This window comes from Dromiciops gliroides, chromosome 3 (assembly GCF_019393635.1).
Source record: "Dromiciops gliroides isolate mDroGli1 chromosome 3, mDroGli1.pri, whole genome shotgun sequence".
Classification (NCBI taxonomy): Eukaryota; Metazoa; Chordata; class Mammalia; order Microbiotheria; family Microbiotheriidae; genus Dromiciops; species Dromiciops gliroides.
In genome coordinates this window covers 595671547-595741902 of record NC_057863.1, presented here as the reverse complement: position 1 = coordinate 595741902, position 70356 = coordinate 595671547, and the positions used below count along the sequence as shown (strand labels likewise).

At 49.3% G+C, this 70356-nt stretch overlaps 1 protein-coding gene across 7 annotated transcripts; it reads left to right on the top strand.

Moving 5' to 3' along the window:
• The first annotated feature begins 17847 nt into the window (after positions 1-17847).
• Positions 17848-67606, top strand: SPOCD1 (SPOC domain containing 1). Of its 7 annotated transcripts, none has more exons than XM_043991190.1 (15): positions 17848-17928; positions 18945-20776; positions 40579-40632; positions 42579-42752; positions 53641-53722; positions 55267-55405; positions 56560-56719; positions 57017-57133; positions 60170-60295; positions 60810-60936; positions 61614-61788; positions 62010-62160; positions 63103-63192; positions 63982-64168; positions 66366-67606. In XM_043991190.1, exons 2-15 carry the CDS (start codon positions 18998-19000, stop codon positions 67364-67366), a joined length of 4362 nt encoding a protein of 1453 aa, XP_043847125.1. In that variant the 5' UTR covers positions 17848-17928; positions 18945-18997; the 3' UTR covers positions 67367-67606. The 7 variants fall into 7 exon arrangements, with proteins under 7 accessions (XP_043847125.1, XP_043847124.1, XP_043847121.1 ...); XM_043991189.1 differs by lacking the exon at positions 17848-17928 and adding an exon at positions 17966-18072; XM_043991186.1 differs by lacking the exon at positions 17848-17928 and adding an exon at positions 18020-18152.
• The last annotated feature ends 2750 nt before the right edge of the window (positions 67607-70356 follow it).

Below are 70356 nucleotides of genomic sequence, written 5' to 3'. Positions count from 1 at the left end.
ATGCCTTTTTTAGTATAATTCCAAATTATCCCTAAGCTCCATCAAAAAGTATGCCTGTCTTTCTCAGCATTTACTCTTTACTGTTTCCATTTTTTTGTTGTCGTTGCCAATCTGATGGATGTGAGGTGAAATCTTACAGTTGTTTTAATTTTCGCTTTCTTATTAGATATTTTAGTCATTCTTTCCTTTGATTCTTGATAGCTTATATCTCTGTTTTTAAAAACTGCCTGCTCATATTCTTTGACCACTAATCCTTAGGGGATTCAGCCTTTGTTCTTATATATTCTTATCCGTTCCCAATATATGTTAAATATGAGACATTTATCAAAGTTCCCTGAAAGTTTTTCCTCCAATAAACTGCTATTGTTCATACTGTTCATACAAAATCTTTTTAGTTTTTTTAATGATCAAGATTGCCCTTTTTAAAAAATCATATGATAATCATAATCCCTTGGTTAGTTAAGAATCCTTCCCTTAGCCATAGTTGTACAGGTTATCTCCTTCTATTTTCTAATTTTTTTTTTAATAAAGTGATAGGTAATATATCCATTTGTAATTTTTTGTGATGTTTTAGGGCAGTGGTGTTAAACTCAGAAAGAAATGGGGCCCACTAATCTGTAGATAGATCTCTTATTGATTTAATTTTAAATGTAATATTATCTATGTTTTATTGTTCATCTGGTTCGAGTTGCATGTTTGACACCTCTACTCTAAGTTATTGGTCTAAATCTTTCTACCAAATTATTTTCTGAATTTTCTGCAGTTTTTGCTGAATAGGGAATTTTTATTCTAGTAGTTGGTGTCCTTGGGTTTATCAAATACTAGACTACCGTGTTTGACTGAATCAAGGTCTTAGCTAGTTTATTTATTTCACTAATCACCTTTTCTCTATTTTTTGACGATTACCAAATTTTTTTTGGGGGGGGCAGGTCAATGAGGGTTAAGTGACTTGCCCAGGGTCACAAAGCTAGTAAGTGTCAAGTGTCTGAGGCTGGATTTGAACTCAGGTCCTCCTGAATCCAAGGCCAGTGATTTATCCACTGCACCACCTAGCTGCCCCCTTAACCAAATAGTTTTGACATAGTTCAAGATTTAGTAACAGTAGGTCCCCTTCATCCCTGCTTTTTTTGTTATTTCCCTTGAAATTCTTTTCCTTCTGTTCTTCCAGATGAAATTTATTATTTTGTCCAGATCTATAAACCAGCTCTTTCATTGGTATGGCACTAAATCTGTAAATTAGGAAAGATGGGTTGTTTATTTATTATTTTGGTTCCTACCCATCCTTTTAAGCCGATTTCTTGTGAAGATTCATCCCAGCCTATTCTGATTTCTCCTTCTCCTCATCCTCCAGATACCTAGAAACACTTGCAGTCTCTATCGTCCATCTGACACTCGACACAGACTGCCTCCTTGGTTTTCCAGGTGGAGTAGTGGACTTAATGAGAAGACCTGGCCCTGTCACTTCTTTTTGTCCCTGGACAAATCCCTCCCCTCTCTGGGCCTGAAAAACAGGGCAGATACAATACTTACACCACTGACTTCACAGGGTAGTTGTCGGGGGGCAGGGAAGAGGCCTTTGTAAATGTGAGTTCTAGCCTAGCACTCTATGTGTTCAATGCAGATTTGACTGGTTCTAAACAATTTGAGCAACAACAATCATAGCTGCATCGATGGAGTGCTTTAAGGTCTATCTATATTTACAGGATGCTTTGCAAAATGCTTTTGACATAGAAGGAAATAGCTAAGTGCTGAGCATTAGGGAGTGATCAGAGCAGAGGGGCTCTTTCTGTTCCCTCTCACCTTTTTACCTAAGCCCAGGTTCATCATGCAGTACACCATGCCATGCCCCTGCTTTCCAGCTCTTGCTTCCTATGGACATCATCTTCCTCTCTTCAAATATTAGCTCCTTAAGGTCAGAGCTGACTGGCTAGCTTTGTATTTGTATCCCCAACACTTAATACAGTGCCTGACACATAAGAAGTGACCAATAAATGCCCTTTCACTCATTCATTCAAATTTATAGGTGATAGTTAATCTTTGTCTTTCTTCAAGGACCAGTTTGGGTTTCTACCTCTTCCATGAAGCCTCCCAGAATGGTTTCTTTTTTTTGTCTGTTTGAAGGCCCTGGCACATTGCCTTACACATAGGCATGGGGTTGTTATCCTTCATGCTCAAAGAGGACCCAAATGACATCACTATATTGGGGTCAAGGTACAGTGTGCCTGACTGTGGCTGATCAGACCAATGCAAGCTCAGAAGACTACCACAGGTCAGGCATAAATAGTTCATGTGACATCTGGAGTGGAGATGGCTCTAAATCTCCCATTTCTTTCTCTTTTTTTTTTGGTGAGGCAATTGGGGTTAAGTGACTTGCCCAGGGTCACACAGCTAGTAAGTGTTAAGTGTCTGAGGCCTAACTTGAACTCAGGTACTCCTGACTCCAGGGCTGGTGCTCCATCCACTGTGCCACCTAGCTGCCCCCCATTTCTTTTTATTACATAGGCATATAATATAAGGTCAAGTGAATGAAATGATCCCTAAGCTTATAGTCAGGGTTTTATTTCTGCCTCTGATGATGCCTGTATTATTTAGGCAGATTTCTTTTCCTCTTTGGGTCTCCTTTCTCACCCATAAAATGGGAGAAGGTTGAATTTTACATTACTGAAGAGGCCTAGCTCTGACTAGTCACTTAATCACCCTCAGAGGGTGATTAGACACATTCAAACCACTCTTGGTAACATGGCCTCATATCTTTTTCTGACTGAATTTTTATTAATGTTCATCATAGTGTCTCACCTGCTTTTTTTTTTTTCAGACATCAATACTTTGGCAATATCTCGAATTTTTGTTCACTACTCTCACTGTTCAGTTGTTCTGCTGTAGTCAGGAGACCTGCGAGAGAGCTCTATTGAACTGGAATGGGATGAAATAAGCATTTATTAAATGTTTGTTGTGTGTCAATCACTGGGCTAAGTGCTTTACAAATACTGTCTCATTTAATAACAAATCGAGCCACCCCCAAGATGGGGCTGGGGCTAGAGAGGAGAAAGGTTCCTGGCAGCCTGAGTGAGACTCAGACCTACGTTCTAGGATTGCTCTGAGGCTGGGTAAAAGGGATGGTTGGTACTGACAGTCTAGAGAGGTAACATGAAATTCAGTTCCTTTCTCTAAGGTTCGAAAGTTGGGTGTAAAAATAATCATTTGGGGGCAGCTAGGTGGCGCAGTGGATAGAGCACCAGCCCTGGAGTCAGGAGTGCCTGAGTTCAAATCTGGCCTCAGACACTTAACACTAGCTGTGTGACCCTGGGCAAGTCACTTAACCCCAATTGCCTCACTAAAAAACAAAACAAAACAAAACAAAATAATAATTTGCACAAATTCCACCTGGAGGAATTATGGATAGATAACAGCTTATCTGGCAAAAAGAAATCATAAGGGGCTTAGTAGATTGCAAATTCAGCAACCAGAAAAGCTAACTTGATCTCAGGCTGCACTGAGAGGGGCATAGTGTCTAGAAGAGGGGGGACGAGAATCCTCTTCTTTGCCCTGGTTAGCCCTCCCCATCTGGAGTACGGTGTCAAGTTCTGGGCAGAGCATCTTAGGAAAGATAGAGGAGGCCACCAAGTTAACCATGTTGGCCATGAGGAACTGTTGAAGGGACTGGGCATGTCTGTCTAACTTGGAGAAGAAAAAGAAAAGAGATTCTTTCTCTGGGAGAACACGATAGCTTGAAGACAAGCACCTGCAGGGCTGCTGCTGTGGGGAAGAGAAGTGAGATCTGTGTTGTTTGGCCTTGGAGGACAGAGCTAGGAGCACTGGGGGACACTGGGAGAGAGGAAGATTTGAGCTTGATGTCAAGAAAAACTCAAATCGCAGCTGTGTAAAAGTGGACTAGTCAAACTCAAGGGAGAGGGAGTGAGAGAGTGAGAACCCCAAGAGAGCGCCAAGCACGAGCTGTCAGGCAGCTTGGAGAGAAGATGCCTGCTTTACATAGAGGATGGATATCCATCCACCTTGTGGAGTCTGGCCACAGGTAGAGACACAGCAGGGAGCGTGGTCTGCCCTCACGGCTCTCGTGGGCAACCTCAGCTGAGTTCTGGTACCTTCTGGAGGCTGACGCTGATGCCTCCCCCTGCCTAGGCTCAGAGACAACCAGCTACCATGGAGCTGGTGAAACTGATCCTGCTCTTAGCCAGTGGCTGAGGTCACGCTCACCCCAGGCCAAAAGGAGAGAGCTATGGGGAAGGCAAAAGACATTTGTTTCTTTTTAGTTTGTTGTGCTCTCTGTCAGTCTGTCTCCTATTACACGGTAAAGGGATTGTTTGGACCTTTACAGTACTTATATTCCCAGCCCTAGAAAAAGGTAGATGCTTAATAAGTACTTGTTGATTGATTGATTCCTCGGTTAGGGATGAGTTAGCCAAAGATCTCCTGTAATCAATTATCTGATAGACGGAGGTCTATCAGACCTGACAGTGCTCCCTATGGCAGCACCTCTAGACAAAGGTCCAAGTTTCTGGGGGGAGAGTTGAGTAGCTCAGGGGTTGGGGAGCTGAGGACTGCGATGCCTTTGTAGCTGGAGTACATTTCCCCAACACCACAGCCACCCATGGGGTGGATCATGGGCCTATCCAACTAGCAGAAGGGGTGGGTTCCCAGCTTGAGGAGTCAGTGCGTTACAGAGTCACAGAGTCTGAGGGTCAGAGGAAGCCTCAGAGGACTTCAAAAGCCCACCCCCCATCCTCACTGTAAGCCCCGCTACCAGTGGTCATCTAGCCTTTGCTTGAAGACCTCCAGCTACCCACAGAGGCAGTCCCGTTCCATTTGTGGGTGACTCCAAGTATGGGGAGCATATGTCTTCCATCAAGCTCAGATCTCTACCCCTTGTTTCTTGTCCTGCTCCTGGGGCAAGGCAGAACAAGCCCTATCTGTTATTTATGATAGTTTTTCAAATCTTTGAAGACAGTTCTCCCTAAATCTTCTCCAGACTAAACTTAACCTCAGGTTCCTTTAGCTGATTGCCATTTGGCGTGATCTCAGGGCCCATTTTAGAGATCATACCACGAGAAGGAACCTTAATGATCATCTCATCCGACTTCTTCATTTCACTGAGGGAGACGCCAAGGTCCAGAGTTTAAGAGATTCACTTAAAGCCGTACTAGGTAATAAATTGTCCAGGAACTCTTGAGACTGTAGGGTGGCATAGTAGGAGTCAGGAAAGCCTGAGTTCAAATCCTACCTTGGACACTCACTAGCTGTGTGACCCTGAACAAGTCACTTGGTGCCCTATACCTCAGTTTCCTCACCTGTAAAAGGAAGGTGGTCTCAGTAGCCTTTGAAGTGCCAGCTCTAGATCTGAGACTGTGTTCCAAACCCAGTTTTCTCTCCACTACAGTGTACTGACTTGGTGAGAAACTGAGGCTCAAAACAGGTAACATGGTGTTTCAGGAAAACCCAGGTTCAAGTTCACCCTAGGAAACAGGCTAGAGGTACAACTGGGCAACTCTCTAAGTTGCAAAGCAGGTGCCGACCTGCCTTGACGGAAGGAGTTTCCTCCTAAGGATTCTGTATCTCAGGGAGCTGGGGATTAATTAATTAATTGATCTAAGCTTAATTGATGAAGCAAGACTGATAACCATGAAAAAAAGAGTGAACAAGAAAGTTTAGATAAATAGAGTTAGATATCTCTTTCTATAGCTTTATCTACCTATAAATGTCCCCCCAAAGTCCCAACAATTAAGCGTGGAATGGGCAGCCTCGGGAGGTACAAGAGATACGGTTGGAAAAGTAGAAGATTTGGAGTTGGGAAACCTTGTTCAAATCTGCACTCTGCCATTGGCTATCCGTGTGACCTTGGCCTTTGGTCTCCTCATCTGCTAGTATCGCAAGGCTTCGGTATTCAAGAAGATCCATGATTTTGTGATTTGATCATGGTGGATAGTCTCTCTACTAAAATTGATTCTACATCATGCATAGCCCCTCCTTTAGTGGATGGTTTTTTATGAGTGGCAGTGACCAAAAAATGAATTCTCTTATGATGAGGTGCTTGGTGATGAGCCTTTGCAAACACAACTAGGATGGTTCTCAGATGATGGGCTTATAAGTCTGTTGCTGGGTTTACACTTGAAACCTTTCTAGTTTGGTTGGGTCTGCCCAGAACTTTAGCTCCACCAGCACAGCCTTGGAGAAACCAAGGTCACCTCCACGTTGCAGGTGTGGAGACGTCAGAGAACAGTCGTGGAAGAGGCATTTGCTACTGACAGAATAAAGTGCTGAATTATGCAAGAGGCACCAAGTACAAGATACATTGGAGAGAGAAGAATTGAAGTCTTCATGGAAGGCCTTGGCATGGATTTGAAACCTGAGCTTGGCCTTGAAGGAAGGATGTGATTTGGAAAGGGAAAGCAAGCATTTCAGGCTGGGGGTTGGGGTAAGTGGGGTGCATGAGTGGAGGCAGGGGAGGGGAACAAAATTTTTGTATTTGTGGGACACTGAGAAAACCCAGATGCCTAGAGTAAAGCATCTTTCTGGAGGGTATAGAGAAAGAAATCTAAGTCTAGAACAGGGGTTCTTCACCTTTTTGGGGGGGACGGCGTGGCAATGAAGGTTAAGTGACTTGCCCAGGGTCACACAGCTAATAAGTAGCAAGTGTCTGAGGCCACATTTGAACTCAGGTCCTCCTGAATCCAGGGCTGGTGCTTTATACACTGCCCCACCTAGCTGCCCTTCTTCACCATGTTTTTATGTCATAAACCCTTTGGCAATCTGGTGACGCTTGTGAACTCCTCAGAAAGTTTTTTTAAATTAAATTAATCATAAAAGTATTTTATTTTCATTTACATGTAAAGAGTTTTCAATAATTGTTTTTATAAGATTTCAAGTTCCAGATTTTTTCCCCCTCTCTTCCTTCCCTCCTCCCCAAGACAGAAAGAAATCTGATATGGGTTATACATGTACAATCACATTAAATATTTCCACATTAGTCATGTTGTGAAAGAAGAATCAGAACAAAAGGGAAAAACCTCAAAAAAGAAAAACAAAAACCAAAAAAAAAGTAGAAACAGAATGGTTCAATCTGCATTCAGATTCCACAGTTCTTTTTTTCTGGATGTGGAGAGCATTCTCCATTATGAGTCCAATTTTAAAAATGGGAGGAGTTTGTCACCATTCTATGGGAGATTTGTTCTTGGGTCTTAGGGTAAGGTGGGGTGGGGCATCCTGATAGAGTGCTTCTCAGTTCCTGGGTCAAGGGATATTTGCCATCTTTCTCAGGGTTAGGAGGAAGGGAAGGAGAACTCAGGAAGGTGCCAATGCTGTCTGCCTTACAGCCTCTGGAGGCTGAGGACAAAATGATGCCACTGTAGTGGTAGTAGGGCCATGGCTTGGGTCCAAATGAGTTTGGGGTATGAGCCAACCACAGGATATGGCTCTTGGTAAACTGAACTACTGGACTCAGTTTCCCTTGGTGCTGAAAAGGATACTGATCAGGCTTCTGGGCATTCTCTTATTTTCTGCTTTGTTCCGGTTCTCAATTCAATTTAAAACATGTTTTACCAGGTACCATGTGCCTGATCTTCCCTAATCCTTCATTTTCCTTTTTGAAACATTGTTAGTTTTCTGAATTTTTGCATCTCTCAATCCCACCTCACCTCTTGGTTGCCTCTCTCTCTTTGTCTTTTCTCTCTTTATTGTTGTCTGTTTCTATCTCTGTTGCCCTGATTCTCTCCCCTCCCTTTTTTTGGTGGTGGTGGTGGACACTTCCCTTTTGTAGGTCCCCTATTCCACACACAGCCTGACCTTGTGTTTCTTCCTCAGGGCCTGAGCTCAACAACGCTCTGCTTCAATTCACATTTTGCAAATCTTCCCAAGGCCCCTATGGAAAGGAACCAAACCAATGCCTTCTGCACCTGATGAGGAAGAAATGGAATCAATTTTCTTCTGCCCCAAACTTCAAACATTGAAAAGCAATGGCAGAAGGCAGCAGATCGGGCAGGGGTCTGAATGTGAGGAAGCTCAACAGTGTTTTATTTCAGGAGCTTCTGCTGAGATGGAATTGCTTTGTAATTTTTAATTCTTCGAAGGTGCAGATAAACACATCTGTTGTGAGCTAGGAGGCTGACCTGTTATGCCCTGTAGAGAGAATGTGCGTGTGCAAAGGGGAAATAAGAGACTCTTCATTGCTCCTTCTGCCTCCTGCCCTTACTGTAGGGCAAGCCATTGGAAGGCCCTGAATGTTAATGGCTAAAGAGGCTGAGGGAGAGCTCTGAGGATCCAGGGCTCTTTGACATCATCGTTAGGCCTAGAGTCAGGAAAAAATACCAAACCTAATCAGTTGGTCCCACTTTAATGACAACCAATACCTTGTTCTGGGAGACAATAAATAGATAGATAGATAGATAGATAGATAGATAGATAGATAGATAGATAGATAGATAGATAGATAAACAAACCAACCAACCAAACCCCAAACCCACTTGCTCTGAGGGCACTGGGGTGTTGAGAGAGGAATGGTGCCTGTTAAACAGGTTGGTTTTCCCCCCTTGTCGAATGCATTTTCTTACGATTTCTTGGGGCCTGCTGCTGCTAGCAGATCAATACCCTGCAAACTGCTCAAATGAATTTCTGTCTTCATCTTCACAAGTTTCTCTGTTGTGCTTGCTGGAGCATCCACACCTGACATCCGCTGCTTCCCAGCCTACAGTTTCTGATGGGTCAAAAACACGGCCTCCTCTTCCCTGCTAGGGCCTCATTACTGGGGGAGCATCTCTCAGCTTTCCACATCTTCACCCACATATATTTGAGAGCACCATTGTAAGCACATATACACCCTCCCCCCCCCCATACACCCTGTTTAAATTCTGCCTGTCCTAAATGTTGCCTCATCCATGACCCTTCCCGTGATTTTCTTTCCATATCCCACCTGCCACAGCACTCACATTGCATAGTGTACCTCTCATAGCCTTGATACCTTATACCATCCTGCATCCTGTAGCAGTACAGTGAGATTTTCATCATCAGGAGGAATACACGAGATCAAAAGGGCACTGGTATATTATAGAATATGGCTATTTTATGTTTTATGATCTTCATTAAAAAAGCCTCATAGGTAACCCTTATGTCACGATTTCCATCCATTTCTCTCATCTGATCCTCTCAACAACCCTGTGAAGCAGCTACAACAGGTATTATTTTGACTTTCTAGATGAGGAAGATGGCTAAGAGATGATGGGACTTGCTCAAGGTCACACAGCTGGTAAGGGGCAGAATTGGGATTTCATGTCAAGCCTCTCTGGACTCCAAATCAAGTGTTCTTTCCATTATATCGTGCTGTGGTGTAGAGGTGACTGGGTTCTTCCTTCCTTCCTTCCTTCCTTCCTTCCTTCCTTCCTTCCTTCCTTCCTTCCTTCCTTCCTTCCTTCCTTCCTTCCTTCCTTCCTTCCTTCCTTCCTTCCTTCCTTCCTTCCTTCCTTCCTTCCTTCCCTCCCTCCCTCCCTCCCTCCCTCCCTCCCTCCCTCCCTCTCTCTCTCCCTCCCTCCCTCCCTCTCTCTCTCTCTCTCTCTCTCTCTCTCTCTCTCTCTCTTTCTTTCTTTTGGGTGAGGCAATTGGGTTTAAGTGATTTGCCCAGGGTCACACAATTAGTAAGTGTCAAGAGTCTGAGGCCGGATTTGAACTCGGGTACTCCTGACTCCAGGGCCAATGCTTTATCCACTGCGCCATCTAGCTGCCCCTTGGGTTCTTTCTAAAGGGCTATGTCACTAGTCCTGGGGGTGATTGACAGCCACTGAGGACTTTGGAGCCAGAGAGTGGCTTCAAGAAAGCAGCGTTTTAAGAAGATTAATCTGGATCTTTGCCAGTAGAATTCTCCTCAGGTACCTCTGGTGTGGAGGTGACCCTGGGTTCTTGAAGACTCTGCCAACAGAGTATAGGTTTTGGCAGGCCTTAGGAGCTGGAAAGGCTCCTAATGTAAGAACTGGTAATAAACTGGGCAACGTTTTTCTTCCACCTCTTTACATTCATGCAGGCTGTCCCCTGTGTCTGAAATAGTCTCTCTTTATGGAGAAATCCTCTTCCTTGAAGGCTCGGCTCAAGCACTTCCTCTACCATCAAGCCTACCTCGAATCTACCACCTAGCTGAAAGTCCTCTCTCCTTCCTCTCATTTTCCAGAAACACCCTATCTGGGTCCCTCCTCGGCCCCAGTTGAGTTCTTTCTTTTTTTTTTTTTTTGGTGAGGCAATTGGGGTTAAGTGACTTGCCCAGGGTCACACAGCTAGGAAGTGTTAAGTGTCTGAGGCCGGATTTGAACTCAGGTCCTCCTGACCCCAGGGCCGGTGCTCTATCCACTTCGTCACCTAGCTGTTCCACCCCAATTGAGTTCTACTCTTGTGTTCCTGAAAGCTCTTAAAGGTCAGAGGCTGTCATTTCTCATCCTTGCACCCCCAGAGTCCTAACACACAGGCTCTGCACACCTTTAGGCACTTAATAAACCCAATTGTTGACCAGCCCCATCACTAAAAAGGCTGGCCTCCCAAGTTTATTTTTGCCACAGCAGTGGGTGAAATGTTTGCTAAGGTGCAGATAGGCTGGGATCTGGGGTGGTGAATGGAGGCCTGTATGTATGAAATTGTGCATCTCAGAAGTATTTCAGTAAATAAAAAATGTTAAACTCACATTTTTATAGCACTTTCTGAAGTGCTGCTGTGTTTTGTGTGTCCTGCCATGCTCCTCTGGGAGGGCAGGGGCTTTTCCTTGATTATTTCTGTATATTCTTGAGTGCCTACTGCGGTAGTTATTTCACCATGGGAGATGTTTAATAGCTGATGGTAGTTCAGTGAATGGCTCCTGGTACCTGCCCCTCCCCCAACGACCCTCCACCCTAGCTCCCTGACAAGCTGCTTTCTGTTTGAAAACTATTTGCTGCCTGTCTGACCTCTCTTCAGGCAGGATGCTCCAGGACTTGATGTTCTCAATGACTAGGTCTGTATCAGCAGTACCAAGTCTGGTGTTGAAGATGCAATAAAGTTGGGGTTGGGTTTGGTATTATTTTTGGTATTATTTTGTTTAAAGAATGGATTGTCTGCATGGCCACTTCTGCAGGGCAAGGGCAGGCTGAGAATGAAGCTATGCTCTGGCCATCAATAGCAACATCTTTTCTCACAGAGAAATCAATAGCAAAGAAGTGATGGAATCTGCTGAGATCTGTGACCTGTCAAGATGTCTCATGACATCCCACTACTACTAACAGTGTTTTTGTCTCCCTGGATTGGGGCTGAAGGCCTTGATGCTTTCTCCTCAAGGGTTCCTTGGATGAATTTTCAGCACATGTTTAACTGGCCTGATTTTGGGTACGTTCCCTTGACATATCCAAGTTACCTCTGGACTGTCTGCTCAGTGGACCCCACCAGCTAGGTGGGGCTGAGTATATGGCTAATGTCCAGAGAATGGAGAGGTTCCAACTCTATTGGTAAGAGCACTTGAAATTTAGATCTTGGGTTTAGAATCAGAGCGCTTAGATTCAAATCTTTTTTATGATTATGCAAAGTATTACCATATTTGTCATTTTGTACAAGAAAACAATTAAAAGAAAAAAATGAAAGTGAAAAATAGCATGCTTCAGTCTGTTTCATCAATATCAGTTCTTTCTTTGGAGGTAGTATATTTTATCAATAGTTCTTTGGGATTGTCTTGGATCATTGTATTGTTGAGAATAGTCAAGTCATTCACAGTTCTTCATCAAACAATATTGCTGTCTCTGTGTACAGTATTCTCTTGGTTCTGCTCACTTCACTATACATCATTTCATACATGTCTTTCCAAGCCTTTCTGAAGTCATTGGATTAAAATCTTGACTTTGAAATATACAATTTGTGTGACCTTGGGGAGGTCACTTCCCTTAGCCTCAGTTTCCCCATATGTAAATCAAGTCATTGAACTAGATCAGTGTTTCCCAACCTGAAAACCAGAAAGTTAGTTTGGAGCTCTATCTATCTCTAATTTATAATTTCATTAGTGTGGGAAATGCCCTAATACAGAATTTATAAAGTTGGCTAAGGCACCAAGAGCTTGGATGACCTGGCCATAGGACCATAGTTGAAGGGGACAAATCCATTTATGATAAATAAATGTCTCACCCACATGTGGATTATTATTGTTTTTCAAATGTAGGTAGGTAGGTAACGTGATTAACAAAATAGGCTTTCATTTAAAGCACTGATGGATTCCTAGCAGCATCTTATTGTCATCTAGTGCTGCCTCCAGTTGTCCATCTGATGCTGCCATGACCTGGCTGCTTCAGGCATACCTGGCTGCCTGTTGTGTGGGTTCCACAGACAGACTTGTCAGAAGTGAGCCAGGTCAGGGCACAGCCCCCTTAATAGCCTTACCACACCCATTTGGCAATCCAGAGCAGAGAGATTCTTCATCCCCTCTACCTCTGGCAGTCTGGTGAATGCATAAAATAAAATATATAGAATTACGAAGGAGTTATGTTGAAATAGTTATCAAAGTATCTTTTTAAAAAGCAAATTTTCAAAGGGCAGATAGGTGGCGCAGCAGATAAAGCACTGACCTTGGATTCAGGAGGATCTGAGTTCAAATCCAGCCTCAGACACTTGACACTTATTAGCTGTGTGATCCTGGGCAAGTCACTTAACCCTCATTGCCTCACAAAACAACAACAACAACAAAAAGCAATTTTGCAGATCAAGAAGACCTGGTCCAGAACCATCTCCTATATGGCTACATGCTGCCCAGCTTAGGTTTTGATGACTCGGAGAACATCTGTACTGGTAGCAGTGACAGGAGGGCCTCCATTCACCAGATGTCTGGGCCTTGGCAAGGCTGCTATCTAGCTAGCTGAGGAAAGTAGGATGTGAGGCAGCTAGATGGATAGTCTGGGCCTGAAGTCGGGAAGGCTTGAGTTCAAATCTCAAACCAGTTGTATGATCTTGGACAAGTCACTTAACCTCCGTTTGCCTCAGTTTCCTCAACTATAAAATGGGGATAATAGCAGCCTATACCTTGTATGGTTGTCATGAAGATCAAATGAGATGATATTTGTAAAGTGCTTAGCACAGTGCCTGACACATAGATGGTATAGTATAAATGCTTATTCCCTTCCCATTCCCTGCATAGGGTGGGTGCAGTGGAAAACTCCATGAATTAGAGTTTCTCATAGGCAAGCACTGTAATTTCTAGTACTAGTCTCGGGACCCTGCACTTACTAGCTTTATAATTTGCACTTAGTAGATACTTTATAATAAAACTTCACTGAATTAAATGACTGCTTCAGTCTTTCTTTAACTACTCCCCTTCACATAAACTGGATGATCCTATGAAATTAGATCATTTTCTATCCCTTGTTCTTCTGCCCACTTCCCTCTTTTCCTCTATCCTCTCAACAGCCCCTTAACCCTGGAAAAGACTTCACCCTTTCACTCCCCAGCCCTTCGTCATCAGTTGGAATCTCTCCTTTCCTTTGGGGCCCAGCAGAGGTGGATGCCTGACCCCTACTGAAAACAACTGCATCACTCAAAACTCAGTTTATTCTCCTTGTACCATAGGAATCTGTGAATATTATGTCCTTCCAATTAGATTGTTAACTCCTAGGGGGCAAAGTCTGTGTGATGTCTCAGTATGCCTTGCTTGTACACAATGAACAACTAATACATTTTTCTTTTGGCTTTGATTGGACTTTTGAGTTTCTTCTCTGCACCCTGCTAATGACTCCTCGTGACAGCAAAAAAACTTGGAATACCAAGACTGAGAGAATCCTCAGAGGTCTTCTTCATTTTACAGATGAGGAAACAAGCCCAAATTGACCTGGGTACTGAGTTATGGAATATGCTTTTTAGTATTTTTCTCTGTTTTGTACATCTGAAGGCATACCTTATAAAATTGGTGGGCAGCTAGTTGGTGCAATGGTTAGAGCACTGGGCTCATCATCCTGAGTTCAAATCTGATTTAGACACTTCCTAGCTGTGTGACCCTGGGCAGGTCACTGTACCCTGTTTACCTCAGTTTTTTCATCTGTAAAATGAGCTGGAGAAGGAAATGGCTAACTGCTCCAGTATCTCCACCAAGAAAACCCTAAATGGGGTCACAGAGAGTCAGGGCTGAAAAATGACTGCACCACAACATAAAATTGGTAAATGACATTTATCTGCAAGAGATAGCTAACTTTGCTCAAGAAGCAAAAACAAAGGGCCAGCTCTACTAAGATATCATGTAATAATGATAAATGTTGAGTCTTTCTCTTGGGTTCAAACAATAAACTTGACTAATGTACAATGGGGAAAGCGTGTCTAGACAGCAGTTTGTATGAAAAAGATGTAGGAGTTTTAGAAGACTGTAAACTCAGCAAGAAAATGCAATGATACTAAAAATGTGATCTAGGTTGCATTGAAAAGTAGTTACCAGAATGAAGAAGGGGATAGAATGCCACTGTATTCTGCCATTCATTACTGGGGGTCATATTTAAGGAAGGACATTGACCATCTGGAGAGCATCCTAGGAGGCTGACTTGAATGGTGAAGAACATTATGTCATAAGAGACTCATTTGTTGTTGTTTTAATTCATGGAAGTTCATTTAATCATGAAACACAACAGACTCATTTCAAAAGTTGGCTTCACAGTGCATGCCTTTTTAAAAATACAGGGGCAGCTAGGTGGTGCAATGGATAGAGAACCTGCCCAGGATTCAGGAGGACCTGAGTTCAAATCCGACCTTAGACACTTGATACTTACCAGCTGTGTGACCCTGGGCAAGTCACTTAACCCCAATTGCCTCACCAAAAAAAAAAAACAAAACCCAACCAAAAAAACCCCATACACACACACACACACACACACACTTGCCTCCAGTTACAAGCAAAGATAATTTTTAACATTTATTAAAAAAAAAATTTGAGTTCTAAGTTTTCTCTATCTCCTTCCATCACCTTCCCCAACAGAGACAGTAAGCAATTTCATAAAGGTTATACATGTATAATAATACAAAATATTTCCATATTAGCCATGTTGTGAAAGAAGACACAGACTCAAAGTGGGGAAAAACACGAAAAACATACAGAAAGCAAAAAATAGTATGCTTCAATCTTCATTTAGACTCCATCAGTTCTTTCTCTGGAAGTGGATAGCATTTTTCATCATGAGTCCTTTGGAATTGTCTCAGATCATTCATTATATTTCTGAGAATAACTAAGTCATTCACAGTTGATCATCATATAATGCTCCTCTTACAATGTATAATGTTCTCGTGGTTCTGCTTACTTTACTTTGTATCAGTTCATATAAGTCTTCCCAAGTTTTTGTAAGAGGCTTGCTCATTTGGAGGAACTTAGCCTGATGAAGAAAAGTTTTAAGGTAGACAGAATCACTGTCTTCAAGAACTTGAAGGTCATGTGGATGACTGTCTTTTCCTTAGTCTCTAGGTGAATAATAACAATAGTTAACAATATTTATAAGGAGTGACTGAATGATTTCAGAAAGTCCTGGAGAGACTTTTATGAACTGATATATAGTGAAGTGAGCAGAACCAAGTGAACATTGGGCACAGAGACAGCAATATTGTTTGATGAAGAACTGTGAATGACAACTATTCTCAGCAATACAATGACTCAAGACAATCCCAAAGGACTAATGATGAAGCATACATGCTATCCAAGTCCAAAGAAAAAACTGATATCGATTGAAAGATTGAAGCATGCTATTTTTTCACTTTCTTTTTTTCTTTTATTCAAGTTTTCTTATACAAAATTACTAATATGGTAATGTTTTACATAATTGCACTGTATAACCTGAATCTGATTGCTCACTACCTCAGGGAAGGGGGAGGGGAAGGAGGGAAGGAGGGATAAAATTTGGAACTCAAAACTATAAATAAAAATGTTTATAATAAAAAAAAGTTCCAGAGAAGGTACCAGTCTGTATTGGTACAAGGTTTTTCCTCACCAGGAGTCTTATCTAGCAATGAAATAATAGGTCTAGTCCTTATTTTTCTTAGAAAAGTCAATAAACCATAAACCATATCAGTATATACTCAGAGGCAGGCTGATAGATGTTTAACAACCAGGTTACCGGTGAGGGGGAATGCACACATAGCACACTTTTATGTTCAATCCGTATTATTAACATTTTCCCCATCACTTTGTTAAATTTTGACAACCAACACAACAATAAATCAATCCCCAATTTGGGGGGGGTGGGAAGGAGTGCCTGAGCTGGAGTTAGGAAGACCGGAATTCAAATGTGACCTCAGACACGAGTTGTGTGACCATGGGCAAGTCACTTAAGCTTGTTTGCCTCTGTGTCTCATCTGTAAAATGAGTTGGAGAAGGAAATGGCATGCCATATCTTCACCAAGGAAACTCCAAAATGGAGCCATGGAAAGTTGGACATGACTGAACAACAAAACATTTATAAATCACTTTAAGGTTAGCAAAGCCCTTTACAAATATTTTATCCCCCAAACCCTGGGAGGTAGATGCTGTTATGATCCCCATTTACAAATGAGAAAACTGAGGCAGACAGATTAAACAATCTGCCCCAAATCTCACAGCTAATAATAATATGAAGTTAGATTTGTACTCAGGTCTTCCTGACTTCAGGCCTGGTCTCTCTAAAGAGGCAGGTTTATAAAACTTAACTGTTTAAGAGCTATTCAAGAATAGCATGGGGGGCAGCTAGATGGTGCAGTGGATAGAGCACCAGCCCTGGAGTCAGGAGTACCTGAGTTCAAGTTAGGCCTCAGACACTAACACTTACTAGCTGTGTGACCATGGGCAAGTCACTTAACCCCAATTGCCTCACTAAAAAAAAAAAAAAAGCACTGGATGTCTGGGAGATAAATTCCCTTCACCAGAAGTGTTCAGAGAGAGTGGATGACCATTTGTCAAGTATGTCATAGAGGTATTGAGATGGTATAGTGGATGGTTTGCTGGACTGGGGGAAATGACCTGAGTTCAGATCCTGTTTCAGACTCTAAGCTGCATGGCTCTGGGTAAGTCCCTTAACCTGGATAATAGTATCACCTACCTCCAACGGTGTGTGATATTCAAATAAGGTATGTGTGTGTGTGTATTTGTATGTATATGTATATATGTATATACACACACACACATATATGCAAAATATAAAAGTGCTTTGTAAATATTATCTATTATTGGAGATCCCTTTGTGAAGTGACCTCGAAAATCAGAGATTCTGGTCTGTGAGCTGGAAGGCATTGAGGTCCAATCCAATTCCTTCATTTGACAAAGGAAGAAAAGGGACTCGGTTGGGGTCACATAGGCGGTAAGTAGCAGTCAGGATTGGAACCTTAAACTGATTCCGAATCTAGAGGCCTTGATTCCAAATTCAGTAAAGCATTTCGTAATCCTTAAAGCTCTACAGGATTGCGAGTCCTTGTTGGCATTTTTTCCCGTTATACCCCCTTGACAAAACGATTAAATGTTGGCATAGGCAAGCCTCTGCCTCCTGCTTCGCTCAATTCCTCCCCCTCCTTCGGTCTACCTTTAGAGAGGACACCCCCTCCTTTTTCCGCACCCCACAGGTGACTGACTCCTCTATTCCTGTAAACCCCCCCCCCCACTCTACAGGTAGCTCCTTCTCCATATTGTCTTTCCACAGCTCCGCAGGTTGTTCCTCTCCTACTTGTCCCCCTCCCCAACTCAAAAGGTGACTCCTCCCAATACTATTCCCCTCTATCAAATCCTCTAGCCTTTAACCCTATAAATCCCAACCCCGCTCAGCTCCCACTCCCCCCCTCCCCCGCCGCCTGTCTGATGTTCCAGGTCACGTGCTCCCCGACTCCCCTAGGTTCTGGGGAGGGTGCTGCACAGCACGGGAAGGGCGGGGCGGTTCCTCGATGGCACGAGGGGAGTGGGAGGGGCGGGGCCGCAGAGTCCGTTGGGCGCTGGTCGAAGGAGAGGTGCGTAGGGGGAGCGCTCCGCAAGTAAGGGGCGTGGCAGGGCTTGAGCGATTTGGGGATGCTGGAGCTTGGGTGGGGTCAACGCTGGTGGGTCGTCTCTCTGCAGAGAAGGTGTGACTGGTCAGCAGAGAGAGGACGTGACTGGTCAGTTACTTAGCAGAGAGAGGATGGGACTGATCGGCAGGAAGGGGGTGTGACCGGTCAGCAATGGAAAGATGCGACTGGTCAGTTACTTAAAGAGGGTGTGAATGACGGGTCACTTAGCAAAGAAGAGGGTATAACTGGTCGGGCAGCAGTGAAAGATGTGACCGCTCAATTAGCAGAGAGGGTGTGACTGATGGGTCAGTGAGCCGATGATGTGACTAGGGTGCTTAGCTTGTGGTCTCGCAGGTAAGGGACCTGGGTCTTGTTGGGCCACTGGGCCCCCTAGTGGAGAGAGGCTGTTACTGGGCAGCCCAGGTTTGGCTTTCTAGGGAAGGTAGCCGTTAAAAGGGACCAGCACTGGGTCCTTTTTTTTTGGGGGGGGGGTGGAGAGACGTCATTGGTTAGTGCTGAGCATGCCTGGTCCAGGATTGTTGGAGGAAGGAGACAGAAATAGTACTGGTTGGGTTATGGTTTCCTGGTGGGGGACAGATAACAGATAACGTCATATTTAATGTTGTTAGCATGGAGTAAAAAGTGTGGCTCTAGAATCAGAGAAGGGACATGCATGGTGTGCAGTTCATGGATAGTTCTGGATTGGGGAGTCAAGAGACTCTGTTCAAATCCTGCCTCAGATATTTGCTGTGAGACCACGAGCAAGTCTTTGAATCTCCCCATGCCTCATTTTCCTTCTGCATAAAGTAAGGAAGTTGGGCCCAGCGGCCTCTGAGGTCCCTTCTGGCTCTAGCTGTAGGGGTTCTGTGATCCCTTTGTGTCCATAACTGTATACGAGGCACCTCAGAGAGCTGGGTTTTCCCTGGGAAATCCTTTGGTGCCCTTAAGTTGATAACATCTCTCTTTCTCTCCCTGGGCAGCTCTCCCTGCATGTTCATGGTCTCCCTGGATCCTGGCTGGCTGGCCCACAGGCATGTCGGGAGATAGGAAAGGGGAAGACGCCTTGGGTCCCAAGGATGTCCTGCTCTACTCCCCTGATGGTAGCCCCTTCATGGAGGAGCTGCAGCGGGGCAGCTCGGTGTTGAGTTGGACTTGGGAGCAGAGTGCAGCCTCCTCTCCAGGGAGCCTGGAGCCTGAAGCCAGTCAGAGCACACTCCCTGGAACAGACTGTGAGGATGACAGGGACCCAGCAGAGAAAGCCCTTCAAGACTCACAGATGATGGGCAGGGGCACAGGGCCCGAGGCCTGTATTCTGGACCCAGACGGCCAGGCCCAGGACCTGGGTGAGGACTCGTTGCTGTTCCCAGATCTTCATGTCCAGCCACCTCTTGCACCAATGGAAAGAAAAGCACAGTTCTTAGAAAAGCTTCACGTGGCTTTGCATGACATCTTAGCTGAAAACTGGGGGAAGAAGCCCGGCCACATGGTCCAAAGTGTCAGGTCTACAGGAAATGGGGAGAGATCAGTGGAAGCCGAGAGCTGCCCCGACCTCCAGGAGATCTCTGGAGATGGGCTGCTCAGGGAGGGGAGTCCTCCAAGAACCCACCAAAGTCCCCCCAGAAATGATGAGGAGAATCCCCCTGAAATGAGATGGCTCACGCCAGTGGCCTTTCCTGAGTGTCTCTCTGAGGTGTGTGAACAGGGCATCTTCTCTCGCCTGGCCCCAGAGCAGGAGACCTGTGTGGACTGTCCTCTGGATGCTTGTGAGGTGGCCAAGGAAGGAGAAAAGGTGAAGCGACAACAGCCCAATGCCTTTGCTCTTTGCCCTAGGGTGGCCCTGGAGAGGATAAACAAGAAAAGCAGGTTGTCCACCAGCTTCAGGGAGGTGAGGAAGAGGAGGAACCCCGGGAAAGAAGAATCCTGGAGGAGGGACGAAAGAGGCCCCGCGCCGACTGCAGGTGGGGCAGACCCCAAGACTGCGGAATGTGCCTTTCTGAACAGCAGTGGGGAGACTAGTGGAGAAATGGGAGGTGTTGCTAGGAGCACCCTAACTGCTGAAAGAGAGCCTAAGCTCGCAGGGAAGAGCCAGATGTGGCCCTGCCTGCAGCGAGCCCTCCCCACACAGCCTGTCTCCTGTTCTCCCCATGGCCCCAATGATTCTCTAGGGCTCAAGGGAAGTGGGGAGCGCCAGAGAGGCACAGTGACCGCTACTTCAGCTGTGGAGGCACTGAGTCCTCCTGGGAGGCCCGCCATACCCAGAGCAATGCCGGTCTCTAAGACTTCCTGGAAAAGTCCTGACCGGTGCCCACCAGCTACCCCCTGGGATCCCCTGGCTTTGACTTCATTCTCCAGATTATCAGGGGAACTTTCTCCAGAACATGAAGATCTTGGTTTTGCTATGGTGCCCAAGGCCGTCACTGGGGATGATGATGCTCACCTCTCAGACATTGCTGAGGAGATGGAATCTGCTGTTGGCAAAGGTGTCTCGGGGGCGTCTGATGCCAACAGGCGAGCAGTGAGGGCACTGCCTGCTCGAGCCCTAGGGCTTTCTAGGATGGAGCGGCCCCGTGACCAGGCTGGCCAGCGCTTCCTGGGAGCCAAGCCTTCCTCCAAAGGACCCATGGCCAGTGGGGCCAGTGTGGACCATGAGGCATCCAGGAGACCCTTTGGACATCGGCGGAACCGATCCAGAGCTGGAGAGAAGCCAAGGAGCGGGGAGTTGTCCTCTGTCCAGCGATGGGGCAGACATGGAGAATCCAGACTGGAGAACAGGGCAGATCTGGAACCAGCCAGAGGAAGCAGAGGCAAAGAGGTATGTTTCCTCCTAGCCCTGGGGAGCCCTTGTAAATGGCGGAGGCCAGGCCGACGCGAAGATCATGATAAAAACCACTGGAGCTGATGTTTCTGTTGGGCTTTTTTTTTTTTTTTGGGGGGGGTGTGAGGCAATTGTGGTTAAGTGACTTGCCCAGGGTCACACAACTAGTAAGTGTCAAGTAGCTGAGGCCAAATTTGAACTCAGGTCCTTCTCAATCCAGGGCTGGTGCTTTATCCACTGTGCCACCTAGCTGCCCCTCTGTTGGGCTTTAAGAGGGAGAAAGCCCCAGTCTCACAAAGACCATGGGAGGCCCATATTATGAGGGTTCTCTTCACACAGGGCAGTCACCTGCCTGGGGTCACACAGCTGGGGCTCCTGATACCAGGGCTTCCTCTGCTACTGCTCCCCCAACACTTCTAGAGCACTTTATGGTTGCAAAGGGGCAAAGGCAGGTTACTGACTCCAAATCCAGGGTCTCCTCCATGGCAGGGCCCAGGCATCATAATCTTCCTCCTCCTCTGCACCGTACCTTCATTTTCACTTTCTGTTCTTTCTCAGGCTTTTCCTTTTCTCTGGTAGGAGAGAACCCTGACCAGGAATCGGCTGGGGGGGGAGGGGGCTGAGGGTGCAGTGGGCAGCTCTGAGTGAAGTCTTAGCCAGGGATCAAGGCCTGCAGAGGGGTCCTAAAGGGCCCCGCTCTCTGTTACAGAACTGGGTGAGAAATAGCCCCCCTGCTTGTCAGGGTGTTGAGCTCCCTCTGCGGCTGTGTACAAAGGAGGGAAGAGAGGCAAAAAGGTTAGGAGGGGGCTGTTGTTCTGCCTGTCTGGGCTTAGAGCTTGGCCTCGTCTGTCTGAAAAGAACACTGGACTTGTACTTAGGAGGGAACTGAGTTCAAATCCTGACTCAGTCCTTATTAGCTGTGTGACCTGGGCAAGTGATTTCTCCATTTGGAGCCTTAGCACTCCAGCAGAGCAAGTTTCAAGAGGTATAGGGCATGGCTAAGTCAAGACTACTGCAGGTGGCTCATCTGGGGATCGGGCCTGTGTCAGAATGAATAACAGCTGGCCTTGGGGCTCCTCCCCTGTCCTCTAACCCCTCCCCATTTTATAACTTTAAGCTACAGGCTGCCCTCAAACACCGTGATGGGGGAGGGAGCAGGGGCAGGAGAGACTTCACTGCAGAGGGGAAAGAGCCCAGGGCTTGGAGTTAGGAAGGAGCTGGGTTCAAATTCCGACTGCAGCACTGTGTAACTTGGCCAGGTGGCTTTGTGGCTCCAAACCTCAGTTTTCCCTTCTGTAAAATGAGAACAAGAATCTTTGCACCTCCTCCCTCCTGGAATGGTTGTGAGGAGTGTGCTTTGTGCCCCTATGAGTGCTGTGGGTTTGAGAGATTTGACTGCTTTTGGTCAGAGTGTGTATAAGCCCGGTGCCAGCCCCGACCAGGCGGGAGGTGGGGGTGGCCAAGGAGCTTCAGCATCAGCTGGAATTTGCCAGTAGCTGCTTCTGGCCTTGACAACAGAAAAGCAGAATGGCTTCCCCCAAACAACCTGTTCCCATGGCAACCGAGGCTCTGCCCCTGCATGGAGCTGAAGGTGGGCTCTGGAAGGAGCTGTGGGCAGGCTGGAATGGTGGGGGCACGAGGGACCGGGCAGTGGCAGCGCCTCTTAGCTAGGCCAGGCCTCGTTCTGGAAGGGGGGACATTGAGGAGAACACCATTACGTGTTCGGATCGGAAGTCCCTGCAGAGCCTTAGCCCAGGAAGTGGAGAAACGGCTCTGTTTGCTGGGACTTTGGCTAGCTCCTGGGCGGCTGTGGATGGAGGGTAGCAGGGCAGGGGGCAGCAGGGCAGCCTCATCTGCCCTGGGTTCTTGCCCGCCTGCCCTCCCTGCTGGCCTCTCCACCCCTCACTACACTGTTGTACAGATTCACATGCACCATACGCTCCAAGGCCTGGGGTTGAAGGCCCACACGGTGTGAGGGGGCAGAAGAGTGTGTTTCAGTGGGAAAAGTCAGGGGAGAGGCCCCTGCTTCATTAGGGATAAGGGCATACTCTGAAGCTGACAGACGTGGAGAGAAGGAGGCTCCTGGGGGCCTGAGGGAGGTGGAGAAAGGCCCGTCTCCGGCTGGGGGAGCAGCCATTCCCATACTCCAGCTTGGTGTGTATGGGGGAAACGGCTCATCCGGATGGGACCAGCCCTGTCCCTGTACTTCCCAAATAGGTTTTCTCCTGGGAAAGGGTCCTAAGGTAGGAGGGTGGCAAGGCAGCTCCGCCAGGCTGATGGTTCTCCGTGCTGCTGGGAACCCAGCCTGTCTGGTTAGGACACACCTGTTGTTGTGATGTTTAAATGCTGGGCTCTCCTTTGGCATTTGCTAACATTGCTGATACTCCTTTCTTCTGTGTGCACCTGCCTCTGTTTCCCAAATGTCTTCTTCCCTTTTTCGATTCCCTCTCATCTCTTTCCTGTGCCATCATCTGCTGCACGAGGGAGGGAATCTTCACCGGGCTCTGCTTTGAAACAGGGCAGACAGCTGGGGGACCTTCAGCAAGGCTACAAGCACAGGAACATCAAATGTTCCTCAGTCAGAGACTGGCTTTAACCAGCCCACGATTCTGTCTTAGTAACAGCAAAAGGCATTGTGGAAAAGTGTGCTTGTTGCATATGACCTCACAGGCAAAGGACATTTCTAGTTTCTCTTAAAAATCCTCAGTACGTGGACCATTGTTAGAGTCTCCTAACTGATGTTTCTTCCAAGCTCCTCTGTCTCTAGGCCATTCACAAATTGCCTGAATGATCTTCTTAATGCCATTCTAGTCATGTCACCTCCCCTCCCAATAAAACCTTCATTGGCTCCCCTTTGGGTACTGAATAAAGTATCGATTCTTCTTTCTGGCCTTCAAGATTTTCACAATATGGCTCAAACCTCATACTGCTCTGCGTCCATGAAACAGAACTCTTTATCATCCCTTGTTCTGTTCTTCCATTTCTAGATGTTTGTTCTCATCCCCATCCCCTCCCCATTCCCATCGCTGCCCAGTGAAGACCCTCCCTTCAAGACCTCACTCCAGTAACCCTCCTCCATGGAATCCTCTCTGCCCCATTAGATGAACGTGATCTTTTCCTTCTCACATTTTTCATAGCATCATCATACATGTACATGCTGCCGTCAGCCATGTGATCATAAGGTGTTTTTTTTGGGGGGGGGGCAGGACAATGAGAGTTAAGTGACTTGCTAGTCACACAGTTAGTTAAGTGTCAAGTGTCTGAGGCTGGATTTGAACTCAGGTCCTCCTGAATCCAAGGCCGGTGCTTTATCCACTGTGCCACCTAGCTGCCCGATCATAAGGTTTTTAATATCAGGATCTATGAAATAGTCATCTTGATATATCCCCAGCACGGAGCATAGGGTCCTTCTGGCACATAGTAGGTATTTAATAGATATACTGAATCACATTGTGGTTCTGCCCTCTGTGATGTCATCTGAACCTTCTTTAGATTGTCACAGCTCTTGGTCCAAACTTGAGGATTCTGAGGGTCCCTTCTTTTTTTTTATTTTTTAAAATTTTATTTATTTATTTATTTTGCAGGGCAATGGGGGTTAAGTGACTTGCTCAGAGTCACACAGCTAGTAAATGTCAAGTGTCTGAGGCCAGATTTGAACTCAGGTACTCCTGAATCCAGGGCCGGTGCTTTATCCACTGCATCACCTAGCCACCCCTGAGGGTCCTTTCTAACCTGAAGACTCTCTAAGTTTGTGATTGATTTTTTTTTAATAAAGTATTTATTTATTTATTTTCCCCCATTACATGTAAAGATAGTTCTCAACTTTTGTTCATACAAGCTTTCCAATTTCAGATTTTCTCCCTCCCTCCCTCCCCTAGACAGCAGGTAATCTGATATAGGTTTTATATATATCTATATATCTATATATATATACACATAATAACATTAAACATATTTCTGCATTAGTCATGTTATAAGAGAAAAATCAGAGCAATGAGGAAAAACCTCAAAATAGAAAAACAACAGCACCAAAAACAAAAGAAATAGTATGGTTCAATCAGCATCTATACTCCACAGTTCCTTTTTTTTTTCCCCCTGGATTTGGAGATCCTCTTCCATCATGAGTCCCCTGGAACTCTTCTGTACCATTGCATTGGTGTGAAGAATATAGTCCATCACAGTAGATCAACACTCAATGTTGATGATACTGTGTACAATGTTCTTCTGGTTCTGCTCATCTCACTAATCATCAGCCCACGCAAGACCCTCCAGATTTCTCTGAACTCCTCCTGCTCATTGTTTCTTACAGCACAATAGTATTCCATTACATTCATATACCACAACTTGTCCAGCCATTCCCCAATTGATGGGCATCCCCTCAACTTCCAATTCCTTGCCACCACATAAAGAGCAGCTATATTTTTATACATGTGGGTCCTTTCCCCCTTTCCATGATCTCTTTGGGAAAAAAGACCCAAAAGTGGTATTGCTGGGTCAAAGGGTATGCACAGCTTTATAGCCCTTTGGGCATAATTCTAAACTGCTCTTCAGAATGGTTGGATCAGTTGTGATTGATTTTTTTTTAAGGGAGGGAATTGGGGTTAAGTGACTTGCCCAGGGTCACACAGCTAGTAAGTGTTAAGTGTCTGAGGCTAGATTTGAACTCAGGTCCTCCTGACTCCAGGGCTGGTGCTCTATCCACTGCGCCACCTAGCTGCCCCCAGTTGTGATTGATTTTTAACTTAGTGGTAGAGATTATGTGCCCATGACATACATATGAGGAGGAGTCCCATCTATTTACTATCTTCTGCGTGAAGGTAGATCTTCATTTGAAAAAAAAAAAAAAAGAAAACATTTGAGCGAAAATCAATAGAGGGAGAAACAGAAGTGATTTTGTCATGGGAAAATATCGCAGACCTCCTGAACAGGAGGAACTCGATCAATTTGGCAGACAAACCTGGGAGGCAGGGAGGTGAGGGAATGATGTGGTGGGAATGGGAGACTTCAGATCTCTTGATGTCTGCTCAAAGGATGCTCTCTGCCCACCACAGAGAAGCCAGAACAATCTTGGCTTGTCGTCTTGATAATTTCATCCTTTTAAAAGGTGCAGGGGAAAAAAAGATGCAGGGAATGCCAGGAAGAGATGAGAACTGGGATCTGATTCTGAGCATCATGTATATTGCTGATCCACAAGAAAGATTGCTTACTGAAGTTAAAATAGTAGGAACTAGGGGGCAGCTAGGTGGCGCAGTGGATAAAACACCGGCCTTGGATTCAGGAGTACCCAGGTTCAAATCCGGCCTCAGACACTTGACACTTACTAGCTGTGTGACCCTGGGCAAGTCACTTAACCCCCATTGCCCTGCAAAACAAAAAAAAAAACAAAAAAAAATAGTAGGAACTGTGAGGAGACATGAGAGAGAAAGGAGAACCAAGGATGGGCTTGATTTGGGGAAAGAGCTTTCAGAGGCCTTGGAGCAAGGATCAGAGCCCACGACTGTCCTTTTATGAGGGAAGGCAGCAATGACATTCTGAAGCTACAAACAGAAATGATTTTAAAGAGGAAAATGGCCAAAGAGGCCAATGTGGGTGCACAGGAGCTCATTGGGCAACTTAGATTTTTAAAGATGTAAAAAGGGGCAGATAACTAAAGGTGAATGCCAAGATGTTATGCAATTTCATATCAGGAATGAGCTGAGACTGATGATAAAAACTAAGGAAAGGAAACTAAAAGGGCTTCTTAGCTATATTGGGTAAAAGAGGGGAATCCCAAAAAGAGAAAAGCTCACTGCTCAGGGTGGATGGGATGGTAATAATGGGCAGTGGAGCGAAGGAAGGATCACTTGACTCTTGTGTCTGTTTCCTCTACCAAGGAGAATTAACACTGGACTGGAGAGGAAAGAACAGACTGGTTAATGGGAAGTTGAAACGCAGAACAGGTTAGGAGATGGAGAACACCAAGCTCCTCTTGATAAGGTCAAGTCACCTAACAAATAGAGTAAATCCCAGCATACTGAAAGAACTGCTAGGTAGGATGACTGAGACAGTGCTGTTGTTCTTGGGAAGGCTGGAGAACAGGACGATTAGGACAGGGCTGGGGAAGCACAAATGTCTCTGTTTTCACCATAGGGAAGTGAGTGGGGAGGTGAGCCTGACTTTGATTCTTGGGGAAGTTCTAGAACATGTGATTAAAAGCATGGCTTGTGAACATTTTGAATGATCACTAATAGCATGGTTTTGTCAAGAGTGGGTCATGCTAGACTAACCCCATCACCTGGAATGCTACAGAGTTTATCTAGATCACCTTAAAGCAGTTTTCAGAATCTCTCATGCTGTCCTTGTGGAAAAGATGTAACAATGTGGGCTAGTGAAGAGCACAGTTGGCTGGGGTTCAGATTGGCTCGAAGGGCCAGACCCAAAGTGGTCAATGATTCCATGTCAGTTTGGAAGGAGGTCTCCAGCAGGACTTGGCCTTAGCTCTGAGCCATTTGCCATTTTTATTAACACTTAGGTGAAGCTAACACTTAAGATGATAGCATGCTTATCAAATGTGCAGATAGCACAGAATCGGAAGGGGTACCTAAGATACTGAGTGACAGAGTCAGGATACGCAGGGATCTTGGCAGGCTGAATTGAATAGGATGAAATATGGATAAATGTAAAAAATAAATTTCTTTCTTTAAGTGACTTGCCCAGGGTCACACAGCTAGTAAGTGTTAAGTGTCTGAGGCCGGATTTGAACTCAGGTCCTCCTGACTCCAGGGCTGGTGCTCTATCCACTGTGCCACCTAGCTGCCCCCACAATCAATTTCATAAGCATAAGACTGGGGAGCTGTGGCCAGATAGTAGTGTCTGGGAACTGTAGTGGACCTCAATCTCCAAAGCATAACATGGCAGCAAAAGTGTAGTCTTAGGCCAGATTTAGCGAGGGATCACTTCCAGAACAGGGAATGGTGCTTCCTCTGTGCCAGGGACTATGCCAAGGGCTGAAGATACAAAGAGAGGCAAAAATAGTCTCTGCCCTCAAGGCAATGACATTCACATGTCCATAACCAGGTACAAGATAATATAGAGTAAATGGAAGGTAATCTGAAAGGGGAAGGCTCGAACATGGCGGGGACACTAGGAAGGACCTCCCATGGAAGGTGGCTTTGGAGCTGAGTCTTGCAGGAAGGCAGGGATGCTAAGTAACAGAGGTGAGGAGGGAGGGAGCTCCAGGCACCAGGGTTGACAGCCAGTGTAAGGGCATCTCCCAAGTCAGGAAGGGGCTGTGATCTGCACTGGTATGCTCCCATACCCAGGAAACCACAGACTTTCCAAAGACTCCAAGCCCCTCCTTTGGTCTGTAATGATTTAAGATGGAAACAAGCAAAAGAGGGAGTGCAGGCCAGGCTTTGGGTGTCCTCTTCCTGTTGTGGGAGAGAAGCAATGTTAACTGGGAATCAAGGCAGCTGGTCTTCAGGTGAGGGGACTTAGAAAGAGGAGGAAGCATCAAGCAGTGGGCAGAGGTCAGGGAATTCTGAACGGTGACAGTCCTCCGGCCCACGGCAGACATGGAGCCAGGGCCACTGGAATACTGACTGGCCCGGGCCTGAATCTCTCCCAGGGTCAGTGAGGACTGGGGCCAGCAGAGTCTTAAAGGAAGTGAAGCTACAAGGAGAGCTGGGGACAAGGTGGGAGGGATCCTAGCTCAGAGAAATAACCCGAGAAGGCCAAGGCACAGGCACAGCAGTGTCTGGCTAATGAGGAAGCTGGCGGTGTAGGAGCTAGGGATTAATGAGATAGGAGATTGTCTAGAGCTGCAATGGTGACGAGAGAGGGGAGGCATTGATGGAGGGCTGTGAATGCCAGACTAAGGCATTTAGGTTTGTTGTGATTAACAGGGAGGAGGCCATGGAGGTTTAAAACAGGGGCAGGTTATGATGAACATGCAATAGGAGAGAGATTATTTGGGCAGCAGTGATCAGGATTGACTGGAATGGAAGAGATTAGACATAGGGAGACCATTCATCTGTGAGGTTTCTCATCAGCAGGTTCTGATAAAAGCAACCCAAACTTTGCTCTCCGTTGTCCTCCCTTTCCTGGGTCTGCCCTCCCTGGTCTGGTGCCCCTGCCTAGTACACTGAGAGTTGGAGATGCTGTGTTCCTGACCTGCTCTGGCTCATTTTACTTAGGACCTGTGGGGGTCACCTCAGTGCCCAAGGGAGGAAACATGGGGGGAATAGAAAAAAATGATTGGCTGGGAATCCCCAAATGGCTCTGGCCCTAGTCCTTGTTCTGTGACCTGGTTGCTCACACTCATTCTGGAAGTCTAATCTTTCCTTTGTAAAGTGACAGGATGAGGCTAAATAATCTCTCATGTTCCTTTTAATTCTGACATTCTATGTGGTCAGGTCCCTCCCATCTCTGACATTCAGCATCTAATGCCCTCCCATCTCTGACATTCGGTGTTCCAGCTCTGACATTTGGTGTCCTAATAATGCCTTCTCATCTCTGACATTCTATGTTCTCATGCCCTCCCAGCTCTGACATTCGGTGTTCCAGCTCTGACATTTGGTGTCCTAATAATGCCTTCTCATCTCTGACATTCTATGTTCTCATGCCCTCCCAGCTCTGACATTCGGTGTTCCAGCTCTGACATTTGGTGTCCTAATAATGCCTTCTCATCTCTGACATTCTATGTTCTCATGCCCTCCCAGCTCTGACATTCGGTGTTCCAGCTCTGACATTTGGTGTCCTAATAATGCCTTCTCATCTCTGACATTCTATGTTCTTATGTCCTCCCATCTTTGACATGCTGTGTTCTAGCTTTGACATTTGGTGTTCTAAGTAGCCTTCCCATCTCTGACATTATGTGTTCCAGCTCTGACATTCAATGTTCTCAGGTCTTTTCCAGCTCTGATATTCCAATGTTCTGTTTCCTTCCTGTGGGCTAGACCTGTGCTTTCATGGGCCTAGGGGACTCCAAGGGAGGAAACTCCCTCCACCAAAGTGTATCAACAACTACTTTGCAGCTGCTCGTCTGGATTGTGACTTGCCCAGGGTCACTGGGCCCTGGGTGTGTCAGAGATGGGACTCAAAGCCAGGTCTTCCTGGTTATGGGGAGCTTTCTGCATTTCATCTGCTGCCACTTCACAGGACATTTTCCAGTCGTGATACTGTGGTTTTTTGTGTTTTTTTTGCAGGCAATGGGGGGTTAAGTGACTTGCCCAGGGTCACACAGCTAGTAAGTGTCAAGTGTCTGAGGCCGGATCCGAACTCAGGGACTCCTGAATCCAGGGCCGGTGCCTTAACCACTGCGCCATCTAGCTGTCCCCGATACTGTGTTTTAATGTTGTGTCATGTGCCCTAATAGTTTATGTTATGATGTCCCTCCTAGATCTAACATTTTGCAAGTTTGTGAGCATTCGCGAATTCAATCAGCAGGAAGGGGCCGGGAACCAGGATGATTTTAGCTCATCTACTGTTTTTCCCTCATCAGAGGCTGCTACGTTTTTGGTATGGAATGAGCAACGTTGATCTATCTTTCTAAGCTGATTTCTCTGTGAGAGGTCTTCTTATCAATGGCAAGATCCTTGTTGTCCCTGCAGAGGAAAGCTGTTTGCTGTCACAAAGGGGTGATGGGATGTTTGGCAGGCAGCATGGACAGCAGGGAAGAAGTCTCCCACTGGCTCTCTCTGGATAAGTGTGTGTGGGGGGGTATTGGCGAGCTGCTCCTCATGAGCTTGTTGCAGGGAAGGCACTGCACATCCTTTGTCCTCTGCCAGGCAGCGCCTGCTTCTTGTTGCGCTGTGGAACTGAGTTCTGGGACTGGGTGTTCACTAGGAGGCCTGACTTTCCTGGCCCTGTTGTCAGGTGCACTGGGTGTCAGTGGGTAGCGATGACTTTGACCATTCAAAAGGAGCCCTGCTTGTTTGTCCTCACATTTTAGTAGCAACAACAGATGCAGCAACACACTCGATGGGATGATGAGGAAACTGCCTGCAAAGTGGAGAAATTTGGATTGTGACAGCTTGTTACAAAATTTTCTCCTCCCACAAGCTCCTTCAGTGAATTCTGAAAGAAGATAAATTGGCTTGGAGGGAAAGAGAAATGCACTCAATCCTTGGTTCTCTCTTGGTGGATTATCTCTGTTAATCCAGCAATCCCCTTTAGCTGTTGGAGCTGATGAGGTCCTTCCTCCTTTCCTCCCTGCACCCACCCCCTCCACAGCACAAAATTTGGAGTCAAAACCTCAATTTGAATCCTGGCTCCATTTTACTTCCTTTGTAACCGGGCAAATCACTTAACCTCTCTGGGCCTCAATTTCCTCCTCTGTAAAGTCAAAGGGTAAATGCTACAACACTGTATTTGTGTCACTCATCACACTTGCCTGTTGGGATTTTCTTTGTTCCTGGGCTTTCTTTCCATTGTACCCCAGCACACGTTGGCATCTCCCTTGGTAGCAGCCACTGATCCCTAGTGCTACAACCATGATTTAAAAGTGACCCTGGGGGGCAGCTAGGTGGCGCAGTGGATAGAGCACTGGCCCTGGATTCAGGAGGACCTGAGTTCAAATGTGACCTCAGACACTTGACACTTACTAGCTGTGTGACCCTGGGCAAGTCACTTAACCCTCATTGCCCTGCCCCCCCAAAAGAAAAAAAGATAAGTTACACAAAAAGTGACCCTGGGCTTCCACAGGCTGGGAGTCCCAACTGTCATGTGAGCTTTAGGTTGTCCTGCTATGTTAGAAAGATCTCACATGTGGACCTGATGAGGGACACACAGTCTGTCATTGGAGAACCACAGGGTGGCAGAGGGACCTGAAGAGAAGGGGAGAGAACAAAGGAGTGGAAGGAGGGATGGCCTTGCACTGAGCGAGAGGAGGAGAAAAACAAACCAAGAGGTAGAGCCTGGTGCCGCAGGTGGCTTTGGGGCAAGATCGAGAAAGGGCTGAAGGTCTCCCCCCCCCAGGAAGTCTGTAGGGCAGGGACAGTTCCCCTGGGACTTGTGAAGGGTTTGGTGATAGTATTTCTGCCTGGGCTAAGCCATACTAGCTATCTTTCAAGTTCAGGATGGTCTTGCTGCGAGAGGTCTGAGGAACATAGCACCACACCATAAGGTCTCCAGGAGAATGGCGCCTTTTTTTTTAATGGGCTTCCATGGGACAGTAAAGGATAACAGCAATCTGAAAAGGCAGAGAAGAACCCTGGCCTTTGTCAGGAAGTCAGAGAGTGGAACACAGAGGTGAAAAACAAAAAGAAGCGGCAGAGAAAACTCATCAGCTGTGTCGTTGAGAGTATTCTGGGTCAGGGATGGCTCAGACTGGACTGACGACAGCAAGCACCTATTAATCACCAACTGCATACTAGACACTGGACTAGGCACAGGAGATTGCTGAAAATCAAAACTGAAAGGGTCTCCTTTGAAGGAGCTTACATTCTTCAGGGAGAGCCAACCTGTATAGCTGTGTCCACAGAGGATAAAAACATGCAGAATCCACAAAAGATGGCTGGGGAAGGAAGGCACTAGAAGTTGGGAGGACCGATGGAGCTTGAACTGGACCTTGGCAGAAGTGAAGGGAGGCGGGAGCACATTCTGGACATGAGGGATGACTGGTGCCCAGAGATGGGAGAGACAGGTGTACCTGAAGTTAAAGAAGGTAGGCAGGGGAGTAGCATGTAACAAGCCTGGAAATGAGGCTGGAGCAGGGGCCTGTGGGGCCCTAAAAGCCTGTCTGCCGAGGTCAGATTTGATCCTAGAGGCCAGAAGGAGCCACTGGAGTTTATTCATTAAGGGAATGTCATGGTCAGATTTGCACTTCAGGAAAATCACGGATGAATGTGTGGAGGATGGATTGGAGAGGGGAGAGACTTGAGAAAGGAGACCTCAGTAGTCTGGGAGAGAGGCGATGAGGGGAGAGGAGATAGATGCAGGCGATGTGGAGGGGGAAATGGCAAGATTTGGAGCATGACTGGGAGGGATGAGGGGGAGAAAAAAGTAAAAATGCATTGTTGGGAACCTGGGCATCCAGAAGAGTGGTGATACTCTTGGCAGACACAGGGAAGGTCAAGAGAGGGTTGGACTTTGGGGGAGAGATCTTCCGTCTTGGACGTGTGGACTTTGAGAAGCCTAGGGAAAGTCCAGCCAGAAAGGTCAAAGGGGGACTTGGTGATTCAGGACTGGAGCCCAGAGGACCTTCAGGTGCTGGTCTATATATCTGTGAACCAACTCCCTGGAGACGATCATGAAAGTCCTGGGGGCTGATGAGGTCACAGTGCAGAGTGCTGGACAGCACCCCCAACTAGGGAACGTGACCGGGAGAAGACCCAGCAGAGGAGGCAGAGGATGGACCTCCACTGTAAGCCTGGGAGAAAGTAGTGCAGGGAGGACACTGGGAAATGTTCAATAGCTGGTCCTCTGGCCCAGGGGTTGGGGAAAGTGTGCATAACACATTTTTTTTTTTGAGGCAGTTGAGGTTAAGTGACTTGCCCAGGATCACACAGCTGGTAAGTGTCAAGTGTCTGAGGCCAGATTTGAACTCAGGTACTTCTGATTCCAGGGCTGGTGCTCTTATCCACTGTGCCACCTAGATGCCCCCACAACACACTTTCAAGTTTAATCTGCATCTCCATTGCTTAAGTCTAGCTGGTCAACAAAACTGTAAAGCAAGGCCAGATTTGGAGCATTTGTTAATTTCTAAGGTGTGAGTGATTACCCTGAAAGCTGAACAAAGAAGACTCACAGAAACGAAGGGAAGGATAGGATAACTGGGGAAAGACCAGCAGAGGGAGCAAGTAAGAGATCATTGCTATCCTTGGACGGACTTCCAGGGACCTCAGAGGTCCTGCTTCCAGTGCAGGAGAGACAGGGATTCTGTAACTAAGCTAGCACAGTGCAAACAGGGCGCTCCCCAGTTTGACCTACAGGTAAAAGATGGTTTGGCTACAGCAGCAAATGAAACCATCAACCAGGACTTGGAGAGAGGATCCAACGGGGCCATAGGATCACACCTGATGAGGACCTGAGAGTTTATCTAATCCACCCCCCTCCCATTTTTCAAATGAGAAAATTGATTCTCAGTCATAAAGTGATTTTCCCAAGGTAACGCAGCTGGCAAAGCTGGAATTTGATGCCAAGATCTCTATTTCCAAATCTAGTGCACTTTACAATATCCTGATCTTCCTGGGCATATTCCCACACTTAGCAAATTACAGACCTTGTGAAGTCTTGAGATGTCAGTTAAATGGAGTGATAAGAATCAGTTGGGTATATTTGCGCATGTGTGCATGTATGCACACATGTGCATTTATTATGTGTATGTGTGTGCAGACATGTCTGTATGTGGTGGTGGGGAATTATCCATTAAACCAGAAAGAAATGATCTTTGGGTCATTTGCTGTTTGGGAGTTATCTCTTCTGTTAGTGCAGGAAATAAGAGAATTGACTTTTTCTGAATAGCTTTGAAATGGACAATCCAGTGGCCCAGTGGCCTTGAGGGGCCTTAAGTAGCAGTTGGTAGTCAGAGATGTGGATCAGAGCAGAGGAAAGCAGGTGCCCAGTGCCCCTGCAGGACTGGCACTGCAGTGGAGTGAGGTGGGATGTAGGTGACCCTTTCTGAGCCTCACTTTTCTCTCCTGTAAAATGGGCCTGATATTTGTGCTCCCTACCTCACAGGCTTATCGTTCAGAAAGCATTTTGTAAAATATTTCTAGCAGCTCTTTTTGTGGTGGCTAAGAATTGAAAATCAAAGGAATACCCATCAATTGAAGAATGGCTAAACAAGCTGTGGTATAGGATGGTGATGGAATATTATTGTGCTATAAGAAATGACAACCAGGATGATTTCAGAAAGACCTGGAAAGACTTGTATGAACTGATGTAGAGTGAAGTGAGCAGAACCAAGAGAATGTTGTACACAGTGACAGCATTATTATTATTATTAATCATAAAAGTATTTTATTATTTCCTAGTTACATGTAGAGTCAGTTTTCAATATTTGTTTTTATAAGATTTCTAGTTCCAAATTTTTTCACTCCCCTCTCTCCCCCATCCCCAAGACATCAAGCAATCTGATATAGGTTATGTGAGATTTAAAATTGGTTACTAGAGCATTAATTTCCCCTCTTTAACCTTTCCCTTAATTTATCTCCCAGACTAGTAAATGGAAGAAACCTCTGGTCTGTAGTTAGAGCTTTTATTGTGTGGTAGTTGCCAGGTGATGTTGATTAGAGGGATAGGAAAGTAGAAATACAAAACAAATAGTCATAAGTCTAAGCTTAGTCTATATTCCATATAAAACTCACCAAAAGCCCAAGGCCACCTTTGGGGGGGCGGGGAGAGACTGAGTCAAGCACGTGCTGCTAACTGTGAGCTGGGCCTCCTCCATCTCCAGTCCGCACACATACTCGGTGGGTGGAGGCCTTTCCCAGCCCCCGAGCCACAGCGGCCTTTGTTGCCAAAATTCTTCTTAAAGAGATAGTACCTCGTTTTGGCCCACCAGCCTGCATCGATTCTGACAAAGGCACACATTTCACTGATTCGATTTTATCCCAAATCTACTCTTTCTTGGGAGTGACTCCAAAAGTCCACACGCCCTACCATCCACAAAGTTCAGGCCAAGTCGAACGTATGAATAAAGAGCTTAAGAGTTTGACTGGCAAATTATGTACTGAAACCCATTTGAAATGGCCTGATGTTCTACCATTGGCATTATTCTATCTACACAGTAGACCAAGAGGAGAACTTCATATATCTCCTTATGAAATGCTTTTTGGTCACCCTCCTATCCAAGCTAAAACTTTTTCCCCAGTTTATACATCACTGGTGGGAGGTGATACTTCTGTTGCCTCCTATATACAGGAATTACAGACCAGGCTACGTGAGCTTCATGAGGCAGGAGTTGTGGTCCAGGCAGGCCCATTAGACTTTTCATTGCATAGCCTCAACCCAGGAGATAAAATATATGTAAAGAATTTTCAGAGAACCAGTGGAACCCAACCTGCCTGGGAAGGACTATTTCAGGTATTATTGACAACTCCTACTGCCATTAAAATTGGTGAAAAAGACTCATGGATTCATTGCCCTCATGTAAAGCCTGCACCATTCATAGGTGAAGAGATTTCAGATAGACCTGAGGTAGACACTAAAGAGCTAAAAACCCTAATGATAGCAACTGTTAAAAAACTTTTTACCACAGTTATATATGTACAATCACATTAAACATATTTCTGCATTTTTCATGCTGTGAAAGAAGAGTCAGAACAAAAGGGGAAAACCTCGAAAAAGAAAAGCAAAAAAAGTACAAACAGTATGGTTCAATCTGCATCTAGATTCCACAGTTCTTTTTTTTCTGGATTTGGAGAGCATTTTCCATCATGAGTCCTTTGGAATTATCTAGGATCATTGTATTGCTTAGAGGAGTCAAGTCTATTACAATTGATCATCACACAATGTTGTTGATACTGTGTATAATGTTCTCCTGGTTCTGCTCATCTCACTCAGCATCAGTTCATGTAAGTCCTTCCAGGTTTCTCTGAAATATGCCTACTCATCCTTTCCTTTCCTTTCCTTTCCTTTCCTTTCCTTTCCTTTCCTTTCCTTTCCTTTCCTTTCCTTTCCTTTCCTTTCCTTTCCTTTCCTTTCCTTTCCTTTCCTTTCCTTTCCTTTCCTTTCCTTTCCTTTCCTTTCCTTTCCTTTCCTTTCCTTTCCTTTCCTTTCCTTTCCTTTCCTTTCCTTTCCTTTCCTTTCCTTTCCTTCCTTTCCTTTCCTTTCCTTTCCTTTCCTTTCCTTTCCTTTCCTTTCCTTTCCTTTCCTTTCCTTTCCTTTCCTTTCCTTTCCTTTCCTTTCCTTTCCTTTCCTTTCCTTTCCACGATTGGGGTTAAGTGACTTGCCCAGAGTCACACAGCTAGTAAGTGTTAAATGTCTGAGGTCGGATTTGAACTCAGATCCTCCTGAATCCAGGGCCAGTGCTTTATCCACTGTGCCACCTAGCTTCCCCCTCTACTCATCGTTTCTTACAGTACAATAGTATTCCATGACATTCATATACCACAACTTGTTCAGCCATTCCTCAATTGATGGGCATCCCTTCAATTTCCAATTCCTAGCCACCACAAAAAGACCAGCTATAAATATTTTTGTACATGTGGGTCCTTTTCCCTTTTTTATGATCTCTTTGGGATAAAGACCTAATAATCAAAGGGCATGCACAGTTTTGTAGCCCTTTGGGCACAGTTCCAATTTACTCTCCAGAATGGTTGGATCAGTTCACAGCTCCACCAACGACAGCAATATTATTTGATGAAGAATTGTGAATGACTTAACTGTTCTCAGCAATACAGTAATCCAAGACAATCCCAAAGGACTCATGATGAAGGATATTATCTGCCTCCAGAAAAAGAACTGACATCAAGTGAACACAGACTGATGCATGCTATTTTTCACTTTCTTTCTGTTTTTTCCCTTTCATTCGAGTTGTCTTATACACAATGACTAATATGGAAGTGTTTCACACCAAAAAGAAAGAATTCTGTAAAAGACTATAAAATGCAAGTAATTTGGATGTTTTTAAACCTTTCCTTTAAAGCAGGGCTTGAACTTTTTCCATTTGTGGCCCTTTTTTGCTGGAGAAATTTTTCTACAAACCTGGGTCTATAGGTATATAAACTAGGTATACAAATCAAACATTTACTGCCAGATTTTTCTGACTCCCACATTCAGTTATGTGACCCCAGAGAGACCCAGGTTTGTATCAGCCTTTCAGCTGATTAGGCCAAGGGGCTGGAGGGAGGTTTGGCCCCCCCCAGCCCCCAACCCTTACCCCATCCCTCTGGCTTCTGTCCTGCCACATGGAGAAGCAGACTCGAATGACTATGGTCTGAATAATACCAGGAGAATACCAGAAAAAATACCTTTATTGATCTGGGACAATGGGAGAAATGTTCTATGTACGTGGATTTTCTAGAAGCTACATGCTGTAAAGAATGGAGCTGTCTTGGGGATTTAAGGGTGAGTTGGATATGGGCTACAGTGAGTCTGATTGCTCTGCCTCCTGGTATGTCTTCTTTGTTACGTGATGGGTTCACATGCAGTTAGGTCCCTTCTTAGGCCTGAAACCCTGGAGTTGGAACATTGTAAGCCTACCAAGTAGAGTGAAACTGGCCTCAGTAGAATAGAAGGTTGAATTAGAAATGCGTCCATTGCACCACCAGGCCCACTGTGGACATCTTTTAGATAAATTGCATTATTGGCTAACTAGAAACTCTAGAGTTTGACCCTAAGGATTCTTTAAGGAGAACTGGATCTGGCCCAGGGTCTCTTTGTCCGGGACAAAGAGGAGAGATGGAAGAAATGAGCAGGGACCTAGGGGAGGCATCAAGCAGTAGGGGAGAGAATCCTGGAGTGAAGTGAAAATCCCTGTTCTGCCACACATTACCTGTGTGACCTTAGCTATGTCACTTTGTATCTCTGGGACTCAGTTTCCTCCTATAGAACATTAGGGGGATGCATCAGATCATTTCTGAAGTCCTTTCCAGCCCCTTCTGAACCCCAGGAGCTAAAGACAAGGCTCCTCATGCCAGTTCCAAGCAGAGGAGAGGGTGCCCAGCAAGCTAATTGTGGGCTAGTGAGGCCTGAAGACTCTGGCCTGGATCCAGGCATCCTTCAAATACCAAATATTCTTTTTAATTTTAATCATGTTTGATGGAAATCTTTCTAATTGAATGTTTTATATGCCTCTGCCCTCTTAACTGAATAGGGTACCAAATGCTGTCTTGTGCTACTCTCTAATTGTTTCCTGCGTCTGAGTCTAGTCTCGGCAAGGATGTAACAGGCCCACAGCAAGACATCCTCATAGAGGGAGCATAGGATAGCAGAAGGAGCGCTTTCTTTGAGCCCCTGCTCTGATGCCCAGGTGACCTTGGGTGAATTACTTCAGCTTCCTACTTCATTTGTTGGGGGGAGATCCTACTACTTACACTCCCTGTCAAAGCTCCTGTGAGAAGAGCTATGAGCTAAGCCAAGAAGGACCTTAGGCATGGGAGAGCTGATATTTGTTTGCATCCTCCCCACCTCAGCAACGTCTGATATGGGACATATTGGAGACACAGGATAAATGCCCATCCATTGATTGATTGAATTATATAAATCAGGCTCAGAAAACAACAGAGTTTCTATACAGAAGCAAGAATCTGTCAGACAGATTAAGCAGTGACAGCGTGGGGAAAGCTAAGCTGCTTATACTGCAAGGTAGATTGTTTAGTGAGACTGATGAGTTTCCTGTGACTGGGGACAGGGTGGGGATAGTGGTTGTCTCTAAAACTAATAATGAGATAATGGCAGATTCATTTAAGCTGGGACAGACTTTGACTCCTTGGTGGGTCTGTGATCTCCTTGGGGGACCCCCTGGCACCAGGGCAGATCACATGCCTTCTTATCCTGCCGGATGCTCAGCTCTGGCTTTCAGCCAATTCTGCACGGAGGAGGATTCACCCAAGAGATGGATGCTCTCTGCTGGCTCTTTGACTATTTCATGCTTCCAGGGCAGCCCTTGAGCTATCCATCTATATCTCTTACTGTTAGTAAATGATTGCTCACCTCCCCATTTGACCATGCATGTTTTTGAAGATGGCCTCTGTTCAGTTTTTCATATGGATGTCAAGTTGTTGGGAGCATGTTACATATAAGATTCATCGCTTGAATTTCTCCATCATGCCAACTTCCAAATTCAGTTAGGGCAAATGTAGATTTTATTTAAGGTACCTTCTTATATCAAGATGTATTGACATCGTATTTTGCCCTTATACTTTCTTTGGGAAAAACAGGGATTCATATTGGAGGAAGGACTCCCTGGACAACAGTCTGGCAGAAACTGGGGTTAGACCAGCATCTCACATCACAATCTCCATCAAGCTCCCAATGGACACATGCCCTAAATATAAAAAGTCATATCACAAATAGGGGAGAAGGGGAGGAGATGCTTTTTATAACTTGAACAAAGAATAGATTTGATCATAAAAAACAGAGGTAACAATAAGGAAAACTGAGCCAGAGAAGTTAATGATTTCCTCAGGTTCAAACAGCACAACAAAGATCTCCAAACTCCCAAACTTGAAGTGAAGAAGGACAGGAATTGGACGCAGTGGTGCAAGAGTCCTGGCTCATGTCCAAGTTCATGTGACTTTGGGAAAGTCCTCTCCTTGGGCCTCAGTTTGCTTATCTGTGAAAAATGCTCTTTCCAACTATTTTAAACTAATGACTGCTTGTTTCAAAGTAGCAAAAATAATTCCAATTTCAGTGGTGCTTTTAAGCTTATAAAATCATTTCTTCACAACCATCCTAGGGGGGAGATAGTGTGAGCATTATTGTCTCCATTTTACAGATGAGAAAACGAAGTCTAAAAGATATGAAATAACTTCTTTTTGGTCACACGGCGAGTTGGTTCTGGAGCTAGAAGTTGAGCCCTGGTCTCTGTTGCTCTTTTTATGACACCAGCACTTCCTCCTTGTGCACGTCTGCTCTCATACTGGAAAACCTGAGACAGTGTGGTAGCCTCTTTTCTTTCTCCTGGAATGAAGCTGGAGAAACTGACCCCTCTCCTCGTCCTCCCAGCAGGCTTCACGGCTGGCCATAGGGCTATGGATGCCATTTTGTGGCGTCTCTGCACAGGGCCCAAAGAGGGAGCGATTCTGTGACTGCCATAACAGCCAGCCTGCTCTCAGGGGTCCCCCGCACTTAGCTCCAACAGGGCTACTTCCCTTTCCAGAAGGCCATTGGACTGCATTGTAATCTCTGTGTTTCTTCTCTTTCTCTCCAAGGAGGAAGAGCGGACGTTGCCTCGTCTGCCAAATGGCGTGAAACTTGTGTGTTACGTAGGTTTCCCTTTTTTGTTGTTTCCTGCTTTATTCCGTTCTTTGAGCACTGTTTGCAATCTGGGGGTACAAAGGCACCGAGGCTCCTGGGGAACCCCCAGCTTGTTTGGCTGCAGGCTGGGTGTGCCCCGAGGCCTTCTTGGACCTTCCTGGGTCTCAGCCCCTCTCTGGCATCTGGCTCCCTTTGGGATTCGATTCTTTTATCTTCCCCTCCCCCTCTGCCTGAACCCTGCTTTTCTCTTGTCCACCCCTAACCCAAGAATGGCTGCTTTCCCAAGCACTCTCTCTCCTCTCTCATCCCTCCATCCCTTCTACCTTCCTAGCACTTACTCTTCAACCCACCCCAAACTGATGGGAAGTCATTGCCAGCCCTTAGCTTGGGAAACCAGAGGTAAGAGCCTTTGCCTATCCCCGTGGAGGATGCATTGAAACAAGACCCTCAAGTTTGCACATTGGGGAGGAGAGAGGGGAGAGGCAAGAGGCAGGGAACAGCCACCAGGTTTCCTTTGTGCCCTGGTGTGGAGTTGAGCTAGGAGGGTTCTGTACCCTGCTGGAAGCTGGCCCGGTTGGGGCAGGGCTGGGGCAGGGGGTCTAGCTCTTTATTCCCCACTTTCCTCAGTCTGGGCCTATGAGATAGCAGCATTGCAGTTCACACAGGGTAGTGTGGAAGCAGAGAGAGCAGAAATACAAGAGCCAGAGGTGGGTGTTTTATTCTGGGGCCATGTTGCTGCAAAAATACCAACTCTGCTTGCCCCAGATTTCCCCAAATACTCTGTACAGACGCAGCTCAGACAAAGTCTGTGAAGATTCTCTGGGAGGCCCTTCAGAAAGCTGTCAGGGACTGTAGGAAATGTAGTAAGACAGAAAAAACACCCAGCTTGGAGGCACGGGCTCTGGAGCCGGGGGAAGGCCTTACGGGACAGTCTTTGTATTTGACAGATGAGGACACTGCGTTCTAGAAGGGGGTCTGCTCAGTCACCCAGCTTATTGGTGGCAGGACCGGGATCTGAACCTGTGCCTCCTGCCTCCAAATCCAGTGCTTTGCTAGAGGACTAGGGTTCAGATGCCAGTTCTGCTATTTCCCTACTGTGTGACCTTAGCCAAGTCCCTTAACCTTGCTGGGTCTTAGTTTCACTATCTGTCAAATGTAAGGATTGAATTAGATGCCTTCTGAGGTCCCTTCCAGCTCTAAATCCTGGTGGTTCTGTCATCAGTCTGATCTGGGCTAATCAATAAAGGCTGGAGGTAGACATCTGAAAGGCTTCCTCCCTCGGAGGAGTGGCCCAGCCCGGTGTCCTCTAGCCCGGGTAGTCTGAGGCTTGGCTCAGGCCCCAGGAAAGCCCTGCCCTGGGGCTAGTTGCAGGATTTAGCTATAGGACCACACACTATGGCTCAGTATTCCAACCCACAGGATCCACAGTAAAGAACAGAGAAAGAAGTCTTTGTTCTGAAGGGGCTCCCAGCCTTATGGAGGACGGAGAAATCAGCCCCAGAGAGAATTGCAGGGTTTTTCTCAGGGCCAAGGGCTGCAGCCTTTGATACCTGAGGCTCAGTAGGTTAAGGAACTTACTGTGGTCACACAGCCAGTAGTGGTCAAAGGAAAGGCCTGAGCCCAGGTCTTCTTGACACCTATGTCAGGGACGAATAGTCCAGAGTTTGTTTTGGGTGGGTGGAGAAGAGGGAACTGAGACTGGCTGACAGGTTAGGGGAGACCTCGAAGTAGTTGGGTATAGTAGCTTTCCTCTGCCCTCTCAGGTTCATGGTTGTGGTGGGGCCTAGAGCCTGGGGTGTTTTTGTTTGTTTTTAATTCTTTCATGTTTGGTATTTGGTAGTAATTTAGGAAAGGGAAACAGGGGACTGAGGTTTGGGCTGGTGTATCTCCTCTCCCCTGAAAGGGGCAAATCATTGGAAGTTTCTCTTCCCCACATATCTTTTTCTTTTTTCAGTTAGGGTCTGGGTCATCAGTCAGACTCCTGGGGGCTGTCAGCCAAGCATGGGAACCCAGACAGCCACCACAGTTGGAAGAACTGGAGGACCTCTCGGGAACCAGCTCAGAGGCACCTTCCCAGGGATCCCAGCTTCCCTCCTGTTGGGCCAAGGGTCCACAAAAGGAAAGAGGGGTAAGGTAGCCCGGCTTCAGTGTCCATGGATGGAATTTGTCCCTTACTCAGGGAGATGAGGGAGAAACAATTCCTACACGATCCTCTGGACTTACTGGCTTTTGGATCCTATTGTGATCTAATATCAAGTCCTTTTTTCCTCCCACTCAGAATTCTGTTCAATTCAAGAAACATTTAGTAAATGCCTATTGTGTACAGAGCACTGTGCAAGATTCTGTGAGGGGGGCAAGTTCAGATGAGGCGCAGTCCTTATTTCCAGAGTGCTCACAGTCTAGTAAGGGGTTAAGAGAGACACAGTGATAACTAGAATGCAAAATAGCACATATAAAATATTACATGATGCCTACTACATAATATTCTATGACAAGACAAAGGGGTATTTAAGGTCTGGGAGGGAAGGTTAGGACTGCCTGGAGGGAATCTGGAAAAATATCCTGGAGAAAGTATCCTTTGAGATAGTTTTTTTTGTTGTTTTTTTTTTTTTAGTGAGGCAATTGGGGTTAAGTGACTTGCCCAGGGTCACACAGCTAGTAAGTGTTAAGTATCTGAGGTCAGATTTGAACTCAGGTACTCCTGACTCCAGGGCCGGTGCTTTATCCACTGCGCCACCTAGCCGCCCCTTGAGATAGTCTTTTAAGCAGTGGCCTGAGCAGAGGGGACTGAGGCAGGGATATGGTGGGGGCTGGGTGTGGAGGCTGGGTTTTGGGGAATCATCAAGAAGGGCTGCTTCCATTTGGCTCTAGAGAATAGAAGTGCATAATACCAGAGAAGAATGGAAAGGCAGGTGGGCCCTAGATTATGCAGAGCCTTGAATGCCAGGAAATACTAAGAATTCCCATTTTTGCTGAGTTTTAAAGTTCCCAAAGCACATGCCTCCCCACAACCTTGTGAGAACAAGCCCTTTCCCATCTGTTTGCTCATCTGTTTATCCTAGAACAGACTGCTGCTGGTTATAGTCACTGTGGGTTTTGTGTGTATATCTTTCTTTTTTTCTTTATCAATAGCTGAAGACATTTGCCTTATTAATTGCTTTCTTGGCTAATGAATATTGCTAACATAATTGCTTTCCTGGCTAATGAATGTGATCAGGGTTGTAATTAATATAGAGCAACAGGTTTCAAAGTTCTTTTCCTCTCCTTCAAACGGGATGTTTCTGCCGAGGGGTTGGGCCTGTTTCTTCACAGAAGAGCCAGGGGGAGTGAGCGGCTCCACCTTCAGGCCCAGACTCCTGTGATAGGCAGCCCTTCCCCCCACAGCCCCCCATGAACATCATGGCGTAGGTAGCAAAAGTGACTTGGGATCTAGATTTAGCAAGACCTGGGGTTCAAATCGAAGCTTTGCAGTTTATCAGCTTTGGGGCTTGGGGCAAGGCCTTTAGCTTCTCTGGACCTCAGTGTCCTCATTGTTCTGTCGTCTGGAGAGAGTTCTGCAAAATTATCTCTAAGGTTCCTTCTAGTTCTGAGTCCTGGGACCCAGTGTAAGATGGAGGGATGAAGAACCACATGACCTGGGTTCAAATCCTGATTTTCCTACTTACTACTTCTGTCGCTTTGGACAAGTCACTTACCCCTCTGGGCCTCAGTTTCCTTATCTGTAAAAATGAGCAAGCTGGACTAATTGGCTTCTTAGGGGCCCTTGCAGTTCTAAATCCCTGCTTCTAGTCCCTTTCCCTTTGAGTGGGCACATAATGGAATTGCTGGCCTTCCTAGGCCTCCAGCACTTTGGATTGAGGCTGCTCTAGAGTCATTTTGGGGTGAGGGGAGCAGCCTCCAGATGTGTCCTGGGCCCAGGCTTCTGCCCTTCCTTGGCTGGGCCTGGACTCCAGCTAACAAATCCTTCTTTGTGATCTTGCCAGGGTCAGATGCCACCCCCCTCAGTACTTGATTTGTAGTAACTGGCTGGCATTTTTACTCATCAGGAGCTGTCTGCCCTTTTCCCCAGAACAGCTCTCTTGGGTTCTTTGTTATCCTCACAAATATTGCTTTGGGCATCTGTCATATCCTCATGTCTGTTTCCTCTTGTGTTGGAGGAGAGGGATGCAGTGAGGAGGGAGGCAGAGGCAGAGGTGGTGGCAGCAGAGCAGGGGAGGGGTGGAGTAAAGGGGATGGAGGGGGAGGGACGGATGGATGGATGGATGATGGGAGGAGACGACCGCAGCCATTTGGTGGGATGAAGAGCTTGGAAGAATCAAACTCTCAGAAGCCCAAGGGCCCTCTCATTCCCTCCAAACCTGTCTTGGGGAGCTTGTACATTTGGTAGGCTTCTTTGTGCTTGGCTTTTGTTTTTTGTTTTTAACCCTCCACCCATGTGGGATCATGGGATTTAGAGACAGGAGGGACCTTAAAGGTTACCTCGCATAGCCTCCTTGTCTTCTGGGAGAACCGAGACACAGAGAGGGGAAGGGTCTGGCTCAAGGTCACAGCGCTCATAAATCAGGCTTTTAAAAAGCCAGGTCATCGGACTCCAAACCCAGTGCTCTGGCCATTGGGCCACACTGCCTCCTGTGAAAGGGTGACATTCAGCCACTTCTGGCTCCAGGAGGAGGGCGTCTGGTGGGCAGAGTCACCCTCCCCCTGCCCCCAATCAGAAAGGCCTGTTATTCAGCTGTAAAGTTGCACAAAGCAGCCATGATGAGACCTTGCTATTTATTGAACCTTTGCTTTCCTCCCCTTTCCAGGACTGTGGCTTACATGTCCTCCCTCCTCATCCTCCTATTCTGTCTGTCTCAGGAAAGCTCCAGGCTGGACTACCAGAGCAGCTTCCTCAGTGCCCACCGATGGGCTGCAGCCCAGGGCTTTCCCTCTGACCCAGCTGGGCCAGCTACCCCCAACACTCCTCAGGCCCCAGCCCTGTCCACTACCGGGAAGTGACAGGAAGGGAGTCCCGTGTAATGCTTCAGCACAGGGACAGTTGTGAATCTCATCCCGTATCCCTGTTCTTAGAGAGATCAGACTGAGCTGTCTGACATCTGATGGCCCATAACAGCTCTTTGACTCTGGGCCCCCAAGGCCTTGGAGTTCTCCCGGTGGAGTGAAGGAATTGCTTGGCAGAGAGGGGCCATAGCAGCTCACCTGACTGCCATCCTCTAAGTCATTTCCCTCCTTCCCTCCTTTCTCCCTTTCCCTTTCTCTCCCTTCTCCCTTTGCCATGTTTATCTGGTAGCTCCGAAATAGTCCTGCCCTAGGGGCCCTGCCCTAGTGAAGCTCCCAGTCTGGTAGGGAAATGAGACGAACACACCCAAGTAAAAGGAGGTCTGTCTGATAGATGGTTCCCATGGGGGCTCAGGACGAGCCTTGGGAAGAGATGGTGTTTGTGCTGGACCTTAGAGAATGGCAAAGGAAGGGGATAGGAAAGCAGCAGCAGCGCTGGCCACACTATTGGGCTCATGAGGTAGAGGTCTCCCTTGTTTACTAGAGAGAGGCATCCGTGGCATCCCTAGAATGCAAGTGAGCCGGCTGGCTGGCCACACCCTTCCTGGCTGCAGGTCCCATTGGGTGGCAGAAGGAAGCAAGCTCTGTTGAGAGCCCAGCAGAGGGAGGAGGCTACAAGGTCGCCTCAGCCTCTCAGATCTGGAACAATGAAGGGAGAAGGTCTGCTCAGGGGAGTTAGGAGGCTGCCTTGCTGGATGCTGGATGCTGGACATGGGCAGGACTGAGCTCCCTAAGCAGGAAAAACAGGCACATCAGTGGTGGTTCCCCCTCCTGGGGAAAGTGAGAGAAGAAGAAAAACCCCAGCACATTTGGTGGCAGCTTCTATTTCTCTAGCATTTAAAAGAGTAGGCCAGGGTGGCTAGGTGGCACAGTGGATAAAGCACCAGCCCTGGATTCAGGAGTACCTGAGTTCAAATCCGGCCTCATACACTTGACATTTACTGACTGTGTGACCCTGGGCAAGTCACTTAACCCCCATTTCCCTGAAAAAAAAAAAAGAGTAGGCCAGGCTGCTCCCAGCAGTCCTGGGAGGTGGGATTCCAAGTATTGCTGTCCCAGGGAAAGTGACTCATCCAAGGCCATATAGCCGATAAGTGGCAGAGTAGGGATTGGACTAGAGGTCTCTGCCCTGGAGTCTAGCTTTCTCTCTCTCTCTCTCTCTCTCTCTCTCTCTCTTTCTCTCTCTTTTGGGGGCTGAGGCAATTGGGGTTAAGTGACTTGCCTAGGGTCACACAGCTAGTAAGTGTCATGTGTCTGAGGCCGAATTTGAACTCAGGTCCTCCTGACTCCAGGGCCGTTGCTTTATCCACTCTACCACCTAGCTGCCCCTAGAGCCATTGCCTTTTGGGGAAATGTCCCTCGGGCTTTGTGGAACTGACTCAGCCTGGGATCAGTACCTTACCACATAACTAGAACAAAAATGTCTTTCCCTGGGGCATAAACATCCAAGGGAGATGGTAGGGCAGAGCAGAGAGAACAGCAAAGGGGATCACCCCCATAGGGGTGGGGGAAAGGGCTCCAGGAGGAGAGTACCACAGTGGCAAAACCCTGTGGGAGTGGGGTGGTACTGCATGGTAGAGAGGAAGCCCCCTGCCCCCCATTTTGTCCCTTAGAGCAAAGCCCCACCTGCCCCACCCTTGGTAATGAGCATAGGCAGCAGTAAAGGTTTCTTGAATTGGATTGAGCTTGAGGCCCTCAGAGACTTCCCTCTGCCCATTTGGTCCCTAGAGGTTTCTGTTCTGGGTCAGGCGGCAGGCATCCAGGTGAGTGTCTTGGAGGAGGTTGCCAGGGAGTGGTTGTGGGTGCCTCCAGAGGCAGAGATCAGTTTCCTTGTGTTGATGATGCCCGGCAGGGTGGAAGGAGACTCTAGGTCCAGCTCCCCTCACTGATCTGTAGGGGCAGGCCTGACTGACCAGCAAGCCAATCTCAAGTCTGGCTGCTGGCCTGTGTCAGGGCGAATTGAGAGTTGCTGAAGCCTCCAGTCGGAGCTACCCCAGGTATCACCTTTCCCTCTGCTCAGTGGGAAGGCAGAGGGGGAGGCATCAGGGCCCAAGACCACTGGAGGGGAGCAGGGGAGGCAGGAATCCTTCCTGCCCAATCCAGGCCTGGCTCAGAATTTTATTACTTTTGGTCCAAGGTTGGATAAGGTCTCCTTAGTGCAAGGTACCTCATGAATACTGCTTGAATACTTTTTCTTGGGCTCATTCATTCATTCATTCATTCATTCATTCATTCATTCATTACCTCATTCACAGAGCAAAGCCAGCCACAATGAGATCTTTTTTATGGATGACCTCTCTTTTGTGTGTGTGTGTGTGTGTGTGTGTGTGTGTGTGTGTGTGTTGTTTGTTTGTTTGTTTGCGGGGCAATGGGGTTTAAGTGACTTGCCCAGGGTCACACAGCTGGTAAGTGTCAAGTGTCTGAGGCCGGATTTGAACTCAGGTACTCCTGAATCCAGGGCCGGTGCTTTATCCACTGCACCACCTAGCCGCCCCCAGATCTTTTTTAAAATTTAATTTTGTTTTTTCAGTGAACAAAAATTTATCCCTCCCATTCACCTCTCCCCCTTAATTTTTCATTTTTAAAATAAATTATAAAAATCACAATAGAACAAAATCAGAATGAGTTTCAGGGTGGGAGAAGAGGTCAGATTTGGGGGCTGATTTTGAAAGGAAACATCAGATGAATACAGGGGAGAGCAGCACAGGGTGGTGACAAGAGGTCTGGGAAGGATTAGGAGATCGGGGCTCCGCTTCCAGCTCTCCCACTTAGGAGTCAAGTGACCCTGGGCAAGTCACTAGACCTCTTTGAGTCCTGGTTTCCCAATAGAGGCAGCACAGCTGGCGGGGACGGGGGGGAAAGGGAGAGAGTGGGGGGAGACAGCTGACTTTGGAGCCAGGAAGCTCTGGGTTCAAGCCCTGATCCTCAACAAGCCTCAGGCAGGTCAGAGAAGGAATCTCCAGGGCTGTGGCCTGGGCTGATAGAATCACAGGTCCAGTAAGAGAATGCTGGGCTTGTCTCTAAGATGGCAGTGAAGGGACCTGGGATGCCTCTGCTGCTAGAAACTGGTCATGAGCTCTCATGGGGCTGGTGGCCTGGGGACAAGCGTTTATCAGTCTTCAGTCTGCCTTTTGTAAATGGGATGTAAATTCCTTGAGGGAAAAGACATTCTTATCTTTGTCTTTAATTTGGTTATGTGGTGCAGTGGATAGAGCAGTGGAGAGAGCACTGGGCCTGGAGTCGGGAAGACTCATCTCCCCGAGTTCAAATACGACCTCAGACGCTTCCTAGCTGTGTGACCCTGGGCAAGTCACTTCACCTCATTTGCCTCAGTTTCCTCATCTGTCAAATGAACTGGAGAAAGAAACGGCAAACCACTCCAGTATCTTTGCCAAGAAAACCCCAAATGGGGTCACTGAGAGTCAGATATGACTGAAGATAATGACTTAACAACAGCCACAGCTGTCTGTTACCATGCCTGGAACATAGATGTAATGGTGCCTTGGAAGATATTCTGACTCACAGTTAATGGTTCACAGGGCTGAGTCCTCTGGTGCTCAGTCCTCCCTGAACAGATACCACATTTTAGGAAGGATAGTGACAAATGAGAGGCCATCCAGAAGAAGGCGACCACCATGGTCCAGGAAACTGAAGCCCAGGCCATGTGCAAGGCCCTGGGAATAGGCAGCTTGGTGGAGCAGTGGAAAAAGACCTGGACCTGGAGTCAGAAGACTTGAGCTCAAATCTAGCCTTAGGTACTTAGTGGCTGTGTGACCTTGGCCAAGTCACTTAACCTCTATCTGCCTCAGTTTCTTCTTTGGTGAAATGGAGATAATGATAGCACCTACCTCCCAGGGTAGTTGTGAGGCTCCAGTGAGTCACTATTTGGAAAGCACCTGGCACAGTGTCTTTCACATAATGGGTATGATCTACATGTGAATATCGTTATTATTTTGGAGGAGAGAAGACTCAGGAAGGATAGAAGCACCATCTTTTAAGTGTCTGAAAGGTCCTCATGTGGAGGAAAGATTAGATTTGTCTTCCCTGGCCCCAGACAGCGGAACCAGGGGCAGTGGGGTGAAGAGGCTGTGTGGGGGTGGGGAGGGGACAGGGGAGATTCCTTAACCATTAGGAAAAGTAACCATTACCAAAAGTAAAATTGGCTTCTGTGACAGGTAGTGAGCTTCCCGTCACAGGAGGCATCAGAAATGTTGTAGAGGAGTGATTATTGTTCAGGGACAGTTGGATTAGGTGGTCTCTGGGGTCCCTTTCCACTCGGAGTTTCTATGTGCATTAATCAAAGGCCTGTGATGCCGGGCAGTGTGCTAGGCACCAAACATGGAAAAAGTCCCCTATCCTCAAGGAGCTTACATCCCACCAGAGGGATATGGCCCTGTTCACAGATAAGTACATGTAGCTCGGCACAAAATAAATGGGTTTCAGAGTGATTGGAGGGTGGGGAAGCGAGGAGGAAAGAAGTGTAGACGAGTAGTGATGTTGAGGGAGTAGGAGGCAACCCTGGAAAAGAGCCTTGAAGGAAGCTGGGACTTCTAAGGGGCAAAGGGGAGGAAGGAGAGGCTTCTAGGGAGCGGGGACAGCTGGTGCAAAGGCTGGGGGCGGGAGATGGGGTGTTGTGTGCAGGAAGCACCAACCCGGCCCATTTGGCTGCTGTTTGGCATGCGTGAGGGGGAGGAATGTGCACTGAGCCTGAGGAGGTGGGCAGGAGCAGATTGTGAGGGACTTTACGTAAGAAACACAGGAGCTTGTAGCTGATCCTAGAGGCCTTGGGAAACTTGGGAAGCTTCTAGAACCAAGGAGTGAGATGCTTTGGGAGCTAAAGGGGCAACGCTGGCTGGGGGGAGAGGTTCGATGTTATTGCAGTAGGACAGCAGGGATGCAGCAGCACCTTCTACAAGAAGCCTTCCCAGGCCTCCTTCATCCAGCACCATCTCCAGCTGGTCCTGTCCATGGCTTGTTTGCATGGAGTCCTCGCCTCCCCCCATCAGACTGGGAGCTGCTCAAGAACGGGGCGAGCTTTTGTCTGTCTTTGCATTCCCCAGCCCTTAGCCTAGTGCCTGGCCCGTAGCATAGCAAATGCTCATTGATTGGTCGATTGGAGTAGGGTGGTTGTCTCCTGAGTAGCAAGAAAGGATGGCCATAAGAGATGTTTTTAAGAGAGAATAAAGACCTGGCAGCGGATTGGGTACCAGGGTTAGAGAAGAGGGGAAAGTCAAGGATAAAACAACGGAGTTAGGAGCAGGGGGGAGTGTGGGGGAAGGTGGCAAGTTCTGCTTTGGCCAAATGTCTGAGGAAGGAGAGTCATTCAGTGGGAGCTGGGGATACAGGACTGGAACTCAGGTGAGGGATGGGTATGTAGGCCCGGGAGATGGCAGTTAAATCAGTGGGAGCTGATGAGACAAGAGAACAGGGTCCAGGACAGGACCTGGTGGGTGCACCCCTCCACACTGGGGGCGGGAGGTGGTTGAGAAAGACCAGTGCCCCAGCGGAAAAGAGAAATGGGACTGGGCAGTGTCATGAGAGCCCTGGGACTCGGGAGGGGCGGTTGGGGGGGGGTAGTGGAATCCTATGTTGCTGAAAGGTCAGAAGGGCATGGGCTGAGAAAAGGCCCTGGCGTTTATCAGAGGTCCTTGGGGGCCTTGGAAAGAACAGTCTGAGTCCAATAGTAGGGAAGGAAGACAGATCGCAAGGGGCTAACAAGGGAGTAGGAGGTAAGAAGTAGATGCAGTGAGTGTGGACAGTTGTTTTTGTTTTTTTTTAAGAGTTTGGCTTGTGAAAGGGAGGTCAAGCGCAGGGTTTCTAGCACTAGGTTCATAGGCAGCAGAGGAGTAGTCAGGGTAAGGAGAAGTTGAAGGTTAGGTGGAGAAAGAATAGGGAATGGGCCATGGCCCTGGGGGAGCTGGGAGAGGATGGGATCCGGGTACCCACAGGGGGACTGGCCTGGTCAAGAAGCACAGCATCATTCTGCAAGACTGCGGCACAGGAGAGGAGGGTGGCGAAGGGTGATGAAAGGGAGAGCACAGGGAGCCTCCGGCATTGACCATGGCCCGAATCCATCCAGTGGAGCAAGAGGCAGAGGAAGGGGGGAGGTCAGTCGGGGTAAGAGAAAAGGATTGGGGTGGAGCCGGGAGGGCCCAGGTGGGGTTTGTAGTGGTCTGGGCCAGCTCTGATCCTTCCCCCTTCAGCAGGAGCAGAGAAGGTGGCTGGGGAGAGATGGAAGGCCTGAGGTCTGGAATGGGATGAGCAGCCCTTACCTCATGGGCATCCAGCAAAAGCCTCCCTTGAGGCAACAGAAACCCCCTCCTTGGTTGTTTAGCCATGATGTGCCCCTGCTTCCCCCGTGGGCGGGGGGAGTTACACGCAGAGAGCTGAGCCCAGGAGGGCAGGAGGCCAGGGCTGAGCCCTGGATTGACCATCAGGTTCCTGGGTGGCCAGGGGAGACCCCGCCTTTGTTGGGACCTCTCTAGAATGTGGACGTTGGACCAGAGTTTTTTAGGGCATTTCTTGGAAAGCTCTGGTGCCTCCCACTGTGACAGACAGGACCCAGGGCAGTGGAAGGGCGCCAAGGATAAGAGAAGGTATCTGAGAATCTGGGGGTGGGGGGCTAACTGGGTCAGAAGGGCAGGAGCGGAGAGCTGGGCAGAGCTCTCTGCTGAGGCTTGAGGTCTTTTACTCTTGTGCTGTTTCTTCCAATGTGCTTTCAAGAGTCCAGGGCTAGAGAGGCTTCCCTATGACCTTTAAGTTCACCCCATCCCTCATATATTGGTCATCAGCCAGAAGTCCACAGGTGGTGAGGTGGGAAGAGTCCTGCCCTTGGAGTTAGACCACTGGACTTTCAAATTGTTGGGGGGAGGCTGAGCAGTGGGTGGCAGCTGAGAGCACTTTGGAAACTAAAAAGGACAGTGGAATATTGGGAGAAATGCAAAGTCCTACACTTGAGTTAAAAAAGTCAACTGTGCAAGAACAGGATGGGCAAGATAAGGCTAGACCACAGTCCATGTGAAAAAGATTTGGGGTTCTAAGTGGACCATGTGTTCACTTGTGTGACCTGGCAGCCTAAAATCTCATTAGCTTTTTGGGTTAGAAGCAGATAATCCAGAAGAGAGAGGTGATGAGTGTCACTCCATTACACATCTAATCCCATTGAATATGGGGCTACATTTTAAGAAGGGCTTTGACAAACAGGAGGCAATCCCAAGGAGAAGGTCCAGGGGATGAGAGGCTGTGCTTCAAAAGAATAAGTTGAAGGAAGTGGGAATGTTTTATCATGGAGAAGAGAAGAGTGGGGAAGATTTAATAACTTTTTCCAAGTATTTAAGGGGTTATTACTTGGAAAAGGGCTTGTTCTGCTGGCCCTTGGGATAGAACCAGCAGCAGTAGGTAGCAGTTAAGTTATAGAGGTTCTGTGTAAGGAAGTACTTCCCAACAATTAGCCGTGATCCCAAAGTGGAATGGGCAGCCTCGGGGAGTGGCTGGAAGCCATCAACAGAGCGGGAGGAGCACTTCTTGGGGAGAGTCTTAGAGAAGAGGCCTGCCCAGGTAAGGCTTGGGCTGGGTGACTTCTAGCTCTTTGGTTCTGTACTTGTATGAGTGGAAAGGGGAAAAGAGAGGACATAGATGGGGGAAGATGAGGGTGTGGGCTTCCCCTCTGACCTTCTGGAGGGTGCATGGCTCTGCATGGACGGATGCTACCTGTGCTAACTTGCATCTTTCTCTCTGGTGCCTGCACACAGTAGGTAGTTGATAAATGCTCATTGAATGAATGGATGAATTTGGGGAGGGAGAATGGACTCGAAGTCTGGGGTGACAGCAAAGGCCCTCCTCAAAGTCTCAACCCTTTCCTTTGGCTTCCTCCGTCCTCTCTGGGATGGGACATGTCTATGCTTGCTGACTCTTTTTCCCTTTTTCATTCATCTCTGCTCCAATGGCTGGCTCCAAAGGCGACTGAAGGGGAGAAGAAGCCGCTCTCCCAGCTGGGCAGAGCCTCTGTGCCCACACCTGTGGAGAAACCACCGATCCCAGGTTAGAGTGTGTGCCCAGGTCTAGTCACCGGGCCCTGACACCCTGAGGGACCCGCCTGAAGGGAGGAGGGGGAGCCATAGTGTGGTGGAAAGAACCCAAGGCTGCTAGGAAGAAGGGTGGGGTTCACATCCCGGCTCTGCCCCCAGCCAGCAAGGAGACTCATAGGACTTAGAGCTGGAGAGAGACTCTCTGGGGAGCTAGGTGTCACATTGTGTAGAGTGTGGGGCCTGGAATCAGGAAGACCCAGGTCTAAATCCTGCCACAGACATTTAGTAGCCACGTGATGCTGGGCATTTGCCTCAATCTCATCCGTAACACAGCAGTAATAACAGTGCCTCCCTCCCAGGGCTGATGGGAGAGTGCGCTGCAAACCTTGAAGTGCTGAATGAGTGCAGGACCCTTATCATTGACCCCAGGCAGCAGCAGCAGAGCTGAGTGTTGAACCCAGCCTCTTACTCCAAATTTAGCCCCCGGAGCATCCACTCTGCCCTGGGGTTTCCCTCTCTTTACCTCTCGGGGTCTTGGTTTCTCCATCTGTAAAATGAATGGGTCGGGCGAGATGGTCTCCATGGTCCCTTGCAGCTCTCGCAGTCTGTGTGGCAGGGAGGGGTCAGGCCTCCATGCCGTACTTAGTGCAGGCTCTGCTGTTAGTGCAGTCACCCACTCCTTACTTGGGGGTGATGTCCACTGGGAAGCTCAGTCTTCCTGGCTAAGGAAGGCTGGAGGGTCAGGCCTCTGGTTCCTCCAGGAGATGTTGAGCAGGTTGGAGGAAGGAGGCTCCCATCCCCTCCCTCCTCCTGAGAGAGCTGATGAGCTAAGGACAAGGGAAGAGGAGTGGGCCACAGCTCCGATTTCTTTCTAGTCCCTCTATGGAATAGAAGGGCTTCTGGGGGCTTCTTTTGGCCTGATTTGGCCTCTGTTGGAAAGGGTTGGGGAAGACCCAAGCCAGGGGTGCAAAAGCTGGTAGACCCCTAGTTACTTCTGTGTGGGAGGAGTGAGGGCTCCCATCTGAGTGGCATCAGGTGCCTAAGAGGGAGTAATAGTAACTCCTGTTTGAAAGAGGTGAGGTGTGATAGTAGCTCAGCGTTTGGAATCAATCTTTGGCTCTTCTTAGTCATATGAGCTTGAGCAAGTCACTTGCCTTCTTCCAGCCTCAGTTTACTCATCTGTAAAATGTGGGGATTGGACTAACTTCCAAGGTCCCTTTCAACACTCAGTCCTCTCCAGTGCTTTAACCTTTGCAAAGCCCTTTTGCCACAGCTCTGGGCAGGAGATCGCACAAGTACAAACATACTCATTTTACAGAGGAAGAGACTGAGAATCCAAAAATTGTTTAAGGTCACCCAGCCATCGATGGGAGATAGTGAACCCACCTCCTGTAACGTCCAGTCCAGGCTCTTACCGGTCTCACCGAGTGTGGTTGTCATTGATGGGGGCACCACAGTTCTCTGGGGAGTCTGTGCCCCTGGCCCTCCTTCACCTGAATGCCCTAGGCCAGGAGCTGGCTTGGGCTCAAGAGCCGAACCCTTCCCTTCGACTTTCAGCTGAGCCCAAGGTGAAGGAGCAAAAGAGACGGCCGCCCAAGGAGAAGCCGCTGTCTGTACCAGGCCCTTCCCTGCAGCTCTCGGGGGAGCAGGTGCGCAGTGCGGTGGCTGAGTCCCTGAGGGAGGTGCTCTTGAAACGGTGAGGCCCCTTTCTGATCTCCCTGTGAGACCCCAGCAAGTCGAGGTTGGCCTTAGTTTCCCCACTAGCTCAGCTGCATGTTGTGGTTGCAGACCAGCAGAAGGTTGGAGCTGTATGGAACCTTAGAGATCGCCTCGCCCATCCCCTTGCTTTAGAGAGAGGGAAGCAGGCACCTTCCTGGGCATTCATGAGATGATGAAATGGGGGCAGACACACCTGGTTCTCTGGGATTCAGGCAGGGAGTAGGGCATAAATGGATAAGGCACATGATAAGAGGCACCAAGGGGCCAGAGGCAGACATCATGACAAAGGGACGTGGGAGACAGGATGGCAGAGGGAGGGAGGCAGGCGGCTCGAGGAAGAGGATGGGGGAAGTGGGAGAGGCAGAGGCCCTCAGTCCCATGACCATGGATTAGAACTGGGTGCACCGGACCCGATGGGGAGGGAAGGGGACCCGGGAGACAGGAGTTTTCCCTCGGTTTGATTGGGAAACAGACCAACTCCTATTTAGATCATTAACACACCCAAATCACCTCAAGTTATTAGTAAAACCTCAAAATTAACGTGGCCACATCATCTCAAAACTATCAGTAACATTTGGTATTCTGCTGGCCTTCCTGCAGAGATCTGGAACTTGTTCACGTTTTTTAAATGGCTGGGGTTACCCGGTCTTGGGGAGCATCCGCTGTTTGAGAACCCGTTAGTAAAGATGCTGGGCAAAGGTGGTAGACTGTTCTGGGACAAACTGCTGGCCTTTGGAGGGTTGAAGTGTGCTCATACAAGGCATTTCCCATGGGCCAGGCTGCTCTCTAGAGGGGACGGAGGCCTGGGAGAGGACCCAGCTCTGCCCTTCACCATCTGTGTGACTTGGGCCAAAGCACTTCCCTTCCCTAGGCTTCCATCTCCCCATTTATATAATGAGAGGCTTGGACTAATCTAGTCCAGGAAGGGTCCCCTGAGCCTTGGATTGGGACCCAAACAAAATCAAAACTGGAAAAACCCCCCAATTGTCTGAGCAGTTGGTCTCTATGAGAAAATGCCAGCCCAGTCCACCAAATACTAGGCAGTTGGCAACCAGAGGCTTACAGCCCCCTCCCCCAAGTGCTAGGGCCCTGCCCTGGTCTCTTCCCACCTGTGGCCTCTGCCTCTCCCAGGCTGCAGGAGCCTGCCAACCTAGCTGTGGGTGAGGAGGCAGTGAGGGGCATCGCTGCCAACATCGAGGCTGCCATCTTTGACCTTATGCAGAGCACCGACTACCGCTACAAGACCAAATACCGAAGCTTGGTGTTCAACCTGAGAGATCCCAGGAACAAGGTGAGCTAGGGCTGGGAGAGAGGGAGGTGGTGATGAGGTGGAGAGAGTACAATCCAAGGTCATCATGGGGCACCCTTTACTCTGAGTTCTGTGGAGGAGACTTTGGCCAGGGGATTGGAGAATGGGCCCCTCTGGAAGCTGAGGGGAGGTCATGTGACCTTGGACAAGTCCGTTCCAGCCCCAGCCTTCACCATCTGAAGTTTTGTGATTCTTCATGGGGGATGAGAATACTATGCAGACAGGACAGTGGGTACCTGTGGGGGTAAGTAGGCCCATTGTGGCCATTCGTGCTTGCAGGACCTGTTCCTCCAGGTGATCCGTGGAGACATTACCCCTCAGGGCCTGGTTCGAATGAGTGCCACAGAGCTTGCTTCCCAGGAGCTGGCCGAGTGGCGGGACAGAGAGGTGAAGCACGTGAGTGACTCGGCTGGTCCCACAGCTGGAGATGGGAAGAGGGAGACAGACAGGGAAAGGAGGAGGGGTGAAGTGATAAAGATGGAGAGAGGAAACTGAGCTGGGGGACTGAGGGCCTAAGAAAAGAACCCTGTGCCAGGAGGAGCCAGGACAAGCCAAAACATGGTGGGTGGGAGCATCATCTTCTATCTTTGAGTGGGAAGTTACCAAGCCCTGCAGTCACAAGGGCCCAAGAGGCCCTGGCGGCGGCATTTGGCTGAGCCCAAAATAAATTAGGCTGCAGGCAGAGAAACCCAGAGACGGAGAACTACAGTGAGAAAACGCAGCCCCCGGGTCCCTGGCCTGGCCCTGCTCTGGCTCTGTGACTGCCAGCCCTGCTGCATCGGGGCTTGGCAGGGGAGCCGAAGGGTCAAACCTGGCTGCACTCCTTTGGGAGGAAGACGCTTTGTAAATCCTCAAGTGCTTTGAAGTGCCCGTGGTTATTATTATTGGGCAACTAATTGATTTCTGGACCCAAGGTCCAAAGCCACACACTCACTCCTTAGAGGCCTGGACGTCACATCTAGGCTCTGCATGCTCCCAGGGCCTCCCAAGTACTGGACACCTACTAGTACATTGTTGATAAAGGTCATCAGGCAGCCAGAGAGCACCTGCTTGAATAGATACAATGGCTTCTACTGGCTAGGTCACTAAGATCGTTAAGACGTTCATTCATTCATAACATCCTAGAATCTGACTTGGAAAAGACATGAGAGGCCATTGATATAGTCTGTACTTGAATAGGACTCCCTTTTGCAACATTCCCAATGAATGATCATTCAACCCTTTCTTGGACACCTTTGATGACAGGGAACTCACTACCTTGGCAAAACACTTCATTCCATTTTTAGACAGTGCTAGCTGTTAGGAAGTTGTTCCTTATATCAAGCTGAAAGGCTGTCTCTACTAGTTCTGCCCTCTGGGGCCAAGCAGGGAGAGTCTAATCCCATTGCCACACAACAACCCTTCAGATACTCAAAGACTTGAATTGGGTGCCCTTCCCTTAAGTCTTCATTCCTTTCTAAGCTAAATATGTTGAATTCCTTCAGTTGATCATTGCTTGGCATGCCGTCTGGCCCCCTCCTCATCATGACTCTGGCAGAATACTGAATGCCTACTCTACTGGCAATGTGATCATCTCCTGCCAGCCCCCCACCCACTCCTGCTTTGGATAGATTGAATTGGAGCTTTGCTGCCCACACTTCAAATTCAATATGTTTAAAACTGAATTTGTCATCAGTCCCCACCCCACCCCAAACCCACCCCCATTCCTTAGTTCCCCGTGTTTGTTGTTGGTGGTACCATTTCCCTCCCACTCCCCCAGATTTGAGAGCTCAGTCATTCAGTCCTCTTCCCTTTCCTCCACAATCCCCCCACCCCAGCCTGGTGCCAAGCTTTGTTAGTTCACCCGCCCTCCAAAACATGTCTTGAATTTATTCCCTTCGCACCATCCCTCTGCCCCCAGCCTAGTCCAGCCCCTCCCTCCCCCATCAGCTGCATTTTTACAGCTCTCTCAGTATCATAGATTTAGACCTGGAAAGGATCTTAGGAACAGTTAAGGCCAACTGCCTCATTTTGTCATTGAGGAAACTGAGGCCAACAGAGGTAAGTGACTTGTCCAGGGTCACACAGAAACTAAGGGTCTGAGGCAGGATTTCAACTCTGGTCTTTTTGACCCTAAGTTTGTCCCACTCTCCACTGTGTTACCTGGCTGCTCTCATGGCCCCAAATTCAGGTTCACATCTGTTCGATACATCCTTGACACTCTAATCTTTCTTTGGCTCAGCTTTGATCATGTCCATCCTCTACTGGGCCCCCTACATTACCTTCTGAAAGAAGTCCAACCTCCTGGTGTGGCATTCAAGGCCCTGTTTCTGGCTGTAGGCAACCTGTCCACCCCATTCCACCCCGTTGGCCCTGAATATACTTGTCTCCCTCACCCCTGCTGAGTCCATGTTGAAATCCTTTGCTTCCAAGGCCTAACTCAGGTCCCCCCTCCTCTGTGAAGCCTTCCCTGCCCTCACCCTGGGGAGTTTTCCCTCCTTTCCCCTCTGAGCCTCTCTGATCTCCCCCATGGTGTTGCAAGACTAAGCACCTTGGGAGAAGGCTGTGTCCTAGCTGCCCATGTTGTATCTTCAGCCTGTTGGGCAGGATAGAAGCCCTGCAGGAGGGCCTGCTAGCCTGAGCTTGTCAAACCCATCCGGGCAGGAGGTCCTGTCTGTGGGTATAGGCCCTCCTCATCACTGCCTCCTTAGAAGAAGGTCTCCCTGGGTTTCTGTGACTGAGACAGGCTCCTAGAGATGGCCCAGCTCTGGAGAGCTGCCTCCCTACACTGAATGTGGGAGCATTGCTGGACATCCCTGGGGCCTCAAAGCCTTTTCAGCTCGGTGGCAGCCACGGAGGGCTTTGAGCACACCAAGGTCGCCCTGTGCCACTGTGTAGCCTGGGGGGCAGCAGTAGTACCCCCCCTCACACACATATCATTTTGGTAGCCCCTGATGTCCTAGGAAGCATTTCCCTCCAATGGTCTCATTGAATAGATGAGGAATGCAAGGTGATTCTGAGAGAAATGATCCCTCTGAGGTTAGACAGTGAGGAAGTCTAAGAAGTGCCTTGCTACCTCCGCCCGCCCTCCCCCCAGTCATCAGGTCCTCCCAAGTCCGTCAGTCAGCAGCTCTGTGGCAAGTGCTCACGCAGGGTGCCTGGTGCAGAGAGAGAGGAGAAGAGGCTCCCACAGCTGAGCTGGATAGAAGCAGAAGTCTGACTGCTATAGACAGAGTGAGGAAAGAGTGGAGGAGAGGGGTCTGGGCATCTTCCTGGAGGAGATGGAGCCTGAGCTGGGCCTTGGGGGATGAGTGTGCTTTCACGGGCTGAGAGGAGGCCTGCCTGCCAGGGGAGAGGGGAGAGGGTGAGCAGACAGATACCAGGGCGGCCGAGGGGCCCTGCGGGCTGGGTCGGCAGGACCTCGTCAGGCCCGGGCCTTCTCTACCGTACCAGGGCTTGGAGATCATTGAGAAGCAACAGCGAGAGGCTCCCAGCTTCCGTTTCACCAAACTGACCCACAAAGGGGAGATTGAAATCCATCCAGATGTGGACCAAACCCTCACCTTGGAGGACTTGACGGTGAGTGGGCATCACTATTTGAGCCAGCACCACCTAGGAGGTGCTTTCCATGCCCCTCCCACCTCAGGCCCCCATTCTGCCGATGGCCCCCGAGACCGCTCCCTCGGGACTGGGCCAAAAAGAGCAACAGTCGCAGGGATGCCAGCCACTGTAGGTGACATTGGCTTAATGACTAAAAGTGGCAACAGTTCCCAGGCCTGGCACCAGACTGACAGTCCTGGGTTCTGTTTCTGTCTTTGCTGACTACTGCCTGTGTCTCTAGGTCTCAGTCTCCTCCTTTGTCTGATGAAAGTATCGTACATGGCGATATTTAAATAAGTCCTGAAAGAGGATGATGGGAAGACTACACTAAGGTGTAGAAGGAGACTGGGGTTATGGAGGGTGCTGAGCGAGAGAATGAAATAAAAGTTTCAGAAATATTCTCACCCGTCTGGGATTGTGGACACTGTTCCTGGCCTCCCAGCAAGCTTGTCTCTACCTCTAGCCCCTCCCTCCCCCATTCTCCCCCCCATAGGAGCCGGCCTCCCATCTGGACATAAGCCTGCGCCCCCAGCCTCCAGCAGCCGAATCCCAGTCTGGGCGAGACACCACGGAACAGCACGAGAGCCATTTCCTGGACCCTGACTGCCGAGTCTGCATGGGTGGGAGCAGGGCCTGGTGGAGGGGGGAGTTCAGTGTGCATGTGCCTTGGGCTGGGAATGGGTCGTGTTGAAGGGCACAAGGGTCTTTTGGCTTGGCCTGATGGGGGTGAAGTGGGAGAAAAAGGCCCAGAAGAGAGACTGAGTGAGGATGGGAGGGGAGGACAGGTTGTATGGAAGAAGGGGGCAGAGGAAGGGGACAGACAGAAAAATTCAGGGGTGAAAGGTGAAAGGTGACTGAAGAGAAGGATGGAAAATTGGGTTGAAAAGCAGTTCGGGGATAGAGGAGGGTCGAGGAAGGCAACGGAAGAGGGGAGCTGGAGGTAGAGGGGGCAGAGGAGATGCCTGTGAGAGAAGAGGGAGCAAGGCTGAGGAGCTGGAAGGAGGGGAGCAGGGCTGGGGGTGACAGGGTGCACTTGGCATGTGGCTCCATTGTTTGAGTCTCCTGGGACCTCTTGAGGGGGATGCTCCTCGCTGGGCCCCGGGAATGGCTGCCCCGAACACTGTTGTCATGTCAACCCTGGGAGAGCCCGTAAGCACAAGTGGGGACCTTGTTCAGTGCCATGGGAGAGGAGAGAGGGATCGGCCTTGGCATTCTCTCCCCCTCCTCCACAGCAGCCTCAGATCCTCTGCCCACGTCCCCTCCCTGCAGGCTCAACTCCTCTGTCTGCACTCTCCAGGTTGGGTGGCCCCTCGAGGGGGCAGAGGCTTCAATGCACCCAGGAGCACCCCGCCCTCCAGGAGCAAAGTCGCCAGCACCCCACAGAGGCTCCCTGGCCCTGTTTCCTTGCCTCGAGGAGACACCCCACTGCCAGGGATGTGCAGAACTGGCTCTTGGACCCAAGCCCAGGACAGGTCCAAGCGGGGGGAGGAAATGGCAGTGGAGGGTTGGGGGGGGGGGCTCAGGAAGTCCAGAGCGGGGGAAGTCAGGCAGTGGGGAAGCCGGGGTGCTTTGAGATGCTCAGAGGAAGGCAGTAGGCCACAGGAGCATCCTCCCGTGAGGCCGGCTAGGAGGGAACCTCACGGAAGGAAGCCGGGTCAGCCCACCGGATCGTGTTCTGCTCTGTCCATGCCAGGCCCGAGTTGGCCTCCTGCCTGAGGCAGGCTCCGAAGCCAAAGGCTCCTCAGGGCCGGCCATTGTGGGAAGGTGCCCTGGAAATGTTCTCCATCAAGCGATTTGCTGCAAAAGCCTTTCTGGTTCATGGCGACAGTAGCCAGCTTATCCAGGTAGCCTCCAAGACTGCCCTCCTCCCCTCCATCCCTCCCTCCCCTCCTCCCCTCCATCCCCTCCTCTCCTCCTTCCCTCCATCCCTCCCTCCCCTCCTCTCCTCCTTCCCTCCTTCCTTCCCTCCCTTCCTCCCCTCCTTCCCTCCTTCCTTCCCTCCCTCCCCTCCTTCCTTCCCTCCCTCCCCTCCTTCCCTCCATCCCTCCCTCCTCTCCTCCCCTCCTTCCCTCCTTCCTTCCCTCCCTCCCCTCCTTCCCTCCATCCCTCCCTCCCCTCCTTCCCTCCTTCCTTCCCTCCCCTCCTCCCCTCCTTCCCTCCCTCCCCTCCTTCCCTCCCTCCCTACTCCCCTCCTTCCCTCCTTCCCTCCTTCCCTCCCTCCCCTCCTCCCCTCCTTCCCTCCTTCCCTCCTTCCCTCCATCCCTCCCTCCCCTCCTTCCCTCCCTCCCCTCCTTCCCTCCATCCCTCCCTCCCTCCCCTCCTTCCCTCCCTCCCCTCCTTCCCTCCCTACTCCCCTCCTTCCCTCCCTCCCCTCCTTCCCTCCATCCCTCCCTCCATCCCTCCCTCCTCCCCTCCTTCCCTCCTACCCTCCTTCCCTCCCTCCCCTCCTTCCCTCCCTCCTCCCCTCCTTCCCTCCATCCCTCCCTCCATCCCTCCCCTCCTCCCCTCCTTCCCTCCTTTCCTTTTGCCTGTCTCCTTCCCTCCCCTTTGCTTCCCTCTCCCCTGCTCCCCCATTGCTCCTCCCCTCCCAGCCCCAGCCCTAGCTGGGGTTGTGGAGGTCTGGGTATGCCCCCGCTGGTCTACACCACGGGACTAGCCCCAGATCTCCATGAACAGCCCCAGAGCCCTCACCATAAGGAGCCTTTCCTCAGCCCAATTCCCCTGAAGCTGGTAGCCACCCCCACCACCTGCCAACCCATTTACCCCCCCACACACACCACTTGCAGGCTTTGCCTAAGGTGATCCACTCAGCAGGCTGTGTTCTCCCTGAAGTTGTCTGGGATCACTTGGACAGCATCTGGCCAGCGGAAGCCAAGGTACTGGGAAGCTGGGGCTAGTCCATCACCCCATCTACCTCTGAGGGCCCCCAAGGCTGCCCTAACCCCACCTGCAGGCACCCTCCATGTCCAGAGCAGGCTCCTTACTCCCCTTGCTCATCCATCAAACATTATCCAGGGCCTGCCTGTGCTCAGGCCTGGGGAATAGAACCAGGGTGGCCACACAGACCCAGCCCTTAAAGGCCTCAGGGCAGGAAAGTCAGGTGGGCCTGGGATCCAAGGGGCAGTGAAACAAGAGGGAATGAGGGGTCCAGGCAGCCTGCTTGGAGCTCTTGAGGGGAGGGAACATTAATTCTCACCGGGTGGGGGCTGAGGGGGCCCTGGACTGAAGCCTGCAGAGAGGAAGGGCTTGAGCAGACAGAGATTTGGATCAGAGTCCATTGCAGGCAGGGGAGCTGGCTCAAGGAAGGGCCCAGATGGGAGAGAGGGCAGGGTGAGAGCGTGGGATGGAGAGTGCTTGGGCTTGGCTGGGAGAAGAGGTCAGTGGTGTGAGATAAAGCTGGGAAAGTCAGTTGGAGCCAGATTGTGGTGGGCCTTGAATGCCAAGCTCCGGAGCCCATCCTGTTCTGGGCAGACAATTGAAGGTTTGCGAGCTGCCTGGTGGCAGGCTCAATGCTATTCATTAGGAGGATTATTCAAGCAGCCCGTGAAAAGATGAATTGGAGAAGAGAGACGGGAGGTGGGGAGATGAGCTAGGAGGCTGTTTTCTCTCTTCCTCCTCCCCACCCCCTGCTCATCCTTTCTCATGCCTCCTTCTCCCTCCCCTAGAACATCAGCGTGGTCCGCCTGTGCCCACGTGGGGCCTGTGATGCCCAGAATTACAACATGCTCTACTCCTACCTCAATAACAAGCAGCGCTATGGCATGGCAGCCAGTGAGCACCTGGACATGTTCCTCATGCCCCTGCCAGCTTTCCAGCCTGTGCCCCCCAAGCTCCGCCCACTGGGAGGCCCAGGTATGGCGAGCCAGTGAAGTGGTCTGAATGGGAAGTGTTTACAGGGCCGGGGAGGGGAGACCTGGAGCTCGAGCAGCCTCAAAAAAGAGCTGGGGGTCTTAGCGGGCCTGCTCAGTGGAAGTCATTGGGGCTTGGCTGCCCCAAAAGCCAGCTGGGTCTTTAGTGGCATTAATAATGTTGCTGCATTCAGAAGGAGGGTGTCGATGGTCTCTCTGGGTTCTGCCCTGTGTGCTGTGCTCCATTCTTAGCATCACATTCCAGGATGGACACTGAATACCTGGGGTGTGTTGCAGAGGAGAGTGAGGAAGATGGGAAGGGGTCTAAACTCACACCTCAAAGAAGAGGGGCAGGAGCTGGGCAAGCTTAGTCCTCAGAGGAGAGAAGATAGGAGCTGGATTAGCACAATGGATGGATGTTTGAGAGGCTGCAGGGAATCCCGAGCACTTCCTTAGAGGTAGCAGGCAGAGGAGGGCCTCAGACAGAGAGACTGGACCAGCCATAGATACTAACCGGGGAGGGGCCTCCAAGGCCAGCTAGTCCAACTCTTCGGAGCTGTCCAAGGTTCTCTGGCTGGAGTGCCGGTGCTTTGGACCATGGATGGTGTCAGGGAAGAACAGGTATAAAAGTGAGGCAGACTGTCCCTGCCTTGGGGAGCTCCCCTTCTCTTGGGGGTCCCACATGTTCACAGGATATGGGGAGAGGGCAGATCTCCGATTTCTGAGGGCAAAGAGAAATCCTGAATGAGGAACTCTGTCAATTCCTGTGGGCACCTCCACTGCAATTTGGAGCCATGGCAGTCTCCTGGGATCAGTGGCTCAGTCAATAAACCTTTAGTAAACGCCTACTGTGTGCTCAGCACTGTGCTAAGCCATGGGAATATCTAGAAAGGCAAAGGACAGTCTCTGCCCCAAAAGAGCTCACAGGCTAAGGGGGGATAGCATGTGCCAGAGGGGCACTTGTCCCCCAGGCCTTTGTACCTCTAAGGCCAGGCTGCCTGTCAAATACAAGACAGATCCAAAATAAACACAAAGGGGTTTGGGAAGGGGTGGCTGGTGCATCGGGCCTGAGCTCCTGTGGTTGGGCCCCCCCCCCCCCCCCCCCCGCAGCTGATCTCTGAAGGGCGCTTAGGGTTCTAAGAGAGGGGGGCAGCTAGGTGGCGCAGTAGATAAAGCATTGACCCTGGATTCAGGAGGATCTGAGTTCAAATCCAACCTCAGACACTTGATACTTACCAGTTGTGTGACCCTGGGCTAATCGCTTAACCCTCATTGCCCCACCAAAAAAAAAAAAAAAAGAAAGAAAGAAAAAGAAAAAGAGGGAGAGGGAGAGGGAGGGAGTCCGTGTCAGGCATAGGTGACATAGGCTGGGGTGGGCGGTATCTGGGGAACCAGTGTGGAGAGAGTGTTGGGGTAATGTTGGGGGGCAGTGGGAGTCAGAAAGAGGGTAATGGGTAATCACCCCAAAAAGGTAGGCTGTGCCATTGGCTGAGGTGCTGGATCTTCTTTCACCTTAGCTGTCGCCTAACAGCTGGGTGCCCCAGTTTCCTCATCTGTAAAATGAGGGAGCTGGATTCAGTGCTCTCCTAAGGCCCCTTCCAGCTCAATGGCCCAGAGATACAAGGCAGTCCCTGAAGCCTCTCCTGTGACTGTGCTTTTGGGCATCGCTTTGGTTGTTGTGGGGAGGGTGTCTTGGATACAAGGCAGAAGTTAAGTAGGGATGATCCCTTGTTGGCAGTGTCCTTGTAGAGGAGCCTGTTCCATGGGAGAGACAGCCTCGGGTCCTTTCCTCCTCTGCCATCCGGTGATCCTGGGAACATTTGAAGGGCTGTTGTGTGGAAAAGGGATTGGACTCCCTGTGCTTGGCCCACAGAACCAGGGATGAGGGGAGGGAGTGACAGGGAAGCACATGGTGTCAGGAAGAACAGAACTGCTGAGCTCAATCCATCTGACTTCAGGGCAGTAACTAGGATGAGGCATCTGGGGCTCTGCCAGAGGGTGCTGAACGGGGATGTTTCCAAGGGCTCTGATAACAAGTGTGGGCCCATCAATGTAGAAACAATAGAGCTCAGCATCTGGTTAACAAGAGTTTCTGGTTGCAGCTTTGCTCCATGTTTTCTGCCAAAGTTTTCAAGATGTGGCCCTTGGGGCCATCATTTCAGGGTCTCCTCCCTCCCTTCCTCCCCCTATGTGACCCCCAGGCCTGGAAGTCACTCACTGCAGCCTAGTGCTGGGACTGATCCTGCCCAAGGCGCCGCCGGGGGATTCCCGGCTACATGGGGCCAGCCCCCTGCAGGAGAAGAAACGGAAGACGGTCACCTTCAAGGAGCCGGTGGAGACAAAGTGCTACTCGCCAGGGTGCGGGAGGCACGATCCGCTCCACCAGCCGGGGCCTTCCTGGGCCCCTAGAGCCAGCCTGGACGGCCCTCCGGCCTGGGAAGGGGTTTCCGCCCATCTCTTAGAAGAGGTGGCCAGACACGTGGAGCGGGAGCAACAGCGGGAGCAGCTGGAGGGAGGGAGGGGCTGCTCCGGCCTCCCTTTCTGCTGCCAGCAGGAGGCTGCTGCCCCGGGCCCCGAGGGTTCCTGCCCCCCGGGCAGCCTGGCCGCCCCAGATCCCCTGCCCACATGGGCTCAGCCCGGCGCCAGCGGAAGGATTCAGGACCAGCGAGCCCAGCCACTTGCAGATGGCCTGGGCCCTGGGCTGCTGCCCCTCAGTGTGCCACTGCACCCCGAGTGTGGGGGCCTGGCGTCGGAGATGGGGGCCCTGGGCCTCCTCCAGCTGGCCGGCTTGTTCCACTTTGGCAGCCCCCCGGCAGTGGCCCTGGCCCCAGCCCCCAACCTGCTCCCTCACCCGTCTGCTGCAGACTGTTCCCACGCCTATCCTGAGCACCCCGCCGGCACCTGTCCCCGCTCGGCCGCTGGGGCCGTGTGCCCTCCCCCTCACACTCCCGTGCTCCCTGCTGGGGACGCCCTGTCCCTCATCCAGCACCTCGAGGCCCTGGTGAAGATGAACAGTCGGCTGCAGGCCTCCCTGCGGATGTCTGCACCAGACCCTTCCCTTCCAGGGCCTGGGGCCGGAGGGGCCCCGGGGCCAGTGCGGAGGGAGCACCCAAGTGGTGAGGCAGAGAACCAGGCGTGCCCACCACCTCCCCTCTTCCTATCTCCCTTCTGTGGGCCTGACCAGCCACCTCCTGGCTATTGAATAGTCCCCCAGGGAGCCCCTTGTGTCCTTGGGCTTCAAGGCCTCCATTGTCCTCCTCCTAGGGATGGTGGACTCAGGCCCCTCAGGGTCGGGTAAGGGACAGAGCCAGGCCCTAGTGGCGTCTGGAGCTCAGAGGGGGCTGTGCCTTCCCCTGTCTCCCAAGTGAGGCTCGAGTGAGGTGCCCGGGGGTGGGCACCAGTGCCCACATGTGGGCATTTCCTCTTCTGCTTCTGTTTTTGTTCAGGGTTCAATAAAAAGTATCCATAAGCCTTTCAGTGTCTCCTGTCCCATGGCTGGGGAGCAGGGTGGGCTTGGATAAGGTGGGGAAAATGGCCGGGAGCCAGCGGGGCCTGTGGAGCCACATGCACTGTGTGTGAGGGAGGCCTCCTCTGGGGTGGGATGGGGGGCATGGGGGGCACAAAGGGGCACCTGTCTTCAAGGAGCTTGGGCAGGATAGAAAATCACCCTGAAGGGGAAGGCCTGGGGAAGGGGGTGGCCCTGGAACAGTGTTCAGGAGCAGAGGTGAGAAGGGGCCTTGCTGGCACGGGGGTGGGGGTGTCTGGGGGGGGACAGCTACCAGGGCAAAGGGCCCGCCGGGGAGATGGAGTATCTTGGGGGAGAGAAGAGGTCACCCATCAGAGGAGTGGATTCCACTTGATCCCGGAGGAGCGTCTGGGCTTAGAGGGTGGCCGTAAAGGTGGCTCGTGGCTTGTGGCTTGTGGGAAGCAGCTGGCCAGGGGCCCTCCCTCCCAGATCCACACCTCCATTCATCCATTGCAGCTCAGAGCTGGTGGCCCTTCTTGTACTGCTCACCTCCTCCGTTCCCAGCCCCAATCTGCCTCCCTTTGAGCCTGGCACCCGGACTGGGTAGGGCACGGCAGGGGCAGATGATGCCCGGCTTCCAGGAAGGCTGTGGCAGGGGCTGGGCAGCTACTCCTGTCCTGAAGCCAGCAGCAGGGGGCGCCCTCAGCCTGGGGATGGCTGCCCCTTCCCTAGCCTGGAGCCAGCCTGGCCCAGCATCCTGGCCTGGGGCTGTGTCAGGCCCTGGGGGGAGCTGAGGGAGTGGGCGCTCTTCGATATTGTGTGTGACAGGTCTGAGACAAACACAGACACACCATGCACACCCCACCATGGATCGATAGAAACTGCACGTGTGTGAGAGAGAAACGCACGGCCCTGCCACCTGTGATCCCTGAGACTAGGATGAGGGGCAAGCCCACAGCAGTGGAGTGAGTGCTGCACTTGGAGTGGGATGCCCTGGGTTCAAATCCTGCACAAGCACGTGCAATCTGTGTGACCTTGAGCAAGTCACTTCTCTGGGCTTCAAGTTATCTCATCTGTAAAATGAGGGGGCTTGACTCAGTGACCTTTGAGTCCCCTTGTAGATCAAAAGTTGTGACTATCTCTGCAGTCTATGGAGGACACCCTTATGTTTGTGTCAGCCATCTCACCCCAGAGGACTTCCTGAAAGGGGAAGGACTTTCTCTACCTGTCCTAGCAGGGTGGGGAAGAGTGGCCCTCGATCCTACCAGGTGTCAGAGTCCTTAATGGTCAAGGCAACAAACATTTATTCAACTCCTACTATGTGCCAACAGCTTGGAATACAAATACAAGTAAAAAAGAAATAACGGTCCCTGCCCTCAGAGAACTTACACTCTAATGGTGGAAGACAAGCTGAGCACCTGCGGTTGTGGAGGAGAAGTCCAGAGAATCAGGAGTGGAGAACAGAGAAACATGAAGGAGGCAGTAAATGGTACAGCGGATAGCATGCTCAGCCTGGAGTCAAGAAGAGCTGAGTTCAAATCCAGCCTTAGATGCTTACTAGCTGGGTGACCCTGGGCAAGTCACTTTGCTGTCTGCCTCAGACAGCAAATGGGGCTAATAGTAGCCTCTACCTCACAGGGTTGTTGTGAGATTCAGTTGAGATAATAACTGTAAAGTGGTTAGCACAGCGTCTTGCACATAGTAAGCCCTTTATAGATATTAATTATTGGTATCTAGTCCATCCCCTTCATTTCACAGAAGAGGAAATTCGGATCCAGAGAAGGAAATTGACTTGTCCAAGGTCACAGAGCTAGTAAGTGGGCAGAGCTGAAACTTGAACCCAACTCTTCTGCCTGTAAACCTATTGCTCTTTCCACTTCTGGGTGGAAGTTGCAGGGGAGGCAGGGCAGATGGTGGATGATGGGCCCTGAGCTTCAGGGGAAGGTTGAGCAGATATGCCTGAGGCATCCCTGACAGGGCCCTTGATTATCATCGGTGCCCTGGGACCTCTGACTGCTCTCAATGCCTGAACCTAGGGGCACCTGACTGGCATCAATACGAAGGGTGGTGAGGACACCTAACCCATATTGGGACCAAAGAATAGGTTCAGCTTACTGACCCTGAGCCCAGAGAGCTGATCTCCAGTGCTCTAAGAGTCTGCTTCTCATCACCCACCAATGTCCACCTGTGTGGGCCATATGAGCCAGCCACAGCCAAGGCCTCCAGCTGGCGCTTGACTGAACGTGGAAGGCAGGGGTGGGGATGGGGGGAGGATGCTTTGTTAGGCTCCATCCCTCCAGGACAGCTGAGGTCTCCTCAGGTCACTTCCTGGCCCATTCACTGGGGGCTTCCATCCCACCCATGTGGCCTGGGTTAGGGCAATGTTGACCATCCCAACAGAGACAGTCAGGAGCCCTGTACCAATTCTGGTACTTATTAACTACGTGACCTTGAGCACATCTCTTTACCTACCTCGCAGAGGTGAGAAAAGTTCTCTGAAAAACTTAAAAGACTATAGAAATGTATGTCATTGTCATTACATATCCCCTACTTTCCTCCATGGCAGTGATCAATTCAGACCTTAGAGATCATGAAATCCAATTGATCAAGCATTTATTAAGAACCTACTGTGTGCCAGCTATTAGGCCAGCAGTGGAGACCACCAGTACAAAGAATGCAACAATTCCTACTTCCAGAGAGCTTACATTCCAGTCCAGCTCATGCAT

Bases quoted from the DNA above. Each gene is read 5' to 3' on its own strand.
- SPOCD1 (XM_043991190.1), top strand. From the start codon at position 18,998: ATGTCGGGAGATAGGAAAGGGGAAGACGCCTTGGGTCCCAAGGATGTC. The intron at 42,753-53,640 runs GTAAGGTAGCCC...CTGGCTCCAAAG, and splicing joins GTCCACAAAAGGAAAGAGGG to GCGACTGAAGGGGAGAAGAA. The intron at 60,937-61,613 runs GTGGGAGCAGGG...TGCACTCTCCAG, and splicing joins TGACTGCCGAGTCTGCATGG to GTTGGGTGGCCCCTCGAGGG.